The sequence below is a fragment of the Miscanthus floridulus genome, chromosome 10 (assembly GCF_019320115.1).
Source record: "Miscanthus floridulus cultivar M001 chromosome 10, ASM1932011v1, whole genome shotgun sequence".
Taxonomy (NCBI): Eukaryota; Viridiplantae; Streptophyta; class Magnoliopsida; order Poales; family Poaceae; genus Miscanthus; species Miscanthus floridulus.
The window spans coordinates 109,169,551-109,240,739 of NC_089589.1; the positions used below are offsets into that span (position 1 = coordinate 109,169,551).

Genomic DNA, 71,189 nt, shown 5'->3' on the forward strand with positions numbered 1-71,189 from the left:
CGATGCTAGATGAGGAGCTGGAGCCACCCTCTTGGACTGTGTGGACGGATCCTTCTCGATAATCCTCAATCCGGACCATGTTGACAAAGTTGCGCAGGCCATAGGGCTGGGCCTGGTAGTTCTCCGTCAAGGCTTCGTACTCGGAGAGCCAGAGACCCGTCGTGGAGGCTGGCCGACGATGAGCAAAGCACCCTTTAGGAGTAGATGTGACCATGAGATCCATACCGGTCGTGTAGGATGACTGGCCCGAGCTGGTCAGGTAGATCTGTTGTGGGTAGCGGTTACCTACTCGTTAGGTTGACTTTGAATTGAACTTACCAGACCTAGGGTTTCAGCAAGTTTGGTGCCGACCCGATCGATGGAGTCGAGCAGGTCGGTGTTGTCGATCTGCTTCCCTTTGTAGCGAGGAAGCGGACGACGAGTTGTTGGCGTGGCTAAAGATGATGCGGGCATGGTCGGAGCTAGATGTACCGTGGTTGGAGCTAGATCCACCGTGGTTAGAGCCGTAGCCGATGTAGGTGAAGTAGTGGTTGACGCAGATTGAATCCGCGCCTCCTCCGTGGTCATGGCGATGAAGTCATCGGAGCCGGTGGTCCAGGTGATCTCGCCGATGGTGAACGTGAGGCCGTTCGGTGTAGCCATGGAGCCAGAGGTGATGACCATCTTGTTCGCTTGGAGAGCAGTACGCACACCCCCTACCTAGCGCGCCACTATCGACAAAATATGGTCAGCAGTTTACCTAGGGGTATGCCCAAGGTAGTAGATTGTTGATAGACAGATGCGCAAGCCACAAATAAGATGGTGATGCAAGACAGACACGAGGTTTTATCTAGGTTCGGCCGCCAAGAAGGCGTAATACCTACGTCCTGTGTCTGATTGTATTGCTGTATGTCAATGAGAGATGATTTTTAGAGGAGTCCCCTGCCCACCTTATATAGTCCGGGGTGCAGGGTTACAGATCCAGAAACTAATCCTAGCCAGTTACAATTGCCATAGGTGGTCGGATAAGGATTCCTATTCTAACCGACCAGGATCTTGCTTGATCCCCAAATCTATCTTGACTCCTTGTGCGGGACTCCGAACAGGTTGGCCGGGCCGCGCATTGTCTTCTAGTGGACCGGACCCCCTGATCTTGCAATCGGTGCAAAAGTCTCTCCAAAATCCAAACCTTCAACTTGAGAGAACCCCTTTGCAACTAGTCTTGCCTTGTTCCTCACAACAACACCTTGATCATCTTGCTTGTTGTGGAACACCCACTTTGTTCCAATGACTCTTGCACCTTTTGGTCGCTCTTCAAGAGTCCAAACTTCATTGTGAGTGAAGTTGTTCAACTCTTCATGCATGGCATTGATCCAATCTAGATCTTTGAGAGCTTCTTCTACCTTGGTAGGCTCATAGCAAGAGATAAAAGAGTGATAAGCAATAAATGAAGCAAGTTTTTGAGATTGAGTCATTACACCCTTTGATGGACTCCCTATGATGAGATCTTGTGGATGATCTTGTAGGAGAGGTGTATTTCTTCTATTGACCACTTGAGGAGGAGGTTGTGGAGCATCAACATCTTGTGCTTGTACCACCATTTGCTCATGGGAGATATGAGTATCTTCATTTTCTATTCTTCCATCTTTTTCACCATCTTGTGGCACACTTGATGAAGAGGGTTGATCAATGACTTGTACATCATCTTTTGGCTTGATGTCTCCTACCGGAATATTCTTCATAGCCTCCCTCAATGGTTCATCACCTACATCATCAAGATTCTTATGTGCTCCTTGGGAGCCGTTAGATTCATCAAATTCCACATTATATGTTTCTTCAACCAAGCCGGTGGTATGATTAAATACTCTATATGCTTTGGACTTTGATGAGTAACCAACAAGAAAACCAATATCACAACATCTTTGGAACTTCCCTAGGTGTTGCCGCTTCTTGTAGATGTAGCATTTGCAACCAAACACCCTAAAGAAGGAGACGTCCGGCTTCTTCCTATTGAGCAACTCATAAGGTGTCTTGCCAAGGAACTTTTGAAGGAATAGGCGGGTTGATGCATAACATGTGGTATTGATTGCTTCCACCCATAGAGCTTCGGGGGTGTTGTACTCATCTAGCATTATCCTTGCAAGAGTGATCAAAGTCCGGTTCTTCCTCTCAACTACACCATTTTGTTGAGGAGTATAAGTTGTGGAGACTTCATGCTTGATCCCAACATCATCACAATAGGCTTCAATATTTGTGTTGTCAAATTCTTTGCCATTGTCACTTCTTATCTTCTTGAGCTTCACTTCAAATTTATTTTGAGCTCTCTTGGCAAACTTCTTGAAGCAAGATGCAACTTCGAATTTGTCATGATGGAAGAATACCCATGTATATCTTGAATAGTCATCAACAATCACAAGATAATAGAGATTCACTCCTAAACTCTTGTATGTTGTTGGTCCAAATAAATCCATGTGTTGGACTTCTAGCACTCTTATGGTTGACATGAAAGCTTTGGTTGGATGAGTATTTGCAACTTACTTGCTGCCTTGACATGCACTATAAAGCTTGTCCTTCTCAAACTTCACATCCTTCAACCCTCTCACCAAATCATTCTTCATAAGCTTCTTGAGTGAGCTCATCCCAACATGAGCAAGTCTTCTATGCCATAGCCACCCAAGTGTTGTTTTGGTGAATAGGCAAGTCTTCAAATTTGCATCTTCAGAGGTGAAGTCCACTAGATATAAGTTGTTGTATCTAAATCCATTGAATATCACTTGATTGTCATCTACCTTGGATACAACAACCTCCTTCTCGGTGAACAAGCATTGGAAGCCAAGATCACACAATTGTCCAACGGATAGCAAGTTGAAGCTCAATGAAGCAACATAGAGCACATTGGAGATGAAATGATCATTTGATATTGCCACTTTGCCCAATCCTTTAACCTTGCCCTTTGAGTTATCTCCAAATATTATTTTCTCTTGTCCATCTACCTCTTCATCTAGTGAGGTGAACATATGAGGATCACCGGTCATATGTTGAGTGCAACCACTATCAATAACCCAATGACTTCCACCGGTCTTGTAGTTCACCTACACATAAGAGATTCAAGCTTTAGGAATCCAAGCTTGTTGAGGGCCCTTCACCTTCTCAACAAGTGACTTAGCCACCCAAATCTTCTTAGGCCTATTCTTGTTAGGGGGACCTAAGAACATGACTTTCATCTTTCCACTAGAGTCCTTTCTAAGCATGTAGTGAGCATTGAAGGCAAAGGGTCTAGCATGCTTGGGCAAGGGTTGTGGCGGTGGAGTTTGACACTCATGAGCAAAGTGGCCTTCTTGTCCACACTCAAAACATCTCTTTGGCTTTGGCTTTGGCTTTGATTGTTGCTGTTGAACTTGAGCCTTCTCCTTCTCTATACTTGCCACATATCCAATGCCACTTCTATCCATCTTCATGACAGTGTTCACGAGTAGCTCACTTTGGAGATGCTTGCCTCTAGCAAACTTGCTCAATCCAATCTTGAGATGCTCTTTCTCCAACTTGAGCTTCTTATTTTCTTCCTTTAGAGCATCATCTTTCTTCTCTTCCTTGAGCTTCTTGTTTTCTTCTTTGAGCTTCTCATTCTCAAGAATCAACTCTTTGTCATGATCAAGAGTTTCTAGCACAATGGTGTTGTGGCTTTTCATTTCTTCAAGATCTTTCATGAGCTTCTCATTTGTGTTCTTGAGCTTGACATATTCATCATAGTCATTGCACTCAACCACTTGCTTGCCTTTGCCACTAGATCCTTGCTCAATGCTCTCATCAATCAAATCATCACATGATGTAGCTATATCAATCTTAACAACATGGTTAGTAGCATCATGTGGCTCATTTGGTAGGAATTCTTGAGCAATGACAAGAGTATCATGATTGATCTTAAGAGTTGTATACTCATCTTCACTACTATCATCATTCTTAGTTACCTTGCGTTCACCCTTGGCCATAAGGCATAGGTGTGTAGAGAATGATGGCGATGGTGGCGGTGAAGATGCAAGATCAATAGCAATGGCGGCCACCTTCTCATTGTCACTATCATCATTGGATGATCCACTTGATGAATCAATGTTCGTGAGCCAATCACCGACAATATAGGCCTTTCCACTCTTCTTCTTCTTGTAGAAGTCCCTCTTTTTGCCATCTCTCTTCTTGTATGGCTTGTTCTTTTTCTTCTCATCTTCATCTTCATTACTTGAGTCATCTTTCTTGCCCTTGTTCTTGTTCTTGAACTTGTCTTTCTTGGGCTTTGTGCATTGATGAGCTAGATGACCAAGTTCACCACAATTGTAGCAATCCATCTCAGAGATTGGCTTTCTTCTTGAGCTAGTGAAGAACTTCTTCTTGCCGTTAAACTTGATGCCACTCTTGTTTAGCTTCTTTAGCATCTTGGCGGTCTTCTTCACCATGAGAGCAAGACTTTCTTCATCACTTGAGCTCTCATACTCAAGTCTTGCTTTGCCCTTATCTTGGCTAGCTTTGAATGCTAAGTCATTCTCTTTCTTCTTTGTAGAGGATGAGCCATCTTGTGGCGTGATGTGCATGTACATCTCATGAGCATTGATCTTTTCCAAGATTTGTGTCGGTGTAGCGGCAGAAAGATCACCTTGATGTAGCACGGTCACAATGTGCCCATATTTGTCAATGGGGAGGACACTCAAGATCTTTCTCACAACGTCGGATGGTGACATTTGAGTAAGTCCAAGCCCATTAACTTCCTCTACAAGAACATTTAAACAAGAATACATCTCATTAGCACTTTCTTTGGGAAGCATTTCAAATGAATTTAGCTTTTTAATCACAAGATGATAGTGTTCCTCATGCTCACTCTTGGTTCCCTCATGGAGCGCATAACGTCCGACCATAGTGCATGGGCGTCTTTGTGGTTCCTTACATGGTTGAACACATCTTTGCAAAGGCCTCTAAAGATGGTGTTGCGAGCCTTTGCATTCCATTTTTCATAATTAACCTCGTCGCCTTGTAGGTTAGTAGCATCCTGAGGTTTTGGGAGCCTTGTGAGGTGGCTCTAAGAATACCAACGTCTAGAGCTTCTAAGTACGCCTCCATGCGGATTTTCCAATATGGAAAGTCATCTCCCTCAAAGTTAGGAGGAGGTCCATCCCCGTGAGACATCTTGCTCTAAGCGGTTAAGCTTAAAAACGTGAGCACGAGGCTCTGATACTAATTGAAAGGATCAAGATGCCCAAGACGGGGGGGGGGTGAATTGGGCTAATTCTAAATTTTCTTGCAATAAACAAATCCTACGGTTAGCCTAATTAACCCCTTATGCCTAGAAAAGTGTTTCTATTTATCTAACGCACAACGGACTTGCAACCTATGTTCCAAACTTACTCTAGCATGTCAATTCTATGAATGTAAAGACAAGTATTGAATTGCTCAAAGTAAAAGCTCAAAGTAAATGCTCAAAGTAAATGGAGAGAGAGGAACGCGGTGATGTTTTGCCGAGGTATCGGAGAGTCGCCACTCCCCACTAGTCCTCGTTGGAGCACCCGTGCAAGGGTGTAGCTTCCCCTTGATCTGCGCAAGGATCAAGTGCTCTCTACGGGTTGATTCTTTGACACTCTGTCGCGGTGAATCACCCAAAGCCGCTCACAACTTGAGTTGGGTCACCCACAAGCTCCGCCGGGTGATCACCAAGCTCCCAATCACCACCAAGCCGTCTAGGTGATGGCGATCACCAAGAGTAACAAGCACGAACTCTCACTTGACCATGCGAAGCCTAATGAGAAGATGGATGCACACTTGGCTACTCTTGATTCACTAATGAGTCTACTCTCTTGGATTCTCAAATCTCAATCACCTCACTAGGACCTTGCTCTTCTTGGCACTCACTAACGTGTTTCTTAGCTATTGGAATGAGCAAAAGTGACTCCACACACGAGTGGAGCTTCTATTTATAAGGCAGCCTGAAAAACAAACCGTTATGAGCTTCTGAGGGTTACCGGACGCTCTGGTCGTACTGACCGGATGCTCCGATCAGTTCAACCCGCGAACCAGTGAAAATGTGTTGACCGGATGCTGGCAGGGTCCGGTCACTACTGACTGGACACGTCCGGTTGCATTAAACCCTTACTAGAACCTTACTGTACTCGACCGGACGCTAAACCCCCAGGGTCCGATCAGTACTGACTGGACACGTCCGGTCGCAGATTCCCTTCTCTAGAACCTTATTGGAGTCGACCGGACGCTGCCTCTTAGTGTTCGGTCACTTGACCTCTCCAGCGTCCGATGACACCGAACGTAGTCTGTTGATCAAATGAACTGACCGGACCCTGCGGCCAGCGTCCGGTCACACCAGGGCCAGCGTCCGGTCAGCATTTGACCCTCTATTCACTTCCAACTCTCGATCATGTGTGAATGAAGTTTGCTCCAAAAGATCTTAGGCCTTCATAGGAGCTACCTAGAGCTAGTTTTAACAAGTGTGCACCACACCTAACTCACTAGACTCACCTAGGTCAAGCTACCCATCCATACCCCCCTTAATAGTACAGCCAAAGGAAAAACAATGTCCTAAACTACTCTAAGTGTCACTCCAACTCCAATCGACACTTAGAACTAGTCATCCTTAACCTTGCCGTCCATCCTTTGAAAACCAAAACGATTTCCATCGTACAGGAATGACAACCTTGATTGCCCAATTGATCTCCATTACCATGACCTAACTTACTTGTCTCTGTAAAACACATGTTAGTTATAGTAATCTTGTATTGTCATTAATCACCGAAACCCAACTAGGGGCCTAGATGCTTTCAAGCCTGAACAACTATCTCAGGTACCCCCGTGGCAGGCTATCGGTGGTAAAACATCGACAGCTGGCGTGCCAGGTAGGGGCTTTCAACGATTTTTTTCTCGAGAGCTCGGCGGACCTCGACCTCAAGATGACTTATTTAGCGGGAACAACCTTCTTCTTCGGATCCTAGATCTTCGAGGCATGCGGTGATGGCAAGCTGTGTACCCATCTCCAAGAAGAAAAAGAATTCGATGACAAGAATAATCCCATCGAGCAAGAACTCGCCAAAAAAATGATGAAACTTTCGACTTCGAATCCAACTCGAAAAGGAGAAGAAAGCGGATACGAAACTGATTCTGAGAAGGAGATGGAGCACGACTCCGACTCGGACAAGGAGATGAAGCGCAATTCTGACTCAGACAAGAAGATGGAGCATGACTCCAACTCGGATAAGGAGATGGAGCACAACCCCAATTCAGATGCAATTTTCAAAACAAAGGAGCCACACCTAATTGTACTCGAAGACACAACAGCAATCATGAAGGAATATAACCTGTACGACTCCAAAAAGAACTCGGTAACGTATGGACTATACAACACAGCATCAATCTACCAACACTTTACCCAAGGCAAGATGAACTCAGCAAGAAAAATACTCCTGGAGGGAGCACAAGAAGGGATGATCATGACAATTACCCCACAAGACTGCGTGGTGCATTGGCCAGGTTCTTTCACCTCAAGCAAAGCCCAGACTAACACGTACGTTGAAGAACTACCTTATCAAGAGGGAAAAGAACTCGGATCTAGCTCAGAAACTACGACAGCTCAACCAAACGAAGGATGAAGCACCATACAAGAAGAGCTCAGAAGAGGTACACTGTATACATGGTGGAGTAGTTAGAACAACCTTTGGAACCACCACAGATACCAGATATAAAATCTTCAGACGAATCAGAAGGCAACATCTCGCCGGAGGAGAAAAGCGACAGCAACGAAAATGATGAGCAAAGGCTAGCAAGACTAAAGAAGAATAAATTGAAGGCTGGAAGAAGGAACAGGGCTAAACAAAGGAAGCAAATCTAGAATAAGTACAAGGCGGAACTAACGGAATACAACAGAAAGAAGGCGGAAAGAGAAGCCGCAAAAAGTACAAAAAGGGAAAGAATTGAAGAATTAACAAAGGAGTTGTACACCCTCATGAACAACGAAAGAACAAAGGAAGATCAGAAGAAAGAAGTTGGGGGATCAGAAGAACAACCCGGCGAAGAAGTTCCACAAGAGCCACAAGGAGAGCAACCACCCAAAAAATCAAATTTTCAAAGGCTAGGACAAATAGAAAGTGCTGATGCTAATGGAAGGCAGGAACATTACTCAAAGCAACAAGAAAGAGGCAAACCAGAATTGAGCCAACGCTACCAAGAAATATCAAGAAGATTTAACAAAGAAGATGACTACGGAGAATCCGAGTTTCAAGAAGATAGGTCTTATTACAGAAGGGCAAGATCACCAGACTACAGAAGAACAGAACCATACGACAGATTCCCTTGTTTCGCAGGAAGACTACAAACATTGAAACTACCACACAAATTTAAACCAGCAAATCATTCCAAGTACGATGGCAAAGTAGAACCAAGACAATGGCTAAGAGTTTATTCCCAATCTATTGAGTTAGCCGAAGGAGATGACAACATCAAGGCTCTATTTTTTCCAATGGCCCTCGAAGCAATGCCACTACAATGGTTTGACAAATTGAGACCAAGATCAATCAGATATTGGGAAGACTTGCAAGAAGCTTTCTACAACAACTTTGCAGGCATTATTACCCATCCAATGACCGCAGCCGAGTTGAAAGGAGTAAGGCAAAGAAGAGGAGAAAGTCTAAGGGAATACTATAGAAGATTCGGAGAATTCAGAGCTCAAGTCCACGACATTACCGATAGAGAAGTGATAGAAGCCTTTGCGGAAGGAATCTCAGCAAACTGGCAATACAAAGACTATTTCAATGAGAACCCAAGAACAAATGAAGATTTCAAGAGGGTTGTTGAAAAGCTGATTTCAGCAGAAGAAAGAACCCGGCATCGGTTTGCTAGGGACAACCCAGAAAATAGGAGACCTGATTATAGACAGCAAGACAAAAGGCCGAGGCAAGACAATATGGTGGCAACCACAGACAACAAGAGAAGATACAATGACAACAGCAACGGTGGCAATTACAATGGCAACTACAATAATAACAACAGCGGGTACAACAGTAATAGCAACTATCGGAGTAACAACTACCAAGGAAGAGCACCGAAAAACATAGAGAACATGCCATGTCACATACACCCAGGAACTAGACACAAGTTAGTTGAATGCAGCACTTTTCAGCGGCAATTCATGAAGAGAGAAAACAGGAATCAAAACAACTCGGAGCAAAAACAAGAAGAATCTAAGAAGGAGGAAAAGAAAGCTGAAGGAGATTATCAAGAACCCAAACGCCAATTAGCAGTTATATTTTCAAGTGTTCCTAACACGTGAAGCAAAAGGCAAGAAAAACTAGCTCACAAAGCCATCATGGCAGCTAAACCAACCACCCCAAGATATCTAGATTGGTCAGAGTACCCCATCCACTTCACAAGAGAAGACCAATGGACCAGTACAGCAAACGCAGGATGCTACCCACTGGTACTGGGTCCAACTATCGCAAGAGTGGCAGTAACTAAAGTACTCATCGACGGAGGAGCCAGGCTCAACATAATTTTCGCAGATACTCTCAGAAGGATGAATCTGGATTGTGAAGGACTAATGACACCAACAAGCACACTATTCTATGGAATAGTACCCGGCAGAGCAGCTATGCCACTCGGACAGATAACCCTACTAGTCACCTTTGGCACATTAGACAAATACCGGACGGAATTCATCAAATTCGAAGTTGTAGACTTTGAATCATGCTACCACGCAATACTTGGGAGACCAGCTTTAACAAAATACATGGCAGTGCCACACTATCCATACCTACTACTCAAGATGCCAACAACAAAGGGCGTATTATCATTGAAAGGAGATCTAAAGAAAGCACATGATTGTGACGTACAAGCAGTACAAATATCCGAAAGATTACAAGACATAAAGGAAGGAAAGGAGATTGCAATACTAGCCAAAAAAATGAACCCGGATGAGCTTCAAATACCGGCTAAGAAGCCAAGTAACTTTGCACCACCAAAAGAAGCCGCTACCAAGACTATTGACTTATTGACTGGTGACCCGGAGAAGACGGCAATCATCAGTGCAAATCTCGATCCCAAATAGGAACTTGCGCTCACCAACTTTCTTCGGAACAACAAAGATATCTTCGCTTGGAAGCCGGCCGACATGCCAGGGGTCCCAAGAAAGTTGGCTGAGCACATAATTGATATGAACAAAGGGTCCAAATCCGTTAAGTAGAAACTACGAAGATTCGCTCTAGATAGAAAAGCAGCAGTCAAAAAAGAGATCACCAAGCTCATGGCAGCGGGATTCATCAGAGAAATAATCAACCCGGATTGGCTTGCCAACCCGGTACTAGTTGAGAAGAAGAATTCAAAAGAATGGTGCATGTGCATTGACTACACAGACCTCAACAAACATTTCTCAAAAGATCCATATGTTCCACCAAGGATTGATCAAATCATCGACTCAACAGTAGGATCAGCTCTATTATCCTTTCTGGATTGCTATTCAGGCTATCATCAAATATCTCTAAGAGAAGAATACCAAAGCAAGACATCATTCATTACACCATTTGGGGCATATTGCTACAAATCAATGTCTTTTGGGCTAAAGAATGCAGGAGCAACATATCAAAGAGCAATTCAAACTTGTTTGGGAAATCAAGTCAGAAGGAACGCAGAAGCATACATTGACGATGTAGTAATCAAGACAAAAGAACTCGGATCATTGATAGAAGACCTAGAGGAGATTTTCAAGAATCTAAAAGCATGGCAGTGGAAGCTAAACCCCACAAAGTGTGTTTTTGGGGTCCCATCAGGACAACTACTCGGATTTATAGTCAGCAACCGAGGAATTGAAGCAAGTACAAAGCAGGTTAAAGCCATCATGGATATGAAACCTCCAAAGAAAGTTAAAGACGTATAGAAGCTTACAGGATGCATGGCAGCACTAAACAGATTCATCTCCCGACTAAGAGAAAAAAGGGCTACCTTTCTTCAAATTATTGAAAAAGGCTAGAAATTTTGAATGGACAGAAGAGGCAGAAGAAGCATTCCAAAAGTTAAAAGAATACCTGGCATCATCACCAGTAATGACACCACCAAAAGGCAAAGAGGACATGATGCTATACATTACAGCAACCAAGAGCATTGTCAGCACAGCAATTGTGGTTGAGAGAGAACCCGGACACGCTTACAAAGTGCAGAGACCAGTCTATTACATAAGCGAAGTACTAACAGAATCAAAAGTGAGATACCCACACGTGCAAAAACTACTTTATGCAGTGTTGATATCATCAAGAAAGCTGAGACATTATTTCCATGAACACAAGATTACAGTGGTAACCAATTTTCCACTTCAAGACATTCTACGTAACAAAGATGCAACATGTCGGATATCAAAATGGGCAGTAGAACTCGGTGCTCTCAACCTAGACTTCAAACCAAGAACAGCAATCAAATCTCAAGCATTATTCGACTTCATTGCTGAATGGACAGAAATCAGTCAAAAAGAACCCGAACCAATACTTGATCATTGGAAAATGTATTTTGACGGTTCCCTAAAGTTAGGAGGAGCCAGAGCAGGAGTGCTATTCATATCACCAGAAGGAAGACAGTTAAAGTATGTGCTATAAATACTTTGGCAGGCAACTAACAATGAAGCAGAATATGAAGCATTAATACATGGTCTAAGAGTTGCAAGCTCACTTGGGATCAAAAGGCTAATTGTCTACGATGATTCAGCTGTAGTAATCAATAAAGTCAACAAGGATTGGGATTGTACAAAAGACAATATGGATGCATACTGTGCTGAAGTTAGAAAATTGGAGAAAATTTTCCAAGGGCTCAAAATCCATCATGTACTAAGGGATTCCAACGTTGCAGCAAATGTGCTAGCCAACGTGGGATCAGATAGAGCAAAAATACCACCTGGTATATTTGTAGAAGAACTCATAGCCCCATCTATCAAATAACCCGGGAACATAGAAAAGGAGAAGGAGACAACAGATCCAATGGAAATAGATCAAGCAGAAGAACCAGACCAATCAAGATAGATCATGGTCATACAAAATGATTGGAGACAAACATACATTGATTTTATCAAAGAGAAGAAACTACCCGAAGACAAAGCAGAAGCAACCCGGGTTATACGAAGAGGCAAAACCTACGTTCTGGTGGGAGACAAACTATACAAAAGAGCAGCATCATCTGGAGTACTACTTAAATGTGTTCCAACAGATAAAGGAAAGGAAATCTTGGATGAAATCCACTCAGGATGTTGTGGAAATCATATAGCCTCTAGGACACTGGTCGGCAAAGCATTCATAACCAGGTTCTATTGGCCAATAGCTCTCAAAGATGCAGAAGAACTCGTCAAAACAAGCAAGAATTGCCAAATGTTTGCCAGACAATCACATGTGCCCACTCATAATTTGATATGCATACCACCAGCTTGGCCGTTCTCATGCTGGGGGCTGGATCAAGTTAGACCACTCAAAAAAGCAAAAGGGGGCTTCAAATACATATTTGTGGCAATCGACAAATTTACAAAGTGGATTGAATATAAACCTTTGGTCAAATACAGTGTAGAAAAGGCAGTGGAATTCATACAAGACATCATGCATAGGTTCAGCATGCCCAACAGAATAATCACGGATCTTGGTTCACCATTTACAGCAAGAGAATTTCAATACTAGGCAAAAGATTGTGGGATAAAAATCGACTTTGCATCAGTAGCACACCCACAGGCCAATGGACAAGTTGAAAGAGCAAATGGACTCATATTACAAGGCTTAAAACCAAGATTATACGAAGATTTGAAAGATTATGGTGCAAAATGGATCGACGAACTACCAAAAGTAGTATGGGGTTTAAGAACCCAGATTAGCAGAGCCACTGGCTACTCACCTTTCTTTCTGGTCTATGGATCAGAAGCAGTACTACCAGCCAACTTGATATGGCTATCTCCAAGAATAGAACAATACGAAGAAGGCAAAGTCAAAGAAACAAGGCGGTTAGAAATTGATTCAATAGAAGAAATAAGAGACATTGCAATAATCCAAAATGCAAGATATCATCAAGGACTACGAAGACATTATGATAAAAGTACTCAGCCCCGATCACTAAAGCTAGGGGACTCAGTATTACGACTAATCCAAAAGAAAGATGGACAACACAAACTACTCAGTCCATGGGAAGGACCCTTCATCGTGAAAAATGCAACAGGACCCGGCACATACGAGTTGATGACTCCAGATGAAATACCAGTGAAGAATACTTGGCATATCAGCCAACTCAAAAGATTCTACAATTAGTACAACATATTGTACTCAAGCTTCAAGAGAAATAAAGCAGAAATTCTTCAAGAAGAACGACTTCAAATATATAAGCCCTGTCCAACGGACAGAACCAACTCGTAATCAGGTTGGGGAGAAAGGGGCTTCCCTGTTAACAGCCAACCCGAAAACGGTTGTGCTACATGTGCAATTTTGTCACTCAACCATATGCAGATGGTTTGATTGACGGCCAACGGCCAAATAAGCTTCTTGGGTAAGGAGACCCAAGCTAGCATTTGTCACTCTACCAAAAAAAGAGATGGTACGACTGACAGCCCTGTCCAATGGACAGAACCAACTCGTAATCAGGTTGGGGAAAAAGGGACAGCTCTGCAACAGCTCAACCCGGAAACGGTTGTTGCTAAATGGGCGCAATCGCTGACCCCAAGAGCTGGTATGATTGCTTACTTACCCTACAAACAGCCAACCTAGAAACGGTTGTGCTATACGGGTCCGATCGCTTACCCCAAGAGCTGGTATGATCATTTACTACGCCCATCAAGTGGCGCTATCTACAAAAACAACTCGGTCACCTACCCCAAGAGCGGTACGATCGACTACTTCGCCCAAGGAGCGGCACAAGCACGACAACAACCCGGTCACCTACCCCAAGAGCGGTACGATCGACTACTTCACCAAAGGAGTGGCACAAGCACCACAACAAATCGGTCGCCTACCCCAAGAGCGGTACGATCGACTACTTCGCCCAAGGAGTGACACAAGCACTACAACAACCCGATCACCTACCCCAAGAGCGGTACGATCGACTACTTCGCCAAAGGAGTGGCACAAGCACCACAACAAATCGGTCGCCTACCCCAAGAGTGGTACGATTGACTACTTCTCCAAAGGAGCGGCACAAGCACTCCAACAACCCGGTCACCTACCCCAAGAGTGGTACGATCGACTACTTCGCCAAAGGAGTGGCACAAGCACCCCAACAAATCGGTCACCTACCCCAAGAGCGGTACGATCGACTACTTCACCAAAGGAGTGGCACAAGCACTCCAACAACCAAGTCGCCTACCCCAAGAGTGGTACGATCAACTACCTCGCCCAAGGAGGGGCACAAACAATCCAATAACTCGGTCATCGACCCCAAGAGCAGTATAATCAAGCACTCCACACAAAGAACAAGCGCAATCAACTCTACAACTCAGTCAAGCGACTACTTCACCCCAAGAGTGGAACAATCAGCAAAAACAACTCGGCAATTTACTCCAAGAGCAGTATGGTCGACCACTTTGCCCCAAAAGCAGGCACAAGTAACAAGTACAACTCAGGAGCTTACCCTCAGAGCTACCCCGCCCCAAGAATGACGCATGTCTATAGTATAAATCGGTTGATTACCCCAAGAAAAGTATAATCAACTCCATCAACTCTACTACATCACCAAGAAGAAACAAGCTATGGCAAAGCACGAAAAAGCCACAAGGAACTGGTCAAAGCCTGCTCATATCAGACAAAGACAAATTCAAAAGCAGGGCAAAGCCTGATCATATTCACAGAAACAAGTATATATTACAAGAAACCACAAGTTCATTACACAAAATGTCTAAGGAGCTGGAGGCACAACAGGGAGTACATTCATCTGTTCCAAGATTTGGTCTGATAGACCACTAAGCTCTACTTTGGCCTCCTCCCACTATCTTGAAAAATCAGCCGATACAGAAGCTTCAGTAATCCGCTCAAGAGGGGCATCAGGGGCAAAAACCCGGACATATGAAACCACATTGTTGATGCATCGGTGAAAGCCACTCTTTACAAAATCATAAAAAAGGGAAGAAAGCACCGGTATTATACCTCCAAGGCCCAGATTCCTGTCTTCTAGCCGACAAACTAAAGCAATGATTGGACTGACTACAGCATAAAGAGCCCGGAATTGATCATGGGCAACCTTCAACCTCCCTTGCAAGTCTTGTACTGACTTCATTGCCTGAACAATATCATGATCAGCACCAGCTCTCATCAAATTCGCCTGGGCAAATAAATCCTGAGCCTCTTGCAGTTTTGAATCAGCAAGGGTACTTACAGATTCATCATTATTTTCAGAGGTACGGAGGGTATTGACCATCTCTTCCCTCTCCTTCATCTAGACCTCTTTCTCTTTAACAAGAGCTGAAAGAGAAAGGAAACAACTCAGAAAATAAGAGAAAGAGCCCAAGATATATTAAAGCAATGAAAGGGGAACTCATCAGCTTTCTCCCTCTTCAAATTAGAGCTCTCAGTTTGAGCCTCTGCTGCAGCTTTCAGAGAAGAATCTCGGACAGCATCAGTATCAGCAACCCTAGCATTGAGGGCAACCTCCATAATTCTGCGCTACTCCTTCTCCTGAGCCAGCTCAGCACGAACCCGAGTTAACTTGGACTCAGCATTCTTCAAGTCGGCGAAAATCAGGGCAGCAGATCGCACCTCTTGAGGACCAAACAAGAGATCTTGATCTTCAACTAAAGACTACAGCAAGGAAAAATCTTATGAGAAATAAGAGACAGGGAAGAATGAAAGTAAAGAGGCAAAGAAATTTAGTACATTACCTTGAGCTTGGCGCCATAAGCCTCCCATGAAGAAACCAACTCGGCCAACCGTTCAATACGGCCAAACTGAGCCATTTCCTCTCCTGACCAAGATAGCAGAAGAGTACTCGGCCCAGATGTCGACGACCAACCAGCATCAGCAACAGAAACAGGGGGAGGGTAATTGTTAGAATCCTCGCCCACTACCGCATCAACTCGAGTAGCAGCCTCGAGGGAGTACAACAAAGACAACCCAAGTGGCAGACGAGCAGCAGCAATGCCCGAGGGACTATCCACAACTCGGTGCTCCTCCTGAGAGGACACCAGAGCCCCAACATTCTGTTCCTCAACATGTGGCTCAAGAGGAGCAACACGAGGAGGAGAAGCTACAAAAAGCAGAATTATAAGTCTACAAGGATATAGAATACATAAATTATACAAGAGACAGAAAGGCAAAGACAGAACAAGAGCTCACAAACAACAGATTCTTGTAAAGCTTTTTCAGCACCAAGGGCTAGAGAAGACGATGCATCCTCAGAAGGCCTGTATTTGAAAAAGAACCCGATTAATCAAAGACAGAAGCAAAAAATTATCAGGACAAAGAGAAAAGAAGCCAGAGCTTACTTGATAACCTTCTTGAAGCTACCTACCACCCCCGAGAAGCCAAGATTCAGAAGTGGCACATTAAACAAATCATCCTTAACCACCTCAAAGGAGGGGATTGGGATGGCCCCCAGGACAGAAGCAGATACAACTATAACAGAAGGGGCGCAGGGTGCCGGTTCACGACTATATTGAAAAAGGCAATTTAGTTATTGTGGAAATGAGCAAAAAGACAAGCATAAGGAAATTTACAGCAGAAGACTTACGGCCGAGTGGTCAAGGGGACCTCATCCTCAGTCTCCACCTCGTTCAAGGCAACAGACTGACCTTCTATCAAAACAACAAACAGAGCTCGGATTAGCAAGACAAGTTAAAACAAAGCTAGCAAAACAACTCGAGAAAGGCTAAGAACAAGCTCACCTACAAGAATATTACCTGTTGAAGAAATTTGACGAGTTGAGCATCGCCTCTTGGGCAACGACTGCTTAGAAACAGCCTCAGTTTGCCGCTTCCTAGATGACAAGATATATTGAGCAATTCTAGGATCAGGGACATACTCAACATAGGAGTGTTGACCTCCAAACAAGCCAGTGATAAACCTGGCAGAAGAAGAACCCGGCCCGGTGGCAGCGACCACCGTAGGACCAGCAACAGCATCATAATCTTCATCTTTTTCTTCGGTGGGCTCTTCAACGGCAGCCTCACCACCAGCAGCAACAACTATCTTGAGCTTAAAAGCTCGGCAAAAACCCTGCAATAAGAGGTCAGGCAAAGTCAACAACAGATGCAAATCATAAACAACAAAAAAAGAACTCGGGAAGGCATACGCATACCTTAGGAGGGTGAGCAGCATCATACTCGTCCACACGAGCCGACATCATTGAGACACCACTAAGAATCCACCCCAACCGTTCAAGGACGACTTCTTCAGACAACTCGGCATCTAGAATAAGCCGAGAAGGATCTGAAGAACCAGTGTACTCAAAACCAAAATGCACCCTCTGCATAAGAGGCTGCACCTGACGATGCAAAAAACTAGCAACTATGCAATTACCAGTTAAGCTCAACTGCTGTAAAACCTTAACTCGGGCGAGTACAGGCTTGTGAGTAGCAGTTTCAGCAGCAGAAAGCTTATCCTTCCAAATAGGTAAAGCACTCGGAGTCACAGAAAGATTAGAAGAAAAATAAGGAGCCGGTTTTGGGACATAAAACCATTTTTCAGCCCAATCTTTAATAGAATCAGAAAGAGTAAGAGAAGGAAAAGTCACCCCTTGATGGGTTTGAATAAGGCAGCAACCAAAGAGGGAAGGATTCTTAGAATCAGAGAGCCGCATACGAAAGAAGTAGCGGAAAAGAAGAAGACAAGGTGGAATTCCAAGAAAAACTTCACAAAAATGTGTGAAAGCAGATAGAAAAAGAACCTCGTTTGGGGTAAGATGATGAACTTGAATCTGATAAGATCCAAGAAACTCTAACAAGAAGTCAGACAGGGGATAACAGAGCCCCGCCCGCACAAAAGGAACAAAAAGAACAGACTGATCAGGAGAAGGAGACAAAATCAAATGCTCACCAGGGGAAGAGAAATTAGAAAGAAATTTCTCTTGGATGAGCCCGTGGGCAACCAGCAAGTCTAGCTCCACCTCCTACGTCGTCGGCTTCGGGAACTGCTTCTGCATCCGCCTCATAGCCATGAATTCAGGATTGTCAATTTGCCTAAAAGTTTTCTCCTCGTCAACAAACTCACCCTTGCCGTTGTTCTTCACCATCAATCGAAAGCAAGGGCCAGATGCAGTAGCAGCAGCAGCAAGGGATTTGAGGCGGCAGATGCAATGCTAGGGTTTTCTCAGCAACGAGGATTAAGGAATCTTTCACCGCAAAGGCAAGTGGAGCAACAGTAACAGGGCAGTCATTTTTATAAAGGGAAAAATACATGGCCCACGCGACCCAAGTGAAAACGGTCACCAAAAATTACCGTTACAGCAATAATTACAGTATGCACCAGAGAAGAGCAACGGTCCGTTCACACCACAACGGCTATCAATCCATTCACAAGAAAGTTATTGAGAAAATAATATACTACAAGTCGAGTACGTTTACACAGAGGCAATCGAAACAAAAAGAGCTCGGACACATCTCCAAACAAGTCGGACAACAACTCAGACAATATAATCTTTTACTCCTTTGATCAAGAAGATACTGGGATTACAACAGAGTACAAGATCTGATAAATTCAACAAAGAAAGCAAAGGAGATCATTCTAGAGTGGCAGCAAAGAACCTAGTGGAATTCGAGGTTGCAACCCTCCGCAGGCAGATAGAGCAAGCATGGAAGCCACATCACAAGAACTCTTCTAACTGCCAACGCGAAAGTTATCAAGTATACAAAAGCTCGGCGGCTGCTCAACCTCACACAGCAGCATATCTACGAATGAGGAAAGAATTGAAGAAAGAATTTCCTACTCAAGGCGGAACCACAACCAACAAAGAAGGAAAGCTACATCTGTACCATGAGATCAGGAAAAACACGCTCCTGAGAGCTACTTTACTCAGATAAGTCAAGAAACAACCTGGTTTGATCAAAAAAGAACCCCGATGAGAAGTACCCACCACAGAAAAGTATATTTTTTATTTTTTGACCCTCTAGCTTTTTGTACCAAAAAACAAAAGGCTCGGGGGCTATACTCAATGAGTGCAATTTTTTGCAAAGATTGCACTCGCTGCACTCAAAGGAAAAGAACTCGGAGGACATCAAGACAGAGAGACCCTCTAGCTTTTTGTACCAAACAGCTGAGGCTCAGGGGCTGCACTCATAGAGTGCACTTTTTTCAGCAAAATTACACATCAGTCAGAAGAAGAATCAAAGAAGACCATCTCAAGATTTCACTTCAAGAAGAACCCGGATCAAGTCTACAACAACTCGGCCCTTGAAGCTCAATCATGAAATGCTCGGGGGCTTGTCGATGGGGAACCCTACGGGCCCCCCATAGACCGTACTATAGGGAAGTAGGCCTTGGTAACAAGGCCCACAGCCCAATCGCCAAGAAGAGCACGGAGCAAAGCAACGTGCAAAACCAAAACTCCAATTCAGACTATACAAGGAAAGGCGCCCGAAGCATAGCTTAGGACTCTGACCTTGTATCCGAGTAGAACACAAACAACTCCTCTCAGCACCTGGATTATAAAGGGTTGGTGAGGATATCCCTTGTAAACGACTGAACACAGCTAATACAAAAAGCAATACGATGCAAACAGGCTAACGCCGAACTAGACGTAAGGTTATTACTCGACCAAGTCGAGGGCCTAAACCAGTATAAATCGTGAGTCTCTTTGCGTAACCGCCAAGTTCCACTATTCGTCGAAGCCCAAACAACTGTCCCGGGTACCCCGTGGCAGGCTATCGGTGGTAAAACATCGATAGATCCTCATAACGGAAAATCCCAAACAGGATTTGTATTCCTACATGGAGGTACAACTATTTTATGAAAGTCTTCTAAGCAGACTCTAACAGCAACCTCTACTAATCATTCTGAAATTATTGCACTATACGAGGCCTCACGAGAATGTGTATGGCTTCACAGAATGATTAACCACATACAACAGTCATGTGGTATTGGTTTAATTGAATCACCTATAATTATCTATGAAGATAATTCTGCTTGTGTTACACAGATGTAATCAGGTTACATAAAGAGCAATATCACTAAGCATATTGTTCCTAAATTGTTTTATCCCCGTGAATTACAACAAAAACGGGGAAATAAACATCTTGCAAATCAAGTCATGTGATAATCTCGCTGACCTATTTACTAAGTCCTTACCAACTTCTGTGTTTCAAAAATTGGTACATGGAATTGGTATGCGGCGACTTCGAGATTTGCCAGAATCAGGGGGAGACATCTCCTAAATATTAACCTGTACCAGCATCATATTATACTCTTTTCTTTCATAAGTTTTACTTATAAGGTTTCTTGTTAAAGTTTTTAATGAGGTAATATTGACATAAGCATGTGTCATATTTCCTATTTTTCCCACCGGGGTTTTTGTGAGAAATATCAAAGACACATATTGCCCTCACAACTCATACATGGTTTTTCCTTGAAAAGATTTTTCATGTGAGTTATCCAAGAGGCAATACCAATAATATGTCGTCATATTTTCTCCTAATTTTCCTACTGGGTTTTTTTACAGGAGTTTTAGAGACATATCACTTTATATTGCTTCTCATATTTTTCCTGAAAAGGTTTTTGGGGAAGTAATCTATATGTCGTATCTCCAATATTTTTCCCCACTCGGGTTTTTAATGGGATACCAATGACATAGTGATTTATTTAAATCACACTCATATATGTTATTTTCTCCTTATTTTCCTATAAGGTTTAAAGGAGTTTTTATAGCATATCTATACATACATATTCCTCAGATTTTTCCCACAGGGTTTTTCGAGGAATTCTAACATACAGCTACATTAATCTCAAAGAAGATTCGATCAAGGGGGAGTGTTGTGAAACGACACCCCCTGGCCGAAGGGACGCATCCATCCAAACGACATCGTTTCACAGGGATGATCTCATCCATTGATAGAGGCAGTTAGGATTAGTATAGACAGTTAACCATTGTCATCAAAGGGACATGTCCTTTGGACACTAACAGTTGTGTCCGTACGGACACACCCCTTCACTTTATATATATATATATATAAGAGATCAATGAAAACGGTTAGTTGTTCCAAAATCTTGTTCATTTTTATTCACTTTTAACAAAACCCACCACATCTACTAGGTCTTCGTAATCCCTAAGAAATGGAAGTGCTATACCATACCGTTAGTGAAATGACTGTCGAAACTGGGGAAGTAGACTGTCGAAACTGGGGAAGTAGTTCCAGTGATTTACCCTGTTCATGAACCCCGTCAGGAACTAATTTGATTTGGTTTCTTCTAATATCTCAGTTGATCAGTGTCTACACCCAAAGGATCACGGAACTGAAGCTCTCACTGGTCACTATACAGCAGTGTTATATATCCACAGCCAGACTGCAATATATATATACGCACACAAAGTCCTCGCTTGGTCTACCATCAAAGTAAGTAGGAGTGCCTTGCTTCTTGCATGCCTGTGGCACTTCATTTGCATGAGGTTTCCTGAAATCACACATGAAGCTCAGCATGAACCAGGATGGAACACATGACTGTGACACACTCGACGTACACAACAGGCGGAGCAAGGCTTCATCATAATCATTTTAGCATCAATGTAGCAGCACTACATAACAGAAAATGCCATTGCCGGTTCAAAGATGGCAGATGATGTGTTCTTCTTCTGCTCCGCGAGGAATTTCCGGCCTTTTCGTGTTGGTTTCATGCACCTCATTGCGTTTCATGCACCAGCCAATTCACTTGAAGGTTTAGCCTCTGTACCAGTGCCCCCCGGCGATTCCTCCACCCACACATTGCAATTGGATCCCACCCTCTAACAGCCATATATCAGACAATGGGTCCCACCCCCCTATCCATGAAGGAATGAAAAAGAAAATGTTTTGAGAAGAGCGTAAGAGCAGGATACTACACTACTGCCTGTACGTGTCTCTTTTGGGTCAGCATGACAGTGACTTGAGAGAAGGGCAAAGGCATTATTCATCTCATCCATGAGACACTGAACAATGATCCGATGGGAGGTGTGAGGGTGCCTGCCTGCCCCAGCAAGCATCAGCAGCAGCATGGATGGGGCAGCCTCACATGGATTGTGTTGTGCGCGATCGATCGATCCATCCATCCATCTCTATCTCGCCCTCTTCCACACATCCTAGTATCCTACAATGCAAACCCCACACAGCAGCAGCAATTATGCTCCTGCCCATCTTACACTTTCCACTATGTTTTCCCCAACCTTGCTGAGCTCCCAAACAAAGCACATGTGACTATGTGAGGGCTTTGCCGGGAGAAGGAAGCTAACCCTTTACTTCCAGACACTACAACCTCACAATGCTAGCTTTTGGAGTAGATTTTTTGTGCGGGAAACACTAGGAAAAGCTCCATGGATTGGTGACCCCAGCATGGCATGGCAGGCGGCAGCTCAAGATGAAACTACAAGGAATAGGATGGCATATGAAAGCGTAGTGTGTTTGGTAGTCCTAGTATTTGTCTGTCGCAAAACAGGCCATGATCCTCTTTCTCGATGTGGCCATGGAGCGGCACGTGCCGGATCGTGACGCTGAAAGTTCCCATGGTGCAAGGTGTGCCTGGGGTAGCGTTGGCACGTGACAGGGATGAACCAAAGGGGTTTTACGACTCCCCCATGCATGTTACCCAGTACCCAATGCTTAGATTGCTTGGCATGTCCGGTGGTGGTGGCTCCAAAAGCAGAGCAGGGACCTAGCGTGCCCTGCCTCTGGGTTGGGCAACACTTGGTCCCAAGGTTAGGCCTGGTTCCCCAAATTATCACATCGAATCTTACGGTACATGCATGGAGTATTAAATATAGACGAAAAAAAAACTAATTGCACAGTTTGGTTAGAAATCGCGAGACGATTGTTTTAAGACTAATTAGTCAATGATTAACCATAATTGCTACAGTAACTAACATGTGCTAATGATGGATTCATTAGGCTTAATAAATTCGTCTCGCAGTTTTCAGACGAGCTATGTAATTAGTTTTTTTTATTAGTATCCAAAAAACTCTTCCAATATCCTCGAAACATCCGATGTGACATCCAAAAATTTTAATTTCGCGAACTATACGCAGCATTACCCAAAAGTTCAGTACGTTTTTCCCCCCGGAAATTCCCTCTGCCCTCGCCGTACCACGGCGAAATGCTTCATCGTCAGGGATTTACAAAAGCGGTTTATGGATGGTGGTGGAGACCGGCCTCTGTGCAAAATTCAGCCCATGCCCTGGCCCCAGATCATCCTTTCTCTCGCCACAGGAGAGTAAAGTACCAAATACTCCAGTAGTTGGGCTCTATCCACTACTATGACAGATACATTTGTAGAGCGGAGGCCCAATGAGCAGAGGAACGGCCCAGTAAGTTGTATGATGAGGGAAAAAAAAGAAGAGAGAGAGCAGAGCACAGCCAAACTGCCCAACCAAGCAATGAGCCCAACCAATCCCAGCAGAACATGAACATATTTAACCGACAGGGTACCCACCGTAGCAACAACCAAGAAGCCCAAAGAGGTTCAGGCACCGTAGCCGAGACATCTCACAGATTTAAATGTACTTCCTCCGTTCCAAAAAAAAAAAAGGTGACGTTTTTTATTTTTAGACATCGTATTTGACCGTTCGTTTTATTCAAAAATTTTATATAAATTATAAAATAAATAAATCATTATTAAAGTATATCTAATGATAAAATAAGTCATAACAAAATATATGATATTTATAAAAAAAATTGAATAAGACGGATGGTCAAACAAGATGTCTAAAAGTAAAAACGACATTTTTTTTTGGACGGAGGGAGTATATGATCAGCAGCCATAGGACGTCTGACAGGGCAATCTTCTCAGGTTACCAGGTTTGTCTCAGAGGTTATCAGGACTAGTGGAAATGCACGTGCGACACGTGCGTGTCTAAAAAAAAGTTTTTTTTTTCTTTAATAGAAGTGTTGAGTTCATGACTATTACATTTTATTTTACAAAGACAAAAACATACATTTTCTCAAGATTACAAATTCAACCCCTAAAGTTTATGAAAAAATGTATTTTTAATTATATAAGATTAAAATTTTAAACCTAAATAATTTTGAATATATCAGCACTGGGTTCATAAAATGTTAACAAACATTCAGCCAGCATTACATTGGGTTTCTTTTCTTATATAAAATGTTAAGATTAGTCAATCACCCTAATTATGTCCATATCAGCCTGCTATCATAATAATCTTTAAAAATGAGAATAACGGTGTGTAAGACAAACATAGAGATCTTCCCACCAAAACTTTTAAAGCATGATGATTCGCTATTAAACCTTTGGCTGGACTATTGTGAAGTATATGGATGAGAGACGTCAATCACCTAGAAACCATGTTGGAAGCATGAAGAACGAAATAAACTCGGTGATCAAAGAATCTGAATTCTTATCTTCCACAGCATTATTCACTGAAGTTTCATGCTTCTTCAAACGAAGTAGTAGTAGCTTACAATTGTCATCTGATATATAAGCACACAAACACAACATCGATGAAAAATGAGAAATTTGGCACAATGTCCACTTACCGTTTTCTGATCCAAAATGCAAGAACGCACAAACACATTTACCTCTCCCTGAGCCCTATGCACTTTATACAAATCCTATCACTACAAAAGACATGACCTTCTATGATGATTTGCTCCTGAGAACGTCTAAATTTGTTTCTAAGTCAGTCTATTTTACTATGCTTTTTGGTGCTAATATGACTTTATGACAAAAAATCTTTGGCCGTCGTTAAGAGCCCGTTGAAATCGTCGTAAAATAAAGGATTTCAATATTGTGACTAACTATAAATCATCATAACATGCTAACTGGCCATCGTCACAAATCTATGACAACATCAGTTCATTGTAAATATTTTATTTAAAGTTTAACAAGCTATGTGTAACCCTACACGTCATAAGTTTTTGCATTTTCCATTTAATAGGCCACAACCTATATACATAATACCAGTTAGCTAGTTTTAAAAAATGTAATAAAATAGTTAATTTCTAAAATATAAAGTTATACCCTATATATGCACTTTATACAAATTAATTCAAAACAAGAATGCAAGAATTCAAAGCTTTATATAACAACAAAAAATATATATACATGTTCCATACCTTAAATATTCGCAACTCTGCCATATAATCAAGAGCTATATAACAATGACCCTTCTTCAGCTCTTCAGCCTTTTCCCATGTAATACTTGCCCTGTTCAATGTAAATGGTACTGTTTCATCACTACCGGAAACCGGCATTTTGCCGAGTGTCGGAGGCTTTGCCGAGTGTATTTTATCGGACACTCGGCAAAGACAGTCTTTGCCGAGTGCCAAATAAAATACACTCAGCAAAAAAAAAACACTCGGCAAAATGCGTCTTTACCGAGTGCCTTTTTCTGGCACTCGGCAAATATGTATGTTGCCGAGTGCTATTTTTTGGTACACGGCAAAATGCGTCTTTGCCGAGTGTCTTTTTTCTGGCACTCGACAAATATGTATTTTACCGAGTGCTATTTTTCGGCACACGGTAAAATGCGTCTTTACCGAGTGCCTTTTTTCTGGCACTTGGCAAATATGTATTTTGCCGAGTGCCTTTGTTTTGGCACTCGGCAAAGAGGCATTTTGCCGTGTGCATTTTTTTTTTGACCCTCAGCAAATCAGTTTTTCAAAACAATTTTTGAGGCCCTAAATGAATTCAAATGAAAAACTTTTCAACTACAAAGTTGTATAACGTCTCAAGATCTACAAAGTTTATTTTGGTCATTTCTTCACTTGACAAAGCGACAATAACGTTGTTCATAAAATCTACATCTCTCATATCTCTCATATTAGTTTCATGAAAGTAGAAGAGAGATATATAAGATTTGTGAACAATGTTACTACCACTATGTCGGATGAACAAATGACCAAAATAAACTTTGTAGATCTTGAGAAGTTATGAAATTTTGTAGTTGGCAACATTTTGATTTGAAATCATCTTGTCATGCAAAAACGACGTTTGAATTTGAGAATTTTAAAATTTGAATTTTTCAAAAGACCTCGGATGGAAAAACTTCCTAAATGAAAATTGTAGATCTCCAAAAGTTATGAAACTATGTAGTTGACAACTTTTTGATTTGAAATCATCTTATCATGCAAAACTACGTTTGAATCTCTCAAATTTGAAATTCGAATTTTTCAAACAACCTCGGATGGAAAAACTTTCTAAATGAAAATTGTAGTTCTCGAAAAGTTACGAAACTTTGTAGTTGACCACTTTTTGATTTGAATTTGTTTAGGGCCTCAAACAAGCAATTTATTCTCGGTTTAGTATAATATACGAGGATAGATAACAAAATCTAGACACAAGTGACAGGGTAGTGTAGTGGTAGAGCAGCAGACACGCGAGGGAGAGGTCGATGGTCGGGCGTTGGCTGGTGGCAGCCTCCCTGGAAAATTTTTTTTTGAAAAATTTTACTATTATTTTTGGGTTTTTTTTCGCATTTTCATTTTGCCGAGTGTAAATCTTTGCCGAGTGCTTTTCCGGTGCTCGACAAAAAGCACTCGGCAAAGAAGCCTTTGCCGTGAAGGAATATGCCGACAGCTCTTTACCAAGTGCAGCACTCGGCAAAGGCTTTGCCGAGTGCAAAGCCTTCTTTGTCAAGTGCAATTGCACTCGGCAAAGCACGCGTCAGCTGTAGTGCATGGTAGGAAAAAGAAACACTATGAAGTACTTTAGAAATATACTGCTTTCACCTACGTATGATAAGGATATTTTAGAGAGAGAAGCTACCTCAGAAAAAAAATAGTAGTGTGAAATCCAACCTTGGAAACATAAAGCTGTATTTATATGACCAATGTTATATGCTTTCCAGAGGATTGATGACTGATGTGATGCAATGAACTGAGATCGGCATTATACAGCCTCTTCGTTTGGCTGTGGCTTGTCGTAAACGATCGTAAATTTCTAGCCGGAACAATATTTTTCTCTCACACAAACTAGCCAGCAGTACTTCTTCACGAACCAGCAACGATACGAACCAGCCAACCGAACAGGCTGATAGAGGGTTTTGTAAATTTGTGTCTCATTACCAGATTTAATATAGATCACATTACCTGATCAAGATTTTGAACGGGGTCGTTCATATAACAATATTTTATTTCTTTGTGAAGTAACAATATTTTCATTTGAAATACACATGTGAAAAAGGCAGTTTTGAGGAGATTTTATTTCACATAAATACTTTAATTAATGCTTATAGTAGAGTTTTCTTTTTATAATGGGCCTGTTCGGCAGGACTGAAAAATACTGTTCCAGCTGATTGTTGTGAGAGAAAAATAATGTTCCGGCAAAACATGAACAGTGATTTCGTGAGTGACAGAGCCAGCCAGCCGAACAGCCTGATCGACTACTTCAGGGCCTGGACCATGACTAAGGCTGGATAACGAGCCGGCTCGGCTCGTTTCGGCTCGGCTCGTTCTGGCTCGTTAAGATAACGAGCTAGCTCGGCTCGGCTCGTTATCCTAACGAGCCAGAAAGCCAGCTCGGCTCGGCTCGTTAAAAGCTCGAGCTGGCTCGTTAAGCTCGTGAGCCAGGTATAAAAAATACACAAAATATAATATTTGCATTTATCTAAAGTTTGTGAATAATAATAATACAAAAGAAATGCATCTAACAACCTTAAATTGAATAAAAAATTAATATGCGCTAATATATATATAAGTATAATAAAATACTATAGTATTCATACATCTAACAACCTTAAATGATACTTTTTTTCCTGGAAGCTTGGCTCGTTTAGCTCGCGAGCGACTCACGAGCTGGCTCGAGTTGGCTCATTATAGCTAACAAGCTAAAATCTTGGCTCGGCTCGGCTCGTTATCTTAACGAGCCGAGCCGAGCCGAGTCGAGCCAGCCACGAACCGAGCGAGCTAACGAGCTTCGAGTTTTTCGTCCAGCCTTAACCATGACCAAAAGGAGCAAAATCCATATTGTGGTTCGTACTAACTATACAATTTAGACAAAGTAAATACGGAAAGCTCAGGATGGAGTGAAATTGATCAAATATTAAAAAAAAAAAGCAGTAGCTACAAAGGACGAACTCTGGCGCTTTGTGGGCATGCATGGCACTCGCTGGCTTGTGTACGTGTGCTAATCGCCGGCGGCTTGCACCTCCAGGGCTCCACTTCTTGCGCCAGCGATGGCATGCAGAGTACAACCGGCTGACTATTAGCAAATCTGTATTAATTAATAAGCCGGGTGTTGACAACAGAGTAACGATGGCGATGGTTGATGATGCGCGTGAAGAAGGTCGAACTGGAGTCTGGAGGACGTCGGCTTGATCAGTTGTCGCTATCGAGAGAAAGAGAGTGCATCGACCATCATATCCATACCTGAACAGCTTCTTGAGGAGGTCGAGGCCGCGGTAGAGTGCGAGGAAGGCGTCGCGGATGTTCATCTGGGCGTGCTGGACCTTCTTGCGGTGGACGAAGGCGGCGGCGGGGTCGGCTCGTTCCGTCCTTGCGGAGCACGTTGACGAGCTCCTCCCACAGTCCCACACCTTGAACGCCGCCCGGCCGGGGCTGGTGGGCGGAATGTCGATGCGCACCGTCGCCGGCTGACCGGCCACCAGCGGATGCCGAGGCCGCGCGCGTTCTGCCTCCGGGCTGGCCGCGGCAGTTAGTGGCTTCTCGTCTTTATACCTAGGAAGAAAAAAGCGAGGCGTCCGTTCGCCGCCGGTCGCTCGAAACCCCCGAGCCGCGCCCGCCCCCACGCTGCACCTCCAAGCGGTCCCGAAGCCACGCCCCCACACTGTGCCTCCGAGCGGATGTGGCCGCGGCGGTTAGTGGACACGGGTACAGGCGGCGGGTACGTTCGTCCTGCATAAAAAAACCGAAGCGGATGTAGGGATCGGTCGCCGACCACAAGGGAAGCGTGTTTCGTCACATAAGTATCGTCCTTCTCGTTTTTTGTCCGCTTATCAGGTCTATATCAAGCGTTGGTTAGAAAATCGAGACACATCCGAGGGTGGAGATCGTATGTGGGTAGAGGACTTTTAGGTAACAGGTATTTTATAATTCCTTCGCTCTAGATAAAAACCACTGACATGACAGCGCCGCCGAGTCACCGACAGACTTGCTCATTCATTCCTTGACACCCTTGTTGATGAGGGACTTGTGGATGTGGGGGATGACGCCGCCGCCGGCGATGGTGCCCTTGATCAGGGTGTCCAGCTCCTCATCCCCGCGGATCGCCAGCTGCAGGTGCCGGGGGCTGATGCGCTTCATCTTGAGGTCCTTGCTCGCGTTCCCAGCCAGCTCCAGGACCTCTGCTGTCAGGTACTCCAGGATGGCTGCCGCGTACACGGCCGCTGTTGCTCCCACCCGCCCATTGGCCTGTGACCTTTCTTTCAGCTGGCGGTGGATGCGTCCGACAGGGAACTGAAATTTACACATGATCAATCAGCTTATAATGAAGTTATGACTTATGTAGTCAGTCATCTACTGTTTGATGTTCTTCTGAAACAAAAGCAAAAGATAATTCAAGAAGACATGCAGTGTAAGCTCAGCAATATAAACATACTACATGCCCGATGCCCTGACCAGACTATACTCTCCGCACAAAGTAAATACAGGGGATTGCAGAAACTTTTGTGGATGTGGCAAATCAACAACTAACAATACATGAGACAATACTATCAACCACACAATAGATTGAGGACACAAGCCAAAGTCGGTCTAAACGGGTGCTAGTGCTACTGCTACATAAGGGCAGTCTGTAAAGACAATAGTCAATAGTGTCTTCCTTTTTTTTCAATGTGGTGACTGCTGAAATGCACAGCTCTACTATTCATATCTGCAACTAGGAACCATTGTTCCTTCAGAACTTCAGTGGGCCCGAGGGTCCAAGACCCTGATGACTAGAGGCCTCAGTGGAACAATCACATTATGACAGACATTGGCGACACCTGATCTGGTTTTGATCAGTGCAAAGATTTTAGGACTAAATAATATATGATTTCCACTATGTGGGGAGGCCACGTCTGAAAAGCTCAGGGTGCAAAAGGATATGGAAATCATGTCATGGTCAGTTTGGCCTTGGAATAGTTCTAGCAAACAGGGCACACACAACACCAGTTGTGGCTGTATGACATTACTTGGACAAGAAAAGCAAATCCTAGTTTTCCCAATCCAAAGGAACAATAAATAAATGATATACTGCAACAGATAAAGCTCTGGAGCTTGGATTTTCTGACAAACTCAACTAATTAAAAAAAACACCATAGTGATAGAAGAGCTAAAAACAAAATAAGCTTATACTAGTGTACAGTTCACTTATGAAATGGTATCCAACTCTGGATCAAATTAATGAACAACAGACATAGACGTATAATTGAAACCAAGTTAGCACCTGTCCATATTCTGTAGCATATAATTTGATTCAAAATTAAATAAGCATTAACTGTCAGGACAGAACACTATGGCTGAGAACTATCTTCTTGTCCCTAGGGGGCACGACCAAGCAAGGTTAGCAATGCAGACAACTTGTAAGACCCATGTAAACCACCCAGACCAAACAGCTCATGCACCAAATTCATTTTTTGGATGTTCTCAAGAAAAGATGAACACAAATTTATAAAAATTCCACTACTTTCATAGCTGCATATCTACTTCAAATAGATTGGTTGCGTTTTATCTGGGTAATGCCCAGTCCTCAGGTACAGCTTGTCAGTTGGCACTAGAATACACATGAGCAAAACATGAAAAGTTGAAGTCCAACGTATGTACTCTGTTCCTCTACAGGTGTAAGGTAATCCAGACACCGAATTGATGTTTATGTTCAGTTTCAACTCTAGATGGTCCCAATTCATGCGCCGCCAAATATGGTATCATTCAGCACTTGGGAGTTAAGCCCCTGAGTCACAGACTCAAAGAAACAAACATTGCACAACATCCCCTACATATAGGGTGTGTTTAGTTGGAGAGGTAAAAAATTTTGAGTGTCACATCGGATGTGTCGGAAGAATGTCGGGAGGGGTTTTTGGATACTAATAAAAAAACAAATTACAGAACCCATCAGGAAACTGCGAGACGAATCTAACGATACTAATTAATCGGTCATTAGCACATGTGGGTTACTGTAGCACTTAAGGCTTTTTATGGGTTAATTAGGCTTTAAAAGATTCGTCTCGCGATTTTACTGAGAACTGTGTAATTAGTTTTTTTTTCGTCTACATTTAGTACTCTATGCATGTGTCCAAACATGCTCTTTTACTGTAGAAGGTAAAAAAATTTGGAAACTAAACAGAGCCATAGACCCCAGAAGAAAAGAACCAGCACAGGCAATTAGATGACCGATCAATAAAAACTGTACCATCCACCTCATTGGCGACCCTGGAATGTAGTATTGCACCCGCACATGCCATGCTATGTCGATGACAATGCCCAGAGCCCCAAAATACATGATCAAACAAGAAAACCAGCAAATAAACAATCTTAATTTTTTCTGCTGCCTACAGGTGTTCCAGGTCAACGCCCGTGATCAAACAAGCAAACCGGCAAATCCATGATCAAACAATCAAACTAGCCAATAAGCATCGCACGTGAAAGCTCTACATCAAGAGTTCCAGGCCGACGCCCGACTACGCAGACTAAAATAAGAAATTCCCCAACCAAAAAGTCAAATCTTTCGCGCTAATCGTAACAAGAGGCCAAGAACAACGTTTTCCACTCCAAGCGGACATGGCAGGCCACCGCAAAAACAATCCACACGCCGTATGCCAAGAAAGCACAGAAAGCAGCGTCACGCCCAAGAACGAACCCTCATCGCCCCGTATGCCAAGAACGCACAGAAAGCAGCAGGCGTCAGCGTCACGCCCAAGAACGAGCCCTCATCGCGCAAGGGACGAAGCAGAGCAACGAGCCGAACAAGGACGAAGCAGAGCAACGAGCGGAACAAGAACAAGCGAGCGGAGAAAGCGGGGCGACCTGGAGGCCGGCGCGCGCAGAGCGGGTGATCGGCGCCTTCTTATCCTTGTCCATGCCGGCCGCTATCTTCGCGGCGATGAACCCCTTCCCTCCCTTCCCGGCCATGCTCTTCCTCCGCCTCGCTCCCGCGAAACGCACCTGGAAAACGAAGCGAAACCCCCCAACGATTTCAGGAAAACCACCAAAGAAAACGACCGGAATTTTGCGAGAAACCGTGGGGAAGAACAAAGACGCGCGGATTCCGGTTGGAATTGGGCTAGGGGCTTACGGTTTGGAGAATGTGGCGGCGGATTCGAGCGAGATGAGCAAGCGATTGCAAAAGCGGTTCTTGCCGGCGTTGGGGTTTTCGTCTCCCGGGCAAGGGTTTATACGAGGAGAGAAGCGTGGGGCTTCGGGTCTGTGGATTTGCGGTGTGGGCCTTTACTGGGCTATAAATAGCAGGCCCAATTTGTCCCGCCCACCTATTAACTGGGCTAAATGAAAAGGCTCGCCGGGTGATCGCGTCTGGCGGCCTGGCCTGTCAATAGCTTATAAACTGGATCCAAGAGTTGCTAAAAAATACCTGGATCCAAGAAAATCTGCCAAACAATTTTCAACTGATAAGTTGCCTGGATCAAACTCTGTTAATACCATGCTGTCACCTGATGATTCTCTGAAGCATGATTTCAAGATTGCTTTGGGGTATTTCACAAAATATAACCAAGTGGAAATGCTGAACCTCAATTTATTCATTGCTATTTTTGTGAAATAAAGTGACACCAGTTCACAGAAGTGTTGTAAGAGAAAAAAAATGGAAATTATTATAAGTCTTTGGACGATGGGTATTTTGTCAGAATTTTTTGCATTTAGTTCAAAGTTTGAACTAAATCTCATAACTGCCAACAAACTATCCATCATCCAAATCATCCTCTTGTGGAGTCAAAAGTGAATCAAGAAATGGTGTATAGGTGGTGACTACAAATCATGGAAACTGAAACCATTGTGTATACTGGTATATCACTGCCCAGGTCTCGGGCGACTGGCCTGCGCAGCCAAAGTTCACTCCTTGCCATCTGCGGCGCGGAGGGAGCCGAGCTGAACCGGGGCCTGTGTCTGCACGACCTTGGATGATCCGTAGACCGACAGATCCATGCCCTCCGCCTTCTCCTTCTCAAGCTGCTCCTTGATCCAGAAGTAAGTGATCCTCAGCCCGTCCTGCAGGCCAAATTGGGTTCAGTGCAATGAATGATCAGATTATGTAGGTGCGAATTCAGGGATCTGAAGCGATGGTATGTGTGAAATTTGGTAGAGTACCTTCAGCCTCATAGTCGGAGCCCAGCCAAGCTTCTCCTTAATGAGTGTGTTGTCTGAGTTGCGCCCACGCACACCCTCCGGCCCGGGAATGTGGTGGATGGGCAGCTGCTTGTTCTCAAAGCTCAGGACTATTTCAGCCATCTCGTTCATGCTGACCATTTCGTCACTTCCAATGTTTACAGGCTCACGGAAATCAGACTTTGTTAACCTGATGCAGTTGACAAAAATAACAGCTTAGTTCACCATAAAAGGATTTCCCTTGGAACTTTCTGCATCACTATAGTTATTTCCTTATTCCGAAAGACTTTTTTCAATTTCATTTGAACCAAAACGAGAATTACTCAGAGCCTTTTTGTAGAACAAGTGCGAAGTAATGTCAAGGGAACAAGATTTACTTGCTTGTTACTATAAAATAAGGAGATACTCTTTAATGAATAATATTTACTAGCTTACTGTTACATGTTGTGCTGTTTTTCAACTCCAGTCTCTGATGTACAAGCAGAGACAAAGGTGATGACAGCAACATATTTTATGAGCTTCGGAAGGTCCTTGCCACAGATGTATATGGCTTCAAGAATAGTTATTCAAAGCTCAAAAGTAGAAGGCCACATTCACATTTTTTTAAGTTATAATATATGTTGTGCTGTTTTTCAACTTCGATCTCTGATATTCAAGCAAAGACAAAGGTGATGACAGCACAGACTTTCTGAGCTTTGGAAGATCCTTGCTGCAGATGTATATGGCTTCAAGGATACTGATTCAGAGCTCAGAAGCAAAGAAAGATAAATTCACACCTTTTTTTTTTGTTTTCTACCCAATGTTGTGTTGTTTTTCAACTCCGATATCTGATGTTCAAGCAAAGACAAGGTGATGACAACACGGTTTTCTACCAAATGTTGTGTTGTTTTTCAACTCCGATCTCTGATGTTCAAGCAGAGACAAAGGTGATGACAACACAGACTTTGTGAGCTTTGGAAGATCCTTGCCGCAGATGTCAAAGCTTCAAGGATACTTATTCAAAGCTCAGAAATGGAAGGCAAATTTCATAGTTTTTTTTCCTTTGTCCAATGCTTCGTTACTATTAGTTGAGAAAACATTTAGCAAAATAGTACCTTTTAGCAGATTGCACTGTTAGGTTGCAGTTTAAGGTTGAACTTATGCAAATATAGCCATAGCATCCAAGCTAAATAGTGACATAAACAACAGAAATTACAGGACATTTTGCCTGTTTCAGAAGGAGCATGTCTGTTTTAGAAGTGAAGAACTACCCTGTCATTGCATCTTGTAGAATTTGAAGTAAGTACGAATTTCTAAAGAGCCAAAAGCAAATTAGTAGTGCCCTTATCGATCTGTAGGGACTACATTAATGTTTCAAGAAAGGCCTTACACAAAAAAACTAAGGCCCATATAAAATGTGTTTACCAAAGCATATCTTTTTGTCCAACCACACCCCAAGAAAACTGCATGTCAGAGACAACTAAACCTTTCTCTTGGGACATAGTAGCAAGACTAGGTTGATGTTAATTAGTATGAGCTTAACCTAAGATATCTGAAAGAAAAGGAAAGTATTATAATGTAGCAGCCAAAGGTGAGATGAAATTTTGCTTACCTAAGGACACCTTCAACACATTCATCAATAAATGTGAAGGATCTGGTTTGCAGGCCATCGCCCCACATCTCAAAGCGCCCAGTGGAGGTTAAAGCCTTCCTGCAGAAAGCAGCAGGCGCCTTCTCCCTTCCACCTATATTGCCAAATAATAAACATAGGGCAACATCATTTAGAAAATTGAGAGCACCAACAAAAACTGGCAAAATATTACTAGTTACCAGATAGCAACTTACCTTTCCATGTTCCAAAGGGACCATATATGTTGTGAAAGCGACCGACCCGGCACTCAATGCCAAAATCCTTTGTATAGTGCTTGCACAGTTCCTCAGTAGCAAGTTTTTCCAAGCCATAGGCATCTTGAGGCTAAAAATTAGGCATCACTTCAGTTAAAACCATTTCACCTTCACAAGTCGCAGCTCAAGTAAGAGGCAATTAACACAAGCATAAAGAAATGTGAAAGTTTAGAAACCTCAGCAGGCCAAGCATCTGACTCCTTTAAGCTAACTACAGTTTCCAACTGCTTAAATTCAGGGTAGATGCAGGCACTTGATGCATAAAAGAACCTGCCATGGAAACAGACAGAAATTTCAAACTTTGTTTCAAGGGATGAGCACTAAATTAACCTCAGTTGCATTTGACAGCAATGCTCTCATAAAGTAGTTTGTTTTGGGCCCTTCAAACAAATGCAAACATTTCCTGAGTTTTTTGTTTTCCGAATTTAACGTTTAATTTTGTAACTGCACCATTTAAAGGTTAAAAGTGCACACAAATTCAATATCATATTTGGAAGTTTCTCAATACTTTATACACCTTAAGAAAGTATATGAGGACCATTATCTAGGCAAAAGAAATGGACAAGGTCAGTACCTCCACGTCACAGACGAGAGACAGGCAAATATATACTTGTCCGGCGTCACCAACTCAACAAGTGGAAAAGCCCGCCAATGCATATTTCACAATGAGCTATTTATGTCTACACATGAGTATGCTATGTGCAGCATGGGAACAGGATAATAAATCTTATGATACTTTCCCAGGTTGTCGCTTAGCGCCATCAATCAAATGAGCCTAAGTGACCAATGAATACCCTTTGTGGACCAATCCAAAGTTTCAAACCCAAAAAAGAATATACTAAGTGGTGTCGGTGCACGTGCAAACATATCAACGGCTTTCCATAATATAGTAATTAATGCGGACTGTTTAATAATTCTTCACAGTAGAAAACCAGCAAAATTTTCATGGACAAAAGTATTATCTTTGCAGTTTGTTTGCATTTCAAGATTTCCTCATTGGACAATTTTATCATTGGAGACAATAAGATTAGCTCATCAGGGGTAAAAGCATGATAAACAAAAAGCCACCTTCAGGCGAGAAATTACCTCTTGACACCGTTAATTCTAGCAGCCTCAAGCATGTTAAAGCTGATCATGGTGTTGTTGTACATGATCACAGAGTGGTTGGACTGGATGAAGCCCATCCCACCCATATCAGCCGCGAGGTTGAACACATGGTCAACCCCCGTGGTGACCTTGAGGCAGTTGTCCATCACCCTCAGGTCCACGAGGTGGAACTCGTGGCAGAACATGTCCTCGGACATGTGCTCGTTCTTCTTCCAGTCAGAGGCAATGATGTAATGGCCCTCACTCTTGAGGCGGCGCGCGATGTGGGAGGCAATGAACCCGCCAGCACCAGTGATGGAGATCCTCAGCTTCTCAAACGGCCAGTACGGCTCCTTCTCCAGCTCGGCGTATGTGTACTCCTTGTTGAGTGCCATTGTCACCACGATCTTCTATTTCTATAGCTCTAGTTTTAGGATGAAAATATTCAAACAAAGTCAACACGATCTTCTATTTCTACAGCTCATCGACAATGAGAATGAACCCCCAATATTTCCAGGAAACAAACTTGAATGTTTAGGAATACAGGGCAAAAGCTTTCGCTCCTCTGTTTTCGATAAATCAAAACAAAGCATCACGAGCATCCACAGCAGCCATGCAGCTCTCGGCGATTTTCAATTAGCATAGTTGACTATATTCACAGGATTAACCAACACTAAGTGGTGCCCCTGTGAATGAGTAGTGTTGCATCTGCACGAGTTCACACTTCACAGGAAGTAAAACACCACCAAATAGGTATTGCGCAATGGACAGGAATAAAGATTCGGATCTGATTGGTTTCGGCGAAGGAATTAAATCCTACAGCAATGGGATCAATTCAACCAGGCGACCCACCCAAAACAAGAAGAGGGCGCGACGTCGGCTACCAGGAGACGAAAAATTCGACCCGCGGCGCCGGTGAGGGTGCCCCTGGGGACGGCGCGCGAGCGAGGAAACAAATGCGCAGGCACGAGCGCACGACCCTAAACCATGCCGCGACCCTAGAACTGGTGTTCCAGACCCCGAGCGCCGGCGGAAAATTTTTCACCAAAGTATGAAAAGGGTACTGTATACCTGGCAATGGCAAACGGTTGCGCGGCGGACCGGCGGCTGGAGTGAGACCGGAGGGAGGACCGGAGGAGTCTGGTTCCTGAATCTTGACAGGGGGAAAACGGCTCGCCGGATCTCCTCCCACCTCCGGCAGCTCTTAAATAGGAGTAGCAGCGATGGCGAGACGGCCGCGTCTTGTCTCTTGTGGAGGTGGAGGTGGAGGTGGAGAGCTTGACTCCGAGGAGAGCCTAGTGTATCTCTTTCTTGCAAATTGGACCCTGAATTTTTTGGTTTTCCTGCGCATACGCCTGAGTATGACTTGGAAAAGTCCTCGCGTGCTTCTATATTTCAAATTGAAAATTTTCAACTTGTAGGTTTATTTAATTCGAGTGAACACGTTGGGATGTGTAGCAAAAATGAAGTAACCTGTCGAACTCCATCGAAGCAAGATGAAACAAGGTACAGAAGAGAAAATTCACAAAAACAAAAGGGTATGGAAGAGAGAATGCATACCTAGATGTAGAAAATGCATTTATTTTTTGATGGGAAGTATTTTTTATATCAGTTTTGAAACTGAATTGTTCTACATTATGGTACTTATAAAGCAGCTGAACACGGCCTAAGTTTGTGGTCAATAAACCCTAAGTCATGATAGTACGATCGTGTTTTGCAGTGCATAAAGACCAGGATTTTTTCTCCTATAGAATAAAAAACTTAGGCCGAGCGATTCATGCCTAATATTGACAGGGCAACAAGTTTTTATGTACTAGTTATTTGCTTGAGTACCATGTCACACTTTGTGCCTGTTTAGTTCCCAAAATTTTACAAAAATTTTCAAGATTTTCCGTCACATCGAATCTTTGGACGCATGCATGAAGCATTAAATATAAATAAAAAATAAAACTAATTACACAGTTTAGACGAAATTCACGAGACGAATCTTTTAAGCCTAATTAGACTATGATTGGACACTAATTGCCAAATAACAACGAAAGTACTACAGTACCATTTCCCAAAAAAATTCGCCAACTAAACAAAGCCTTTCTTAGCGCTTGGTGCCACGTGGTATATATATATTTTTTGCCGGATTTATGCGGGCAAGACACTTTGTCCAAGGTTAATTGTGGTAATGTGTTGCTAACAATTAAAGTAAAAATTTGAATTTGTCAGAGAAACGAGGTCAATCAAATAATCCTACATTAGGTGATTAGGTCCCAGACCAGACATTTGCGTATGCACCGAGAGTATGTGGTTTTAATTTGCTCATGTACCGTCGCTAAGTCTACAATTGCGTGTGCCATTTAATTTTCAGATCGCTAGTTCCTCTACAACGTGCAAGAACTTTGTTCTCGTACCAACCTTGCCACATGAATGATTGTACATTTGCACGACGATGTACGTACACACGTAGTTTTAGTCCGCTGTTTTTTTTTCTGTTCCATATTCGTCGTGCAGATCCAATCCGGCCGGCCTGGCGTCGTCACTGCTAGCTGCTATTTTCATTTTTTTTCCTTCTCAAAAGGTGCCTTTCTCCATAGATGTATCAGTTGTGTTTGAGACCTGTTTGAAACAGGTACGTAGTAGAATCATCCTCTCTAGTAAAATTCTTAATTTTTCTCAAAAAAGAAGAGATACCTAATTTTTTCACGATCGTGCCTAGGCACATATTTCATTAAGGCCCTGTTTGGTTGAGCTGTGGCTGTGGGAAAAAACTGTTGTGGGCTGTGAGCTGTGGAAAAGCTGCTGTGGGCTGTGAGCTGTAGAAAAGCTGAAAGCTGTTTGGTTAAACAAGTATAAAATATACCTTTTATCTTTATCTCTCTTGAAACAACTATGGAAGAGCTTTTTATTCCACCAATTTCGAAAAGCAGAAAGCCAAAAGCCAAAAGCAGGGTCAAACCAGCTTTCAAAAATGAACTACGGAAAAACAGCTGCTTCTGAAAAAGCACCCTCCAAAAGTAACCCCTTTGGTTGGGCTTTTGGCTTTTGGGGCCAAAAGCCAAAGCCAAAAATCCAACCAAACAGGACCTAAGAAGAATAGAGTTTGTTACAGGATACGGACACGATGGTAATTCGGGGTTACCAAGGGCCGATCGAAAGCGAGTACGAAGGCACACGAGGTTGTAATTACGTCATACAAATTTCGCGACCGTTGTTGCAGGGCTCAAATTGACGCCATCAGTGCACCGAAGTGCTTGTAGCCCACCATGCACCAAGCGTCAGTTTCTTCCTGGATGGAGACCTCAAGACGCGCCGCCGAGGTTGACACTCCATTGAAGGTTCTTGCATTGCGTTCTTTCCAAATGGACCAACCGATGAGGAAGAAGAGGAAGTCAAACCCACGGCGGAGCTGTTATGATACCTAATAAAGATGACTTTGAGTAAAACTACTGGTTGGATCTTTACATTGAATATTTTGCATGTCAGTGATCTATCTTTTTTTTTTCTCTCTCTCTGTAACTAGGCCACTTCTGAACGAGAAAGTACTACACTTGAGTTAGGCATGCTAGGCTGCTAGCTGACCCGGACCCACGTGCCTTGTACTGAAACAGGTAAACGACGTACACTGTGTTTGTTTGTACACTACTTTACTTAGGAAAAGGCGTAACAACCAAAGATGGTAGTAAAACTGAGCCCTCGTTTAGTCGGGTGAATTTGGATTTTGGGACTATTGTAGTACGTTCGTTTTTATTTGGCAAATAGTGTTCAAACATGGATTAATTAGGCTCAAAACGTTCGTCTCGCAATTTCCCACCAAACTGTACAATTAGTTTTATTTTCGTCTACATTTAATGCTCCATACATAGGCCGCAAACATTCGATGTGATAGATACTATAGCAACTTTTTAGACTTTGGGGTCCAACTAAACAAGCGTGAAGAAACGAAACGAGGGGGAAAGAAATTCATGGTGGAGAAATCAATGCGCGCAATGCGGCGTGAATCATTGGCAGACTCATCTTGGAGCTAATTAACTCCAGTTGACCTAGCCCCTGGCCCTGGGCCATGCAAAAAGACCATTGACTAAATGACTAAGGCCTTGTTTAGATGCCATCTAAATTCCAAGTTTTTTCACTATCTTTTCATCACATCAATTTTTAGCCACTTGCATGGAGTATTAAATGTAGGTAAAAAAAATAACTAATTACACAGTTTAGTTAGAAATCACGAGATGAATCTTTTGAGCTTAGTTGGTCCACGATTGGACAATATTTACCAAATAAGACGAAAGTAGTACTATTTATCAGGTTCAAAAATTTTGCAAAGTGAACCAGGCCTAATGGGAAGAGTGGACTCCATGGAATCGAATTCGATGTACCGATGTGATCGAAGCAGTCATCACCTAGGTTTACTAAAATTACTGATAAATTGATTGAGCTGTGCTTGACCTTGACCTAGAGCCTGTTCGCTGGTTGATTTCTGGGTTGATAAGTCCGGCTGGTGCTGGTTTGTTGTAAGAAAAAAACACTGTTGGCTGGCTGATAAGTCCTGACTGAAACCAACAAGCGAACAGGCTGATAGCTAACTAAGCTAGGGGGGTCACTGCTTTGCTTAAACTTAAACTTAACTAGTGTATGTGCACGCCACCGGTTTAGCCCGCCACCATAGCAGCTTCACATATGTTCGCTGCTGTTTAGACCATTGGTTCAAGTACACGTGCCTCATGGCCTTCCATATCTCAAGAGTTAAAGCATAATCCCTCCATCCCATAATAAACACTAGTAATAAGTTTTCTAAGATTTAATGTTTGCCCCAGAAAATTAACATTAATTCTACATAGAAACATGGAACATTGTCTCCCAATATGCATGGAAGCTAATCATGAGTGCATGCAAACACAAACTACCAAATTCAAGAGATGTCCTTTGCAAGAGGAAAGGAGATGAAGAGATATCCTTTGTCAGTGTCCTCAATCTGTGTAAAAATTTCTAGAAACTTATTTATTATGAGATGAAGGAAGTAGGTGTTTAGATCATACTATATTATACCCCCTGTTCTAAAATCTAGGACATGCTTGTTTAGTTCGCTACCACACTTTACTATGAATTTTTGTCCTGTTCGCTTGGCTGATAACACTACTGGAAAATGGGACTTTGCCGAGTGCCTGAGACTTTGCCGAGTGTTTTTTATCGGGGCACTCGGCAAAGCAATATTTTGCCGAGTGTCGCACTCGGCAAAATAAAGCACTCGGCAAAGTTAGCTTTGCCGAGTGCTAGTCACTCGGTAAAGCTGGACTCTCGGCAAAACTAGGCTTTGCCGAGTGCCGTGCTCGGCAAAGATCCCACTCGGCAAAAGGTGACCGGCCCGTGATGGCGGCCACCTGCCGTCAGATTTTGCCGAGTGCCTAACGGCTGGCACTCGGCAATTTTTTTTATTTTTAAAAACTTATTTTGTCGAGTGCCAGCCCAGGCACTCGGCAAATTTTTTTTTTATTTTTTAAAAACATATTTTGCCGAGTGTAAGCCTTGGGCACTTGGCAATTTTTTTTAATTTTTAAAGCTTATTTTGCCGAGTGCCAGCGCCAGGCACTCGGTAAATTTTTTTTATTTTTGAAAATCAAATTTGCCGACGTTTTTGGCATCCGACGTCACAACTTGCTCGAAACCTTCTTAATTTTTTACCACAGCCTCCACATGCGATAACACGATGCCTCGACAAGTTTCGTGATTTTTAGACTTCGTTTGCATTTTATATAATTTAAAATCACATTTCCGGCAAGTACCTCGACATGTTACGTCAACGAGATGCTCGAGATTTCATGTGAGTTCCTGGATACGGCCTAAACATACCCTAAATATCATGAGTATCAATTTTTGGATGACCAAAGTCTATTATTCCATGTACCTGCTGTTCAAATTTGAAATATCCCGAAAAATTCGACGAAACGAAATAAACTAATGAAATATATCAAAAAAAGTCAAAATTGCCCCAAATTTTAAAATAGAGTTTGAAATACTGTCACAAGGCCCCAGAAAAAAATTTGGGCCCAAAATCAAAAAACAAAAAAAATTGCCGAGTGCCATGGGGGACACTCGGCAAAGTGGGCTTTGCCGAGTGCCGGCCCAGGGGGCACTCGGCAAAGTTAATTTTCAAAAAAAATTGCCCAAAAAGCCCACCGGCCTAACCCCCGCGTGGCCCAACCCCCCAGCCACCCGCCCGCTCCCCCGCGCCCACCCCAGCCGCCGCCGCGCCCACCCCCGCCGCTGCCGCGCCCTCGCCGGCAAATCGCCGCCGCCGACGAGCCCCGTCCTCGCGCTCGTCGCCAGCCTCGCCCGCGCCCGCGCCCGTCGTCGGCCGCGCCCGCCGCGCCCACCCCCGTCGCCGGTCGCGTCCCGCCCCCAGCCGCCGACCGCGCTCCGACCCGGCAGCTCCCCGCGGCCCGGCCCCCTCTCACCTCGGCCGCCCAGAGGTGGCTGGCTGGTGCTGGCCGGCCATTTCCGACAGCGGCGGCCGTGTCTAGGCCGTCCCTTCCCTAGCCACGCCGCCCATAGGAGCAGGGGAGGTAGGAGGAGCAGGGGAGGAGGGAGAGAAGGGAAGGGGAGAAGAGGAGGAAGAGAAGAGGAGGAAGAAGGGAGAAGGGAGGAGGAAGAAGGAAGAAGGAAGAAGGGAGGGAGGAGATGAGAAGGGAGGAGGAAGAAGGAGAAGGGAGGTGGAGAGGACAAAGGAGGAGGAAGAAGGGAGGAGGAGCCCCGGCCGCTGTCCACGCCTCGTTAGCGGCGGTGCCGTGCCCTCGGCGCCCCGCTCCTGACTCCGCCCACCATCGACGAGCACACTAGGTTCGCCCTTCCCTTTCTATTCAAATCGTGCAATGGATGTCGGCCATCGAGCCCTTGTTAGTAGTAATAGTTGTTGTATGTGGTTTTTGGCCATCGAGCCGTTGTTTGTGGATGTTGGCCTTCGTGCCGATCTTTTTTGCAGGTTTTTGAAACCTCCCCATGCGGGGGAGGTTCTGCCAAAATTTTCAATTGTCACTAATGTATTGCCTTTTATGTAGGAGGAGGCCCCGGCGGAGGGACCACGATGACCCCGATTGTCTTCGTCAGCGTTGCGGGTCTGCCTGCACCGCGTCGCGGCACCACTGCACTGACTCGCCACAGCCCCGCTAGCCTGACCTCACCGGCACCCTAGGTATAACCCCTCTATCCGTATCATGGTCTTAGGTCGCTGATCCCAGTTAGGCGTCTCCCGTCCGAAAGAGATACGGTCGGAGTTATGCAGGTCTTTGCATATCTGTGAGCGTTTTTGTTTTGGATTGTCCACGTTTTTTGGACAGACCGCGGATGCGTAGATGTGTTAGTTTCCATGGTCCGCTCCCGTCCGAGATGGTGTTTCGGCATCACCCCCCTGTTGTTCTCCGGATACACACTCTCCCTTGCAGGACGTGTATCAGGAGAACAGCGAGGAGGTGCTGCCGAAATTCCATCTCGGATAGGAGCGGAGCATGGAAACTAACCTCATCTACGGATCCACGGGTGGGATTAGGACCTATCCTCACCTATTAGAGAGTAGGAACACCGCGTAGATGCAATTGATGGTGACTCATATGTGTTGATACGTCTGTTAAAGGATGGAGGACCGTGAGTGGATGTACACGCTCTAGAGAGACGAGCACGATTATGACTTGCTGTTTATAGTCAAGGTCGAAGAATTCTTACAGCATGCATTTGGCGAGAGTGCTGGAGGCCATTCTCTAGTGGTTTGTCTGAGCAGCAGTTGTGACAACAGTAGAAGGAAAGATAGGTTAACCATGGGTAAACATATTATGAAGTTTGGATTTACTCTGGGCTACCACCGGTGGATCCACCATGGTGAAGCCGATCATATCAGGGAGGAGGTGGTGAGACCATGGCTCGAGGCTTTCGATGATAATGCCGAGGTAGCAGACATGCTGGATGACACGCACCAAGCTCAGTTCACTAAAGGACGTGACAAGGAGGAGATGGAGGCTGCCACAGATGCCTTCTACTTGATGTTGGACTCGTCACAGAGACCCCTTCATGATCATACTAATGTTTCTCAGCTGGATGCCATTGGTCGCGTAATGGGGTTGAAGGCCGAGTTAAACCTAAGTCGAGAAGGCTTCGACAAGATGGTGGCCGTGTGGAGCGATATGCTACCGAAGACACACATTATGCCAAAGAACTTGTACGAGCCAGAGAAGCTCATTCTTGCACTTAAGATGTCGTATGACAAGATACATGTGTGTCCGAAGGGGTGCGTCCTATTTAGGAAAGAACACGCGGATGCAAAGTACTGCCCAAAGTGTAAATCCTCTAGGTACGTGGAGGTAGACTCAGGCGATGGCCAGAAGAGGTAGCTTAAGATCCCCATGAGAGTCCTACGATACCTTCCGTTCCTACCGAGGCTCCAACAATCCTGAGAAATCCGTGAAACAGATGACATGGCACAAAAACGGCACACGGTACAATCCTGAGAAGATGGTACATCCATCCGATGCTGATGCATGGAAATACTTCAATTCGTGGCATCCTCTCAAAGCAGAGGAGGCTCGTAATGTACGTGTCGCGCTGGCAACAGATGGGTTCAATCCATATGGCATGATGGCTGCATCATACACATGTTGGCCTGTGTTCGTCATCCCCCTAAATCTACCCCCCCGGCGTCTCCTTTCAACGGCATACCGTGTTCCTATCGTTGATAATCCCTGGACACCCGGGGAGTAATATGGGTGTCTTCATGGAGCCTATGATAGATGAGTTGATCGATGCTTGGGTCAAAGGGGTGTGGACATACGACCGAGCTACGAAGACTAGCTTCAAAATGCATGTCTGGTATCACTACTCCCTACACGACTTCCTGGCGTACAGGTTAATGTGCGCCTGGTGTGTTCAGGGGAAGTTCCCATGCCCAATATGCAATGAAGTTGTGAGGTTCATATGGTTGAAGAAGGGTGGCAAGTATTCGTCGTTCGACAAACATCGTCAATTCCTCCCTCTTGACCATCCATTCAAAGAAGACATCAAGAGCTTTACAAAAGGTGTCAAAGTGATGGACCCTAGACCGCGCTTGAGGACTGGGGCGGAGGTTCGTGCTCAGATAGATGCTCTCGTACCCAACGAAGATGGTGGTTTTGTGGGATATGGTGAGCAACATATGTGGACTCATAAGTCCGGCTTGACGAGGCTCCCCTATTTCGATGACCTCCTACTGCCCCATAACATTGATGTCATGCACACTGAAAAGAATATTGCCGAGGCACTTTGGGCAACGCTCATGGACACTGACAAGTCTAAGGACAACCCTAAGGCTAGAGTGGACCTAGCGACGTTGTGCGATAAGCCAAACCTAGAGATGCGGCCTCCTGCAACAGGAAAGCAGTGGAGAAGGCCTAGGGCCCCCTATGTCTTGAAAATCGATCACAGGAGGGAAGTACTTCGATGGATCAAGAATTTAATGTACCCTAATGGGTATGCATCGAATCTGAGCAGGAGAGTGAACTTAGAGACTCTGCGAGTCAACGGGATGAAGAGTCATGACTACCACATATGGATTGAGCGGATACTTCTGTCGATGGTTCGAGGCTATGTCCCTGAGCATGTCTAGCTAGTGCTGGTAAAGTTGAGCTACTTCTTTCACCAACTTTGTGCCAAGGAGCTATCTTCGACCGTCATTACAGAATTGGAAACTATGGCACCTGAGTTGGTCTGTGAGCTTGAGAAGATCTTTCCACCTGGCTTCTTCTTGCCGATGCAGCATCTGATTGTGCACCTCCCGACCGAGGCACGGTTGGGGGGGCCGTGCAGGCCTATTGGTGCTATCCAATCGAGCGATGTCTAAAGACTCTTCGCAAGAAATGTACAAATAAAGCCATAATTGAGGCTTCCATTGCAGAGGCAAGCATTCGGGAGGAGGTTGCAAACTTCACGACATCCTACTACAAGCCGAACCTTCCTAGCAAGCATAATCCACCCCCTCGTTACAATGCTGGCGAAGTTGAATCGACCCTCAGCCTTTTCAAATGCCAACTAAGTAGCGCAAGTGGATCGACCCCCAAGAGATTGGATCTAGAAGAGTGGCACAGAATCATGCTATATGTGTTCACCAACCTTGTCGAGGTTGCGCCATTCGTTAAGTAAGTTCTCAGCGAACTTGTTTCAATATGATGTCACTATTCTGTATCAAACCCCATTGATTCTCTTTGGTACAGGGAATTTGTTCGTCAAGAGTGGCATCAATCAAGAGATCCTACCCTGCATGAACATGATACCCTTCTTTCAGAGGGTGCGGGAGCTGGGAGGCCTGATTTTATTTCTTAGTTCAAACAAAAGGTCGTACGTTTGTCGATATTCCTTAGTAGCTCGTACGTTCCAATAGTATAACGATGTATCATGCTTGAGTTTGCAGGCGCAAACCAATGCGTCCATGAGTGACGAGTTGAGATAGGTTGCAAACGGCTTCAAGTTAAGGGTGAAGTCATATACCGGTTATGACGTGAACGGATATCGCTTCCACACGTCAAGACACGAGCAGACTCGGCCCGGTCGAAAAACCACCAACAGCCAAGTTTTTACGCCGGGCACTAATGGCGTCGAATACTACGGAATAATTGAGGAAATCTATGAACTTGAATATGAGGGCCGGGTACCTCTTACTCCTGTCATATTCAAGTGCCACTGGTTTGATCCTGGACGAATGAGATGGACCCCTCATCTTGGGCTAGTCGAGATTAGGCATGATTCTGTCTATAAAGGAAAAGATGTCTATATTGTGGCTCAATAGGCCGTGGAGGTGTATCATACGCCATACGCGTGCCAAGACAAAGACCATCTTAAGGGTTGGTCTATTGTGCACTAGGTATCTTTGCACGATAAAACTACCTATTCCAAACGATGAAGATTACACCTTCGACACAAACACATATGATGGAGAGTTCTATCAAGCAGATGGGCTACAATGGAGCTTTGAGATAGTCTTACCCGGTGTGACGACCGTTATGGAAGTAGACAATGAAACGGTTGATGATGAGAACCCTGGAGATGTAGTGCTAAATCCGAAGGACATTCAAATGCTTGAGCGATTCCATTTAGGCAAAGACAATGAAGAAGACACAGAACCTTCGGATAGTGTTGCCCATTTGGACAATTTTGACAGTGATGATGAGACCTATGACCCCAATCATAAAGATTATTCCTAAACCATGTAATACTATGTTTTTTATTAAATTTTGTTATGTTTATTCATTTTGAACTATTTGACATGTATGTACTAACGCTTGTTGTTCATTCTTTGTACATTGCAGGTGACAGAACAAAGATGGTGGGCAACCGTTCACCGAGGCAGGTGCTCTCGGTGTACCAGAGGCTACACCCTCCTGATGGAGGCGAGGGGACGTCTTCGCCCCCAGTGGTGAGAGCAGGCCTGGGTCGCCCCAGCACGGGGAGGGGGAGGGGCTGAGGTCGCCCTAGGAGGGACCCGCCTCCTCCCCCGACTCTCGACCAGCCGGAGGACCCATCTCCTACCCCGAAGGACCACATGGCGGCCACGGGCACGACCACAGACACTCCGTCGGGGGACGAGGGGACTCAGCAGATGGAGGACAGTTCTGCTCAGTCGGCTCCCTACCTGCGAGGTCCCACAAGCCTTCCTCTGGTTCCACTTCCTGACCGACGCCCACTGGTTCATCCTGTGGGAAGAAGGTAAGTAACTATAGATGTTATCACTAGTACTTCATATGATACATTGAAAATCAAAAGAGAAACTGGTATTTTTTCTTAATCACTTATGCAGGGGCTGGCTAGTTCTGTCGGGTGCTCTTGACCCCCCACGCACCCCCGCTACCGTCCTAGGATGTCTGTGCAGGAAACACTTCCTCGGCCTTGTGGACTTGAAAGAGGGGAGGTGGGAGCCAGCCTGGTCGTGGGACAGGTACAAGCTCGGCTCGGATGACAAGCAGGACAACAAGCAGGAGTGGGTTTTGGCGGACTTTTGGGTAAGTGTCTCACAACATAGCTCAATACATCTCCTCTATTGGTTAAGTCTTTTATTGAAATAATGAACGGATACATCGTATTTGTATGCAGAGGTACTTCAAGGCCAAAGAAGGTCGAGAGACCCTGGCGGATCAGACGGCACACAGAGCCTATAAGAAGTACGTCGGCGACATGATTCACGAGGCACGACTCTAGGCCCATGTCGACTACTACAGGTCCATCAAGAAAGAGCCCCTCAACAAAACTGGCGCAAGAAAGGTGGCGCTGACCAAGGAGCAGTACCTTCAGGTAGGTGAATAATATTGATTCGTTTTGAGATTTAGTAGGTCTAGAATTGATCTTCTTATATGTCAAACACTTAATGATGTGTAGGTGCCGGCCTCGTGGTGCATGTCGCATAGATTGGCATGGTCGAGGATCATGGACAGGTACCTTGACCTGGTGTACATCGCAAAGCACGAGCAAGGCAAGCGAAAGCGGGCATTGAGGACCGGTCCAACTCACCACCAAGGTAGCCGCAACCTCCCTGCATTCAAGCGGGCACTTGTACGAGATGTCATTTATCTATTCTAACGCTCAATTTTGCCTAATTTCTAATCATCTTGCCATCTTTCTCGCAGGAGGTGGCACACCCAGACGTGCCGATGTCGGAGTTTGGGGCATGGGCTGTGTCCCACATGGTCTCGGTGAAATCCGGTGTCGTCTTCAACCCAGATGCCACTGCCCAGGCTTACTCTGACCCGAGCGTCCACGCTAAGGTCAGAGACTACGCAGAGATGGTTATGGCGCTCCGTGGTTCAGATCACAATCTGAGCACTGAGCCCCTTGAGACAAAGGTGATCATGAGGCTAGGGCAAGGCAGGAAGGGCGGTTGTGGATTGTAGACGGCGCCGACTCCTCGAGCTCTGCACCCTCTCTCTCCGACGTGAGGGCACGGAGCACGGCCAGAAGCCTTCCCATACGTGCACGGCCTACTCCAACACTGTCGTGGGTCGATGAACTTCAGATAATTCCGGTTTCACTCATCGTACATTGAACGTTACACACATTGATCAGATTTGCAATACTGAAACATGTGATTGAAACACTATAGGCTGAGCTGGCAGAGACAAGGGAGACGCAAGCGCACCTGACCATAGAGCTAGAGGCCACGAAGAAGCAGATGACAGACATGTATCAGATCATGCAAACCATCGGGCAAGCATCGGGTGTCCAAGTGCAGTTGCCAGCTCCAGCTCCGGTTCGACACTTCACTCCTGTGAGTATGAAAGTTTAATACATTCGTGTCGTTGGGATTGTCGGCCTTCGTGCCGTTGGGATTTTCGGCCTTCGTGCCGTTGGGATTGTCGGCCTTCGTGCCGTTGTGATTGTCGACCTTCGTGCTGTTGTTTCTTGCAGGTTGAAAACCTCCCCGTGCAGGGGAGGTGCTGCCAAAATTTTCAATTTTGAGTCTAACATATGCAATTTCTTCTCTTTTGTGCAGCCTCCGTCGGCGGGTTCAAACAATCACACTACCGTGTCACCGGCGGCTGATCGCGTCAACCCTTCGCCGTAGTTCGGTCCTTCACCGCAGTCCGGGGGGCCACACCTGCAGTCTCCGTCGCCGCAGTAGGGATGTTGAACTTTGTGATGTTGAACTTGTAATAATAAACTTGTGATGTTGAACTTTGGTGCATTTGTGATGGATTTTCGATGGATTTATTAAATATGCGTGTGCTTGTGATATATAATGCATGTTGGTGATATAGATGTGATATATATATATATATATATATATATATATATATATATATATATATATATATATATATATAGTCTGTTACAATGGAATATAAAAAAAATTGCAATTCACGAGGTCTTTGCCGAGTGCTATGGGCAAGGCACTCGGCAAAGATTTTTCAAAAAAAAAATATAATTTCTTTGCCGAGTGCCTTGCCGCGGCACTCGGCAAAGTATTTTTTTTTTAAATTCAGAAATTCTTTGCCGAGTGCCTAAACAGGGGCACTCGGCAAAGAAATTATTTAAAAAAAATAAAAAAAACTTTGCCGAGTGCCTGGGCAGGGGCACTCGGCAAAGTATTTTTTTTTAAATAAAAAAATACTTTGCCGAGGGCCTGGGCAGGGGCACTCGGCAAAGTACTTTAAAAAAAAAATAAAAAAAAACTTTGCCGAGTGCCTGGGCTGGGGCACTCGGCAAAGTAATTTAAAAAAAAAATTTGCCGAGTGCTGGGTCGGGCACTCGGCAAAGTAACTGTTAACGGCCGGTGCCGCAACGGCCGAAAATATTTTGCCGAGTGCCGCCCCAAGCACTCGGCAAATTTTTTTTATTTTGCCGAGTGCCCGGATAAAAAGCACTCGGCAAAGACCCTTTGCCGAGAAAAATTTTGCCGAGCGGACTTTGCCAAGTGCAAAGGGCTCTTTGCCGAGTGTAAAAACACTCGGCAAAACCGCGGCCTCCAGTAGTGTAAGTCATGACTGAAAGTACTGTTGGCTGATTTGTTGTGAGAGAAAAATATTGTTCGTTGGCTGAAAAAGTACGACTTATAAGCCAAGCGAACAGGGTTGTAGCGAACTATTTGTTTTACTTCCACAATTTGGCATGTCATTAATTAATGTTCTAATCTCTACCTCACCTGCCATATCTATCTATATGCATCCTTGCCAAACTTTACCCTAAGCTGCGGGGAGAAAATTATTATTCACCATGGCTTAGGCAAAATCAGCCAAGAAGTGTGACAGCGTGTTTAAGTATTTGTTTCGCGCAATTTTTTTTCTTCTAAAGAAATCAAGTTTACAGAGAAATATATTAATATGTGTATAAGATATATTCGGTGGCTGATTTATTGAAACTAATCCGATGTCCCGTAGGGTCGGTGTAATTTTCTTTAACCTTAACTAGTTTTAGTTAGAATAAGAAAATTTTGACTTAGGACTAATTAAAACAAAACACACTATATTTCAGAATAGAGGAAGTATATTTGAATAGCTGGAGCCGTTAAATGAGGAGAAATTTGTGTAAGGTTAAGCGTGGGAGTTAGCTAGTTGGGGTAGTGTTTAGATATATTTTTGCCATCTCGATCGAAGAACTCGTCATGCTCGTATATCGTATATGTTCGTCACAAAAAAAGGAAAAACAAAAACAGCACATGCTCGTAGGACCCGGTCGGTACACGTTCCTTTGATGAAAACGTAGTCGACCCCAGAAGCACTCAAAGGTGAAGGCCCAAGCGGCTGCATGCAATGCAACTTCTTCACTTTGCCCTTCCACAGTTCCACGCAAAATCAACGATCAGCCAGGTCAAAATCGACGAGGCTTCCCACCTCGGAACCTGCACTGCGTCACGTGCTTGTACAGCTGTCCACCGAACTTATCGGCTTGGCTTATCAGCCATAATATATTATTTTTCTCTCACAATAAATTAAATTCAGTCGGCTTATCAGTCGCAGAAACCATCAGCCGAACAAAACCTCGAGGTTTACTCACAATAAATATGGTTCTGAGTGCAAATGTACAAGAGAGAATGTACAAGAGAGAAAGAAAATTATAAAAATAGTTAGGGTGATTTGGAAATAATTTAGAACTTCTGATGCAAAATTGTCTTCTATATTTTAGGAGCCGGATTTTGGAACTGTTGGAGATGCTCAATAAATATACTCCCAATTTTTTAGTCACTTGGAAAAAATCATTGATTTTTTTTTTGGAACTATTGGAGATGCTCTAAGTGCATGTTTGGATACCACTACCTGAACTTTAGGCCCAGATATTCAAACATGTGAATTAAAGTGAACTAATTTTTAGTTCCCAATCCAACTAGCCATTGGTCTTAGGTCAAGGAATGTTTTTTTTTGGTTTTTAGTTCACTTTTAGTCCATGTATCCAAATAACATTGGAATAAAAGTGATCCACCTAAATTTTAGTTCTACTATACTTTAGTTCTAGTTGATCTAAACATGACCTAAATTGAAATTAAACAAGTTGTTAAAAGGGTCGCACCGTCGACGAGGACACATCATCATATAAGTCTAGTATCTCTGAATGAAAAAGTAATTATTATACTAGAAAATGCAGGACTGTAGGTATGATCCATGGTCGTAGGCTAGAGAGAGATTCGGTGGAGTCGGCAGGTTCTTCCACAATGGCAAACAACCTAGCTCTGCTCAGTTGATGCTGCAACCATAACTTAAGCCCAACACCAGGTTGCATTACGAAAACGAGGTAGCGTTCCAGCCCAAAGTATTCATTAAGCCCATACACACAAGTCACCCAATTCGGATAACACAAGTCAAGGGGGTATCCAATAAGGCCCAGTCCAATGAAATACAGTACCACATAACCATGGTTTTGTACATACAACTTTCAAGTTTGGACAAGTTTCAGTCACCCGATTGGGCTTGTTTTAAGTTCGTACAGTTTTCAGTCCTTATTATTATTCCTGTGCCAAACCCAAAGAATCCACATCAGGTTTCTGCTTCCGATCGAAGCTCCAAACCATGTCAGCGACAGTACATCTCATCCAATCATCACACTTGTTGCATGTAAGGTATTCTTACAATTACAGAGCTTCCCTGTATCAAATTACGCCGCCACACTCCATCAGCACGCAGAATTTTCAGAACGAAGAAGAAGAAGAACAGCAGTAGTAGTAGCAATCTTGTAGCTCGTCATCCGACGACCAGAGAGAACCAGAGCCGTCCTCGTCACTCGTCAGGACACGACGATGCTCTCCACCTTGGGCACCTCGACGGGGAACCTATGGATCTCGTCCACCCAGGGGTTCCCGACGGCGCTCTCCTTCTTCGGATCAATCGTCCGCAGCGCGCGCCACACAGCACTATTACACTTGAACCCGGACCCGAACGCGATCTGCCACGCGCGGTGCCCTCGCCGGACCCGGCCCTGCGCCTCCGTGTAGGCGAGCTCGTACCAGAGCGAGCTGCTGGAGGTGTTCCCCCACCGGTAGAGCGTCATGCGGGACGGCTCCATGTGCCAGGGGCTGAGCTCGAGGTTCTTCTCGATAGTGTCCAGCACCGCCCGCCCGCCGGCGTGGATGCAGAAGTGCTCGAACGCCATCTTGAAGTCCGGGATGTAGGGGCGGAGGCCCCGGACGCCGAACACCTTGCGCGCCACGAGGGAGGCCAGGAACAGGATCTGCTCCGACATGGGGAGCGCCAGCGGCCCCAGCGTCGTGATGTTGGTCTTGAGCGCCTCGCCAGCGACTGCCATGAGGTCCTTGGAGAGCGCCACGCCCACGCGCCCCGTCTCGTCCTCCTCCTGGAACACGCACCGGTACGCGCGGTCGTGGGCGCCGTGGTGGGTACGCACCGTGTGCATGAGCTGGTACTTGGCGCGGCGGCGGTCGGAGCCGCCGCGGTTGGTGAGGAGGACGGCGGCGCCGCCCATCCGGAAGAGGCAGTTGGACATGAGCATCGACCGGTTGTTGCCCCAGTACCAGTTGAGCGTGATGTTCTCCATGCTCACCACCAGCGCGTACGTGTTCCGGTGCACCTGTTCGGACACACGTACCAAAGCCATTAGCCATCGTCGTTCAGGTTCAGCTGCGGAGGAATTCAGAAAAACAAAAAAGGAGGAGGTCACGCAGCAGCGTGTGCTACTGCTATCTGATCTGATTCTGACCACACGATTCACCAGTCGTCGTCGTCGGCCCTGAGTGACCCGTGCGCGTTGGCATTGGCGCGAGAAGTTTCGCGACGCCTGCGCTGCGCCCATCGATCGTCCCAACTACTCCATCGAAGCATTTAATCCTTGTGACTCGCATTTACTCCGCGAGCTTTCTGTCAGCTAGCTACCGTCATCAATCATCAATGGCGAGGGATAGCTGCAGGGACTGATGAACTGCATGCACAGGCACAGCTAGCGCTGCCCATGCCCCACCACCCATGCTGGTACGTGCGGCAGCTGCAGGATGCAGCAACCTCAGCAAGCTAGTAGACTGAACCATTAGCGTGGACGGGTCACCGGCCGGCCGGTCGCCATTAACGTTCAGAGCGAGCTGAGAGAGAACGGGGCGAGCAACGGATCGGACGGGACGGGAGGAAGAAGCAACAGCAGCAGCAGCAGGGTGCAGTTCGCGTTAGTCGCCCCTGGTGATCAATCAGGAGCTAGGGTGTTTAATTTTAGTCACTGTAACATTGAATATTTGAACGAAGTACTTACCTCCGTTTTCGTTTACTTGTCACCAACCTTTTACTGTAGCAAATTTGACCGTCTGTTTTTTTCTTCTAAAAAATCTTAGATACTTCAATGTATATAACACTGATGAAGTATATTCAATAAAGAATCATATATGTGAAAACTTGATGTATCTAGAAATCTTTTGCAGAAAAAAACAGATGGTCAAATTTGCTACAGTAAAAGGTTGGTGACAAGTAAACAAAAACGGAGGGAAGTATTAAATATAGACTAATTATGAAACTAATTGTATAGTTTAATTTGCGAGACGAATCTTTTAAGTCTAATTAGTCTATGATTTGACAACAGTTGCTACAGTAAACATATGGTAATGATGGATTAATTAGGTTTAAAAAATTCATCACGTGGAGTACTGTCGGATTATGTAATTTGTTTTTTAATTAGAATCCAAATACCCTATGCAACATCCTCCCGACATATCTCCTAAATTTAGGCACTGGATCCGAACACCCCCTACTCCTAGCGGGTGTTTGTTGCTCCTCCTAAACTTTAGTCGTTGTCCCATCAAATGTTTGAACACATGCATGGAGTATTAAATATAGACTAATTACGAAACTAATTGCATAGTTTATGACTAATTTGCGAGACCAATCTTTTAAGCCTAATTAGTCCATGATTTGACAACGTGGTGCTACAGTAAACATGTGCTAATGACGATTAATTATGCTTAATAAATTCGTCTGGTAGAGTACCGACGGATTATGTAATTTATTTTTTTATTAATATTCAATCACCCCTGTGATATCCTCGCGTGACACCTGCTTATCCCGTGATTCTGGCTCCGCCACTGATCAGCAGGACCGACAGATAGCTCTCTTGCGATGGTTTGCAATTACAGGGTGATAGGAACTGTTCAATTTGGCAATCTTCCAAAACCGGCAGATTTACCTCCCAAAAAGAAAGTTTCTGTGTCCTGAAAACGGTTAAAAAAACCATTTCCAGTAGATCGGAAGCCCACTATATTTTCAACTTATATATAACAATTTGATGATGACATCAATACGATACTGATGATGACGATGATATATAAGTTAGAAAATCAGAAGCAGGGTTCAAAATTTCGGTGAAATTTCACGAATTTCAGTAATTTCGGTGGTGGCTGAAAGAAAAATCTAAAATTTTGTAATACGCTAATACATGTGCTATATAACTCGAGACTCATATTTTCTATTTTTTATATTGCATATTCTTCTATTCAATATATGTGTAGTCATAAATCATATTAATATTTGTTTAGATCTGTTTTTTTTTAGAAAAAAAACATACTTCATCTGCTAGTCTCTAACAAAATTTCAGTGAAATTTCGTGAAATTCGGTAATTTTGGTGGCGGTGGCCGAAATCTGATCAAAAGTTGATTAGGAACGGCAACGAACGATACAACTAACCGGAATGTTCCACTTTGGCTTTCAACCCTTCAAGGCAAAATTTGCCAGGCCTTTCTACTTTTTATACGAAGCCAAAGCTCGCTAAACTTTTCCCAAATTCTAAGCTTTTGAGAACTTCCAAAGTGTTCCAAATGTTTGTTAAACTTTATTTATACTTTGATGACACACTTAATTTTTTTTGCTAATTATTAATTTGATCTACACCAAGATTTGACGCAACATATACACGCAGAAACTCTGGTTCATTTTCGAAAGGTCTTTGCAAAGCATCTTCGCAAAACTACACTAAATTCCGCATAGGTAGCAGCTAGCAACTCAAATATATGTATTACATGTTCACATGAAATTGTATTCTATTATGAACGTTCCAACTTCTCTGAAATTTTGCTAAAACTTGAAGTTGCATAGACAGCCAAATTTTCCTAATTACTACTTTGATCCTATATATGTACAGCTAGATTTGGCGCAAGGCACATATACATAAATAAACTCTCTAGTTCATAATGATCTTCGCAAAACATAAGGATCAAATGGTTTTCAAAAGTATATTAGCAAAACTATACTGAATTCCTCACAAATGTCAAACTAATAGCCCAAGTTAATGACTAATTCAATTGCAGATGAGAATTGCTACCTGATCCATTTCTATCTAGTATGATAAATTAATTTGTAACCTAATCAGTAAAGTTCATCTGAAACTCCACTGACCAAATTTCCGTACCAAACCTTTCAACCACTGCACAAGCGAGACTACACCCTACCCTACACGTGTACCGTCGTACTATAATAGGGTTGCATGCAGAGCCAAACCTAAGTCAGAACTCCCGTGCTTCGTCAGACCGCTCGATCTCAACCCTCCGTTCACGCATCACCGGCCGGCGGCAACCGCCACGCAACCAGCAGCTGCGGTGGCTGAACCACCCCGAACGCTCTTCAGTCGTCACACTCGCAGATAGAGGAGAGGAAAAATGATCCGATCGATTGGTTACCTGGAGCAGCTGCTTGGCGAGGTCGATGGAGATGAGCCCGGCGCTACACCCCATGCCGCCGAGGTTGTAGCTGGCGACGTTCCCACGGAGCTTGTAGTGGTTGACGATCATGGCGGACAGCGACGGCGTCGGGTTAAACAGGCTGCAGTTGACGACGACGACCCCGATGTCCCTGGCGCGGACGCCCGTCTTGGCGAGCACCTGGTCGATGGCGCCGAACATGACGGCCTCGGCCTCGGCGCGGGCCTCCGCCATGCACGGGTTGGGCGGCGCGTTGAGCACGGCGCTGGGGAAGTAGGTCCCCTGCCCGAGCCCCGACCGCTCCAGGATCTTCCGCTGGAACGCCAGGTTGTCGGGCGTGAACACCCCCGCCGCCTCCGACTGCCGCATGAACCTCTCCCGCGTCACCACGTGCTCGGGTCCCGGCTTGTAGCACGCGAAGTCGAGCAGGTACACGGCGCGCGGGCGCCGCATCAGGTACGCCGTCGCGAGGACGGTAGAGAGGACCAGGAGGGAGATGGCGAGGGGCAGGTTGGCGGTGGCGGCGGAGCGGGTCGCCAAGGCGAGGTCGGAAGGGGTGTGGTGGGACAGGCAGTGCGCGGCGTAGGCGACGGCCGGGGCGAGGAGGAGGTACAGCGCGTTGGAGATTGCTAGGTGGTAGCACTGCTTGAGAGGGCTTGTACGGTGCCGCGCGTTCTTGATCGTGCCGCCGCCGCCGGTGGAGCCGGCGGCGGGAGCCGTGGTTTCTGGCTGATGGCTGCTCATGGCTAGCTGCTGGCGTGGTGCGCGTCGGCAAGGCTAGCTAGCCCGGTGTGGCCGGAGAGAGCGAGGGGGAGCGAGCTTACGAGTTTGGAAGGTGTGGTGGAGAGGACGGCCGCGAATATATAGGAGTCGCCGGGGCGGATGGGGAAGCGGGTCGGAACACGGAAGACCGGGAGCGGGAGAGAGCTTGGGGTGGTCGGGTGGGTGCAACCACCGGAGCGACCATTAAGACGGTGGTGGCGAAGGGAGGGCAGGGGGTTGGGGGACGGCCGGCCTGGGACCATGCCTATGGGTGAAAACAACGCTTTAGGATGCAGCGCCATGTACATACAGCGCAGAGGTAATGCAGCGCAGAGGTAATGCGCATTTACAATTCACGAGGATAAGAACATGACATCACATGTATTATCGGTTATATTATGCTGCTAATCTGGAACTGGAACGCTCATCATTCCATGTCCATGCCAAGGCAGCATACGGTTCAAGTACATCATTGCTTCCAGCTATGTATTCCCTATAGCTAGCGCGGTTGCTATGAAATCTAAACTGCTAACTTTTAGGCTGGATGTTTATATAGCTTCTTCATCAGGGACCTCACAGTTGAGAGATGAAGGCTAGGAGTCCGATAGAAGCTGGAAGCTCCGTTACCAAAAGTAGAGCATGGCCACTTCAAGAATTATGTGCGAAACAAATCTCGAGAGCAGCTACCACTGTGTTTTGAGCATTGTGGCTTGTTTATGTATAATATGATGTGTACTTAACCATGACAACTTCGAAACAATGTTGTTTGTGATACGACCTACTATGTTAAGATGATATAATTAAGGTACCTGTAAACTTTAACTACATTGGCTCTTCGATTCGTTTAACTCCTACATTTTCTTCTCCCATTCACTGAGTAAGTTAAGCCTTGCTTCACTTTTCATATTAACGTAACACAGTATCCGTGGTGCCAACCCGCGCCCCTGCCTGCGCGTGCGTGAATAGCGGCAGGCGGCTAGTTGCCCGGGCGCGCTCCGCAGTCCAGGCCTGCTGCCCTGACCTGATGACGCGCGCCGTGGCGTGGCGTGGCGCGGTTGGGTTTCGGTTCGGCCGGCGTGGGGCATGCGGCTGCCGGTTGATTGGCGGGCCGGCCGGGCGCGTTGCCGACCTGCCATGCGCTAGCACAGCTGGTACGCCGTGCGCGGTGCACTGGGGCCATCGTGCCGATGCCTGCCACTACAGGAAACCGGGACTTTGCCCAGTGCTGAAATCTTTGCCGAGTGCCAAATATCGGGCACTCAGCAAATGCCACCTTTGCCGAGTGCCGCACTCGACGAAACTTGGCACTCGACAAATAGGTCTTTGCCGAGTGTCTGGCACTCGGCAAAGCCAAACTTTGCCCAGTGCCAGACACTCGGCAAAGTTGGGCACTCGGCAAAGAGGCGCCCGGGATAACGGTGCCCGACGCCGGCCTCTTTGCCGAGTGCCTTCTGTTTGGCACTCGGCAAAATATTGGCTTTGCCGAGTGCCTAGGGCTAGCACTCGGCAAAATATTCATTTTGCCGAGTGCCAAACCTTAGCACTCGGCAAAATAATTTTTTTTTTGTTTTTTGCCACCAACTTTTTTTATTAGATTTTTATTTGTACCATGAACAACATGTTCAAATTTGGCACAATTTCATTGCTGTTTGCTATATTTCTTCACTTTATTTCGTTTTCTTGCAATTATCCGAAAAATGTAGGTTTGAACTGCAGGTGCATCGAATAATAGTTTTGATCCATTCTAAAAATGTTATTCTTGTTTGTTAGTGTCACTTTATGCTAAATCAAGGAACTGTCTCCAAATTTCGATCAACGTGCTCACGGGGCAACGTCGCGAACTTGCGTGCGAGTGGTTATTTAATTCTATAAAATTCAAACGAATCCCGAAAATCATGAAACTTGGCGAGATGTCGTGATATCACATGCATATGCGGTGGTAAAAATTTGAAAACGTTTGGAGGGCGTCATCACGTATAGTGTTCACAAACCAGGACATCATCACATGTGATAGGGCGTCATCACGTATGGTGTTCACAAACCAGGACATCATCACATGTGATAGGGCGTCATCACTTATTTATTTATTTGTTCTAACGCTCAATTCTCATTACTTCTAATCGTCTTTGTGTTTTCCTCGCAGTCCTAGTCGCATGATGGCCAGGAATGCAACGAGTTCATGGCGTACGCCATGGCACACAAGGGCAAGGCGACAGCCCCGGACACCGTCTACAACCCGGAGGACGGGCCCGAGGCGTACAGCAACACGAGCGTCCACAGCAAGTTCACCGACTACGCCTCGCGCGGCCCGCGAGCGGCATGGGGAGGACTTCGACCCCGCCACCCAGCCCCTTGATACCGACCTCGTGATGAGGCTCGGAGGAGGGAAGCAGCACGGCCGGTACTGGATGGCCTCCAACATGGTCGACTCGACCTCTGTGCCCAACCTCGCCCAGATCCGAGCACAGAGCACGAGCTCCTCCGTCCCCATTCGACCTCGGTAGGCGAGCACACTGCAGCAGATGGCGGCACTCCAGGTTAGTTCTATTTCATTCGCCGTTCATTACTTTTACACATGTACCTTGCATTTGCATTGTTTAAACGTTGGTGATTGAATATTGCAGGCCACTGTAGAGAGGATGGAGGCCGAGAGGGAGGCCGAGAGGGTCGAGAGGGAGAGGGAGATGGCCCAGAGGGAGGCCGAGAGGGCCGAGTGGGAGGTCCTGAGGGCCCAGAGGGCGGCCGAGGCGCAGAGGATGCAGGACATGTTCTCATTCATGTCGAGCCTCGGCATCACTCTCCCGGGTGTGGTGGTGCCCCAGTCGCTGCTCGCTCCAGTTGTGCCTCCTACTCCTCCGGCTCTAGGCACTCCGGTGAGTATATATATATGGTTGATCAAGTCCTTTAGCTTGTGTAGATACTAATGAATTCAATTCTCCTTTGTGCAACAGTCGTCGGGTTCGAACCCGACTCCTTCGCCTCAGCACACACACCCCGGCTGGACAGGTCCACCACCGCACGGAGGTGCCCCTTCAGGCTCCCATTGGGATCAGTGGCAGTAGGTGGTGCCCCTTCATGTTTCATTGACTTTTCTTGATTTAGGACTTGTGTTGGATGAAGACTTCTTAGATGTTGTCATGGATTTGCACATTGGATGTGCGTGTGATGGATTATGCAGGAGGATGTGCTTGTGATGGATGTTGAATGTGCTTGTGATGTATTATGGATTATGTATGCGTTTTGTGTGATGCTAAATGCATGTGTGCTGTCTCATGTATTATATATGAGTTTTGCGTGTTTGCTTTCGAAGGAAAGCAACAAACAAAAAAAATTGCAAATTTCCCAGCTTTGCCGAGTGCCAACACTCGGCAAAGAAGTCTTTGCCGAGTGCCAGGGGTGTGGCACTCGGCAAAGCTGGGAAAAAATGCCGCAAAAAACAGCCACTTCCCTAGTTTTGCCGAGTGCCATAGCCTGGCACTCGGCAAAGAGGTCAATTTTGCCGAGTGCCACAGCCTGGCACTCAGCAAAGAGGTACATTTTGCCGAGTGCCACAGCCTGGCACTCGGCAAAGAGGTCAATTTTGCTGAGTGCCAGATGGTACCACTCGGCAAAGACTATTTTTAAAAAGATTTTTTTTAAAAAAAATTGTTTCTTTGCCGAGTGCTCAGCCCTGGCTCTCGGCAAACATTCAAATTTTGCCGAGTGCCAGTCCCTAGGCACTCGGCAAAGCCGGCGTTAAATGTTGATGGCAGTTATTTTTTTGCCGAGTGCGGGCTTGTCACTCGGCAAAGACTTTGCCGAGTGTCGATTTTTGGCACTCGGCAAAGAAATTTTTGCCGATAAAGTCTTTGCCGAGAGGCCTTTGCCGAGTGCGGCACTCGGCAAAGCCTTTGCCGAGTGCTTGCCTGGCTTTGCCGAGTGCCCCCAACACTCGGCAAAGAGGGCGTCTGCAGTTGTGTGCCACGGTCACGGCGCGCATGAGCATGACGAGTTTCCCACCCTGTTCGCTGATGCTGAAATTTGGCTTATGCTGAAATGTTGTGAGAGAAAAACATTGTTCCATGGCTGAAATATTTCGCTTGAGCATGACGAGTTTCCCACCCTGTTCCATTTGGCTTATGCTTGTTCACTTGCTCGTAAACGATCGTAAATTTCCAGCCGGGAACAGTATTTTTCTCTCACGCCAAACCAGCCAGCAGTAAATAATCCACGATACGATACGGTCAAGCGAATAGGGCGTCCGTCGTTGGCACGTTTTGTTGGGCAGTTTCCCGCTGCTGCACTGTGCACTGCATTTATGTCTTTTCTTTCCGGTTTTCGTGACGTGGCAGGCGTAGCGCCAAGGAATTTTTACATATTTACCATCATGGCGATGTGAGTGGTATAAGAAATACCATGTCAGTGACTCATGTGTCAGTGACACAGCGTAAGATGTCATCCGTAATAGTGGTAAATATGTAAATGCCCCGCGCCAAACCTCAAACGTCCATCTAGGACCAGGAGTAGTAAATACGTCCAACAGTGCACTCTATTTCTCGTCTACTCCCTCTGTCCCATTAAAACTGTCGCCCTAGCGTCCGAGTGTTGACCCCAAGAAAACGTCGTTTTAGACTCTGGGGCCCACATGAGAGGCTGCAGGCCTACGATTTTTTTTGTTTTTTTTGTTTCGCGTGTACTCACAACAGAGTCGTCGAGGTGAAGCCTCCATTCCCCAAGCGAATCGAAGGCGCGGAGGTTGAAGCTGAGGCGAATTCGGCGAAAACCACGCAGCTGAGCCAAACACCGCTGCCTGCGACGCCAGGACGCCGACCCGCCTCAGCACCTGCGCCCTCCGTTGCTCCGCCGACCACGGCGCAACGACCCCCAGCGCCGCCGCCCCGCTTCTGGCCACCTCCACCGTCCAGCACGGCGCGCACGGCCGCCTCGGTCGCCATGGTGAGGCCCCGCACCACGGCCGCTCCGCTTTCGGCCATCTCCCTCGGTTCGTTTAGGATAATATGTGGGAAAGAAAAATCCAACACAGATACAAATGAGTATGAGGTGCAATGTTAGAGGAGGGTACGCGCGAGGAGGACGTCGTAGGTTCAAATCTCGTCGGCCGTGAAGCGTGCGATGTTTGCGCGAAGAATGCCGTGACTTAAGAAAAAAATTCATATTTTTTTGCCCGGATTCGTGAATTTTCTGAAACGGATTTCCTACAAATCCGATTTGTAGGAGCGGCTGGCCAACCGCCCCTACAAATCAGCGATTTGTAGCAACGCTGTGGTAGGGACGGCTGACAAAACCGCCCCTACATATCCTGCGTGTAGTAGTGTTAGTCAACTAATCCTTTGAATGAACAGTAGAGGCAAATCTATTAGAAATCTTGTACAAAGGGTTATCAGCCGCCCCTACAAATTCTGCGTACAGCAGTGTTAGTCAACTAATCCTTTCAATGAACAGTAGTGGCAAACTCGATGTATTAGAAATCTCGTTCAGTGTATTTTTATCTCTTTCGATCTCTTGCTATAGTTTAATTCTTGCTGCAGTACTGTTCATCCTGTGAACATGCGTGTGTGTTAGCCGCCGTCTATGATGATCGAGCTGTATAGTACAACACCATGCATGCATCTCAATCCATCCCTTGATCTACCTCAGTTTCAGTTCGAGTTAGCTTAATATATCCTTTCACAGGATTATTGCATTGGTTGGATATGTATCGTTAGTTACTGTATTCTTGTTCTCTGTTTGTAGCTAGGCGGCTCCTGATAGAAATATATATAGTCCACAAGCTGAAAAGCAAAAACTAAATACCGTTCTTGTTCTCTGTCTGGAGCTAGGCTCTGTTTGTACTGCAGAGGTGTGCAACTCGAGGTACATGGGACTTTCTAAAAAAAGAAAGACATACAGATAGATATTAGAGAAACGAAGATAAAAGACATAATTAATTAGGTACGCACTCCGTCTCAAATTATAAGTTATTTTAATTTAGTTTTAGAGTCCAAGCCTATTAAATTTGACAAGTGTATCAATAGCTGCGGAGGCTAAGCATTGCTTATGTAGATCCATGCGTTTGAGTTGGAAAAGTACATCTTCGTGTACGATTGGATGGATTCGTTGGGTCATCGATTGTGCCCAAATAAAATGGTGTGCTCTATTAGGCTTTACTTCTTCCTGGGCTCCTGGCCTTGTCTTTTGATACGCCTGATTAAGGGCGAGCGGGAGTGGATGGATTTTTTCTCATATATATATCCTAGCAATAATCTGATCTGGCCATTGAGCCTTTGTTTAGTTGGACCCCAAAATCCAAAAAGTTGCTACAGTACCTGTCACGTCGAATGTTTGCGGCCCGTGCATGGAGCATTAAATGTAGACGAAAAGAAAAACTAATTGCACAGTTTGGTGGGAAATTGCGAGACGAACGTTTTAAGCCTAATTAGTCAATGTTTGGACACTATTTGCCAAATAAAAACGAAGGTGCTACAGTAACCCCAAAATCCAAATTTCGCGAACTAAACAAGGGCTGAATCATTGATATGCAGGCTTCTAGAGTGCATTATCAGGCACACAGAAGTGACACTTGGACCACGTTATTTTTTGGGCTTCGAAAGCACGATACTTTTGGGATGCATGGGCGCATGCATGGACAAAGCACGGCCGGTACGAAAGCTGAGGGTGTTGACTTATTTGGCAAAACTCGAATGTTGGGTCGCCTGTCGCATCATCATCCATAATTAAAGGAAGGGAAAAAAAAGAGTGGAAAAAGAATGTACAAGGTGTGTCGAGCCCCTAGCTACACGCGGTTACACGGGGCCGGAAATGCTGATGAGATTGTAAAACGACCTGCACTTTTTTGTTGCACTTGTCATCACCGTACGGTCACGCACGCACGCACGCTAGTACTTGCTTGTAGTCTGTAGCTGCTTCGAGGCCTCCTGATGGCGGTCTTGCAAACCATGAGGTATGTAAGCAGCTAGGACAGCACAGCTCTGAAATCTGAATCGATCTCTGATGGCGTCGCCCAGCCGCTCGGCCGGCGCGCCGCCGCCACGTACGCGTCGTGCGGGCGGAGGAAGCCGCCCGAAGCGAAGCGACACGACGGAAGCAGCCGAAACCAAACACGGCGTCATCGGGTCCAGTAGTCTCGTCGCGTGCATGCACGCGTCCATTTCTTTTTTTCCGGGCGGCCGCTCATCCATCCTCGCCTACATACTGACCCAGCCGCGCACGAAACGGCCGCTCCGCCGGCCCGGCAATGCGTGTGCCGTGTGGCATAGAAACCACACGCGGCGATGGAAGCGGCACGTCGCGCGGGCGATGGTGCACGAAACCAAGGCGTGGCGACGCCCGGCGCCCCGGCCGGCCGGCTAGCCGGAGGCTTTCGAACTTCCGATCGGCCTGTTGTTGTTTTCGTTAGCGGTGACGGGGGGGGGGACAACGTACGTACTGTACGGCGACGGCCAACCAAACCCCATCAAGTCCCGGCGGCTATTGGGTAGACGACAGATTCCACGGCTGGCCGGGTCAACGACCTGCGGCTGCATGCATGCAGCGAGAGCGACAGGTCATGTGTGTGGAACAGACACGTACTACTACGCGTGGTCCACGATCGGACGCTGCAGCTGCAGGGCTCGATCAATGGACAAGGAAACTAGGCGTGCAGCGAGCGAGCGAGCAGCAGGAGGCTGCCTGTTTGGTTTGCTGGATCCCCGGGGCCTGGGCATCCTCCCTCCCCAACCAACCAGCCACCAACTAACCAACCAGCTGCAACTCATCCATTACTCCAGCGCGCGCCTGCATGCTAGCCAGATTCCCCGGCAGGCGGCAGTTGGCTGCTGCTGCAGCTAGCGGTGCTGCCGGCCCGGGGTACTGTAGCTAGTGCTAGCTAGCTACACCACACATCGAGTCGCGTCGGCCAATGCACTGCACTGCCGGCGACCTCACGAAGAGGCGCCCAACCACAAAGTCTCTCATAGACCAATTAATATAATACGTATTCCCGGAGTATTCAGACGGTACACTGTACATTCTACGGAACCGTCGGTGCATGAGGTACTGATCAAATTACAAGAGCTCACACTGGTTGCCAACCCGGCATGTGCCGGTGCTGCATCCGTGCGTGAAGCGGGTGGTGCTACGTGCCGGTCGTCACGTCTGTCGATCGTTCCAATCCAAGGTGGTATAGTACGTACGTACTCGTACATGGCAAAACTCATCTCTTCTTTCTTCTTCTTTTGGTCTCATTAATTTTCAGTACTATATACACGTTTCCCCGTCCAAACACCAAACACCAAACACCCCCCGCCCCCCCGCGCGCGCGTATATATATATATATATTAGTCACCTCCATTTACGATAATATCAATACATATTTACGATAGTTACTATAACACATGGGGATATTTACCATAACGTTATAGTAAACCACTTAGTAAGGAGTACATCTATCGTAAATATCTCCTATGTTATAGTAACCCAACTATCGTAAATATGTATTGACATTATCGTAAATTAGTATATAAAAATATCATAAATAGAGATGGCTACAGAATAACTTATTTTGTAGCTGGCTACTGAATATATATATATATATATATCATCAGACGGTTTTAGTACTAAATCATCTAGCCCTAAAAAATATTTTTGATCACACATCCAAGAATCGTTTGCGTTGTACTGGTGTCCAGTGTCATAAAAAAACACATCTACAGTAATTCCCGGTCGGCTTTGATGCAGATCAACGAGATGGCGCGTGGTACTCCTCCCTCGATCCACCAAAGATTCGGAATCCTACTGAACACACCACGCGCTCGCTTGCTCTCGGTCTCGGCCTCGGCGGTGCACGGGCTCCTCAGCTCCTGCATGCCTGCCGCGCTCCACAAGGAAACTAATCGTGGCCATTTGTTCAGGCAGCAGAGAGAGGCCCGCCGGATACCCAACGAATGGATCCACCCGGTCTGGCCGCTGCCTGCCTGCCTGTACGGTCACGGTCGGGTAATGGATCTCCTTCAATTTCAATTTCTGTAGTGCCCCAACCAACCAACTGGACTCTCATGCCTTGTTTAGTTCCGTAAAATTTGAGAATGTGGCTACTGTAGTACTTTCATTTTTATTTGGCAAATAATGTTCAATCATGAATTAATTAGGTTTAAAATATTCGTTTCGTGATTTTCACTAAACTGTGTAATTAGTTTTTTTTATCTACATTTAATGCTTTATGCACGTATCGTAAGATTCGATGTGATGATTACTGTAGCCTTTTTTTGGAAAACTTTTTTGAACTAAACATGGCCTCGTTTAAAAGTAGTATACGTGCTCGGTCGGCCCCTTGCGAGGAAATGCGGCCGCGCGCTCTCTTTCCCAGCAGTTGCCTGTTGCTGACTAGCCACCCAATTCAGGTCGGCAAGTAAGGCCTTGATTAGATTGTAAGTTTTTTCGCTCTCTCTATATTACATTAAATCTTTGGACATATGTATGGAGTATTAAATATAGATAAAAAAATAACTAATTATATAGTTTGATTGTAAATTACGAGACGAATCTTTTGAGCCTAGTTAGACCATGATTGAACAATAATTATCAAATACAAACAGAAGTGCTACAGTGCCAAATACTGATTCCGCCTAAGCTGCTGCTAGCTAGAGCCACGCTGCCGGTGCGTTGGAATCAGCCGGATTCCGCCGGATAATTTCAATTTCAATGTACTCCCTCCATAAAAAAATGTAATTATCATATTTCGAGGAGCCAAACATCGTAAACTTTGACTAGAACTATACATAGAAATACTAAGACTCATAAGACAAAATAAGTACCATTAAATTAATTATAGAATATATTTTTATAATAAATTCATTTGAAGACATAAATGCTAATAATATTTATTATAAACTTGGTCAAACTTAGTTTGACCAGCACGCTTTCCATAATTACATTCTTTTATGGATGGAGGGAGTACCATCTATCTGACATAGCTGCAACTACGACAGGGATGGATCCCGATGTTAAATATCTGAAAGATTTGATTCGTATCCTATTTTAATGTAGATGTAGATGCTAAGTAGATGTATTCGTATTCGTTTTCTGTGGTTTTTCTCATTTCAACTCCACCTACTACTTGAAAAAAATATAAAATTTCCGGCGTTTTCCGTATCCATGAATAAGTACCTTGTAAAGCCATTTAAAACTTATATCTATGACTAATTAGTAATGTAAATCATACCAACTTCAGTATAGAACCGATATGCATCCTTTGAACAATTTACAACTTGTTTCTATGGCTGATATATTAATTTTACTATTGTTAATGACATATAAAGGTTAATTTTTGTATGGCTAGTCATATTAATTTTAAGTACTTTAGGTATTCAAGTATTCATGAAACTATTTTATATATTCTAAACTATTTATTGATAAATATTATTCATAGTTCTATTGATTTTTATATATTAAAATATTAAAATATTTATTATATATGTTATCTTATGAGTTGTCGTTATCTACATATGTTATATAATCATATTCTCTATTTGCATAATGATTTGTTAGTATAAAACTATCGATAAGCAAATAGATATATGTTATAGTCAAAATCTAGTAGATATCCGAATGCGAATATGAATTCGAGACATCTATTTTGTATTCGCATTCGAATTTGAATTAAATTGTGGTATATGGTACCATATGTATTTGATTCCATATGGATACGATCTGAATTCATTCTATACGTTTCTCAAATATATATTGTAGTTCCTTTTTCCCATGAGATCGAGGGGAGGGATCGATCAGATGTATAAGTTAACTAAGGGCTCGATTGGACGTGAGAAATGGTTTCATTTCTCATGTGAATCACCAGAAACGTCTCCAAACGATTTTTTGGGCCTGGATTCATAACATTATCATTCCGCACTTCCTTTAGCAAACTTAGAAACAGGGAAAAGGTAGTTTCACACAAAAACGTTTAAATTTCTTTTGCCTCACCTATATTCTAGTAATTGTATCTTTTTCAGTTATAATCCCTTTTTAGTGCAACAAATTAAAAGGAGTTTTATTTAAGTTGATCTTCGTCTACAAAAAGTTACTAATTTTTTTGAAGCATATTTTATTTATACGATTTTTTTAAGAAAATATACGTCAATCTGTGAATCAGAAATTCTGAATCCACCCTACTAGCACTATGTAAAAAAAAGCACATCACAGACGCGCGTTCAAAGTCATTACAGACGCTTTTTTGCGCGTCTGCCATAACATGTCTATAAGACTATACGTGTCGGGTTCATAAGCCTAGGGTCCCCGATGGGCCCACTTCGCAGCAAAAACTCGGCCCAACAGACGACATTACAGCGACGCACGACTTCTGGGCCAGCCTAGATACCTAACGACAGGCCGGAAGAGCGATCCAGTCTTCGATCGGAAGGCCTGGCCAAGGAGGGGACGACGCTCGCTTCCGACTCCGACCCGCTTTTTCGACCGGGACTACATCGAACCTCTGCTTACAGCTCTTCTCCGACCGGCGCAATCGGAGCCAACTGGGAACAACCGAACGGGGATGCCCGCTCGGTAAGGACCTAAGAATCAGGCGGAGCAGATAAGGCAAGGCGCTCAAGTCAACCACAATACCGAGTACCGTACCCTGCACACCTACAGGACAGTACTGACAGGCCATGCCAGAAGGGTGCTTTGCAACCTTTGTCAGAACACGAACAGTGTTGTGGGCACCGATATTTGTCCTACAGTATGGTAGGCGCCGACATTTGCCACACTAGAAGAACACGATGGAGCCTGCCACATGCATCTGGGCGTCAACAGTATTGTGGGCGCCGACAAACTGTCTTGTACCCGATGGCGTGGGCAACAAGACTAGGAAATACACACACACTCTCTCTCTCTCTCCTAACTTGTAAGGCCGTCCCCTTCATCTATAAAAGGGGATGCGCTCTCTCCTAAAAGAGGAGGACGGTCATTTTGACTCTCTCTGCTAAGCTTTAGATATTCTGAGCACTCGAACAGCTTCATAGCTCTTGAACTCTAAAGCTACACAGAGCATATGTTCCAATACTTTGCATACGTTGGAGCTCCCGTCGCTCTTGGCTCTTCAATTCAGAGTCTGACCGGACCTTCGACACCCCCCTTCTCATTCCCACTCGTTTATAACCCCACATCAAACTTCAAGCACCTGGGCTCAGGAATAAAGTTACTGACCGACTGAAACTGGACGTAGGGTACATTGCCTGAACCAGTATAAACCCTGTGTCATTGAGTGCTAGGCCACATCCGATCACAACGTACGGCAAAACTACAAATATTTACTTGTTGGTCACTTTTTGCCACTTTTCGCACCGATAATACGCGTCTGTAATAAGCTTCTACTACTAACGCGTGTTACCAGTACGCGTCTGTGTTATACAAGCACGCGTCTGTGATTAGGTTATAGGACAGACTGGTACAGTAAAGACACGTCTGTACTAACCCTATCACAGACGCGTATAGTCAAAATAAAAACAAAAATTGAGTGAAGCATACTAGAATACAAATATGACATCTGTAAGTGCAATAAAGCCCTATTGTGGGTTTTGGCATTGATGACCACCAAATTAGAGGACCAATAAGATTTATCCAGATGACAAGCAGAGAATCAAAGAATGAGGATGATGTACAGGTTGTAGGTGTCCTAATTACAAAAGGTGGCCAGACCAAGCTCAAAGGAGGTTTAAATTCTTTTATGTTTTGAATTTGAGTATAGGAAAAGCCGTACTATCAAGAGGGACTTTAGGACAGTTGGTCAACTATTGAATAAGATGCTCAAATTTATAGATTTACATCCTCCCACCTAGTCAAAACAGCCAGCCAAATTTCATATCATATTACCTATTTTGGCTAGGGCGGCAGTGCCGTCTTGTTAAGAGCGGCAGCGCTGCCCTTAACTGACCATTGGGCTCGGGGGTATTTATACCCTTCAGGCCCGGCCCACAACGGTCATCTTCTTCACTGAGTCACTCTACTCGAAAACAGACAAAACCAAAGCTCACCCCTCTCCTCCATTGTTGCTCCTCCATCCCTCAAGCTAACCCTTGATTCCAACCATCAAAACTTGAGAGAAAAGGCAGCAAAACTCGATTGGAGAGGAGATCCACTGATTCCCAAAGTCTAAGAGCATTTGGTTCACATTTGGCCGGCGGTTCTAGGGTTTGTTACTCTTGGAGCTTGCTCCTAGCTGGCTAGGCGTCGCCCTTGTGCTTGCCAACTCGTGTGGTAGCCTTGGGAGGTTTGTAACCTCACTTGAAAGCTAAGAAATCACCTCTCACTTCAAGAGTTCACTCTCTTGATTTGAGAACGAGGGTAAAGCAAGCCTTTATGGCAAGCTCAAGCCTTTTGTGGCTTCCTCAACAATGTGGACTTAAGCAAACATTAGTGGTGAGCTGAACCACGGGATAAATCTTGTGTCTTGCGTGCTTCTTCTTCACTATACTTGCTGTTTACATTATTGCTAGCTGTTGTTAGGGTTTAGTTGCTCGATTCACTTT

At 45.0% G+C, this 71,189-nt stretch overlaps 4 protein-coding genes and 3 non-coding genes across 8 annotated transcripts; 1 reads left to right on the top strand and 6 right to left on the bottom strand.

Moving 5' to 3' along the window:
- The first annotated feature begins 7,136 nt into the window (after window positions 1-7,136).
- On the top strand, window positions 7,137-11,936 carry LOC136489258 (uncharacterized). The gene is made up of 3 exons (XM_066485946.1): window positions 7,137-7,346; window positions 7,495-7,641; window positions 11,610-11,936. The coding sequence occupies exons 1-3, from the start codon at window positions 7,137-7,139 to the stop codon at window positions 11,934-11,936; spliced, it is 684 nt and encodes a 227-aa protein (XP_066342043.1).
- A 17,081-nt stretch (window positions 11,937-29,017) lies between these two features.
- LOC136485295 (probable histone H2A variant 3) lies at window positions 29,018-32,362 on the bottom strand. Its single transcript, XM_066482205.1, has 3 exons — window positions 32,313-32,362; window positions 32,045-32,182; window positions 29,018-29,497 (listed from the first exon to the last, which is right to left on the bottom strand). Exons 2-3 carry the CDS (start codon window positions 32,147-32,149, stop codon window positions 29,201-29,203), a joined length of 402 nt encoding a protein of 133 aa, XP_066338302.1. The 5' UTR covers window positions 32,150-32,182; window positions 32,313-32,362; the 3' UTR covers window positions 29,018-29,200.
- Window positions 32,363-32,748: 386 nt separating this feature from the next.
- LOC136485296 (GDP-mannose 3,5-epimerase 2) lies at window positions 32,749-37,584 on the bottom strand. Of its 2 annotated transcripts, none has more exons than XM_066482207.1 (7): window positions 37,397-37,584; window positions 36,326-36,741; window positions 35,416-35,509; window positions 35,180-35,309; window positions 34,947-35,079; window positions 33,338-33,545; window positions 32,749-33,238 (listed from the first exon to the last, which is right to left on the bottom strand). In XM_066482207.1, the coding sequence occupies exons 2-7, from the start codon at window positions 36,718-36,720 to the stop codon at window positions 33,083-33,085; spliced, it is 1,116 nt and encodes a 371-aa protein (XP_066338304.1). In that variant the 5' UTR covers window positions 36,721-36,741; window positions 37,397-37,584; the 3' UTR covers window positions 32,749-33,082. The 2 variants fall into 2 exon arrangements, with proteins under 2 accessions (XP_066338304.1, XP_066338303.1); XM_066482206.1 differs by having other exon boundaries at window positions 36,326-36,749; window positions 37,397-37,583.
- Window positions 33,795-33,902, bottom strand: LOC136490507 (small nucleolar RNA snoR97). The gene has a single exon (XR_010767785.1). It is a non-coding gene; the product is annotated as a small nucleolar RNA snoR97 (small nucleolar RNA).
- LOC136490506 (small nucleolar RNA snoR97) lies at window positions 33,971-34,077 on the bottom strand. The gene has a single exon (XR_010767784.1). It is a non-coding gene; the product is annotated as a small nucleolar RNA snoR97 (small nucleolar RNA).
- LOC136490505 (small nucleolar RNA snoR97) lies at window positions 34,229-34,336 on the bottom strand. Its single transcript, XR_010767783.1, has one exon. It is a non-coding gene; the product is annotated as a small nucleolar RNA snoR97 (small nucleolar RNA).
- A 15,020-nt stretch (window positions 37,585-52,604) lies between the features above and the next one.
- LOC136486953 (3-ketoacyl-CoA synthase 20-like) lies at window positions 52,605-57,856 on the bottom strand. Its single transcript, XM_066484048.1, has 2 exons — window positions 56,908-57,856; window positions 52,605-53,827 (listed from the first exon to the last, which is right to left on the bottom strand). Exons 1-2 carry the CDS (start codon window positions 57,670-57,672, stop codon window positions 53,027-53,029), a joined length of 1,566 nt encoding a protein of 521 aa, XP_066340145.1. The 5' UTR covers window positions 57,673-57,856; the 3' UTR covers window positions 52,605-53,026.
- Between the last annotated feature and the right edge of the window lie 13,333 nt (window positions 57,857-71,189).

Excerpts from the sequence above, each read along its gene's own strand:
- LOC136489258 (XM_066485946.1), top strand. The coding sequence starts at position 7,137 with ATGGAGCACGACTCCGACTCGGACAAGGAGATGAAGCGCAATTCTGAC. Across the intron at positions 7,347-7,494 it reads ACGACTCCAAAAAGAACTCG|GTTCTTTCACCTCAAGCAAA; the intron begins GTAACGTATGGA and ends TGCATTGGCCAG. Across the intron at positions 7,642-11,609 it reads ACAAGAAGAGCTCAGAAGAG|GCAACTAACAATGAAGCAGA; the intron begins GTACACTGTATA and ends ATACTTTGGCAG.
- LOC136485295 (XM_066482205.1), bottom strand. The coding sequence starts at position 32,149 with ATGGCCGGGAAGGGAGGGAAGGGGTTCATCGCCGCGAAGATAGCGGCC. Across the intron at positions 29,498-32,044 it reads CTGCGCGCGCCGGCCTCCAG|TTCCCTGTCGGACGCATCCA; the intron begins GTCGCCCCGCTT and ends TGTAAATTTCAG.
- LOC136485296 (XM_066482207.1), bottom strand. The coding sequence starts at position 36,720 with ATGGCACTCAACAAGGAGTACACATACGCCGAGCTGGAGAAGGAGCCG. Across the intron at positions 33,546-34,946 it reads TGTGTTGAAGGTGTCCTTAG|GTTAACAAAGTCTGATTTCC; the intron begins GTAAGCAAAATT and ends CAACTGCATCAG. Across the intron at positions 33,239-33,337 it reads CTCCGACTATGAGGCTGAAG|GACGGGCTGAGGATCACTTA; the intron begins GTACTCTACCAA and ends TTTGGCCTGCAG.
- LOC136486953 (XM_066484048.1), bottom strand. The coding sequence starts at position 57,672 with ATGAGCAGCCATCAGCCAGAAACCACGGCTCCCGCCGCCGGCTCCACC. Across the intron at positions 53,828-56,907 it reads TCGCCAAGCAGCTGCTCCAG|GTGCACCGGAACACGTACGC; the intron begins GTAACCAATCGA and ends GTGTCCGAACAG.